Source organism: Salvia miltiorrhiza, chromosome 6 (assembly GCF_028751815.1).
Source record: "Salvia miltiorrhiza cultivar Shanhuang (shh) chromosome 6, IMPLAD_Smil_shh, whole genome shotgun sequence".
NCBI classification, from domain to species: Eukaryota; Viridiplantae; Streptophyta; class Magnoliopsida; order Lamiales; family Lamiaceae; genus Salvia; species Salvia miltiorrhiza.
The window spans coordinates 14,174,443-14,227,564 of NC_080392.1; the positions used below are offsets into that span (position 1 = coordinate 14,174,443).

Below are 53,122 nucleotides of genomic sequence, written 5' to 3' on the forward strand. Positions count from 1 at the left end.
TTTTGTTTTCTTCCGCGTTTTTACGTTTTTTCGAATTCTTTTCGGTTTAGAACTTGGTTTTTCACCCTAAGACTATAAATAGGTCCTCTTTAGACCTATCTAGGGTTCCCAGCTTTAGTTTTTCAGTTCTCAACTTTCATATTTCAGTTTTATAGCTTTAGAACTTTTTAGCTTTCCAGTTTTCAAGGCTTGGATCAGGATTGAAGATTCAAGTCGCTACAATCGTTTTATTACGGGTTTTATATAATTTGTTTTTACAATTGCTTTCAATTTAATTACGTTTATGTTTGATTTTATTATGTCTGGCTAGTCTTTTAATCTGAACCTAGGGTTTGTATATAGCTGATTGATTATGTGTTTTTGATTTATTGATATCAATTTGCCCTCCAACTTATGATTCATGATTCCTGGTGCTTAATCTCTTGTGAATTATCTGATCAATGATTTACATGTCTAGCTGTTCAATTTGAGTCTTGAATGTGATAATTGTTCAGCCGATTCAGGAATGCATGATATAGTGTTAGCCTTGAGTCTTGAATGCGATAGGTGAAGCTATAGGAAGCTATTCTTTATGTGCTATTGGGAGTTAATGTATTCCTTGGAGTCTTGAATGCGAAAAGGGATTAATTAATCTACATTCATAGGTGGTCGTTAGAGACGCTTGTGATTAACATAGTGATCTTTCATCAGGGTTGGATTAAAATTGGTAATTGAATCAATAGGTTGAGTGCATATAGTTGATTAGTGAAAATACATCCCTAGGGTCAGACTTTTCTTGTATTTGAGTTAATCGTCATAGTTTTTATGCTCTTTAGTTTTAATTAGTTAATTTAGTTCAATAGTCACCTTCAATTTCGTTTTACTTGCATACTGTGAAAGTTTGTGTAGGAAATAGATAAAGTGATTTCGTGTTACAATCCCTGTGGATACGATATCCGATTACTGCTTATACTACGATTACACCGTGTTAGTTGCGGTATTTTTGTTGATAATAAAATAGTGATCGATAGACAGAAGTCATATGCTGACAAGCGCCGAAAGGACCTATAGTTTGAGGATGTAAAGAAAATTTTTCTGAAGGTTTCTCCATCAAGAGGAATCGTTAGATTCGGTGTAAAGGGTAAACCTAAACCCCGTTTTATAGGCTCATACGAGATTGTAGAAAGGATAGACCCAATAACTTACTGGTTGGCGTTAGCGCTAAGCTTTGAGAATGTGCGTAATGTATCCCATGTGTCGCAAATAGAGAAGTATGTTTACGATTCAAAGCATATGATCCATAAGAACAACATTATTATTAGTCAATATTTGAGTTACGAAGGAAGATCCAAATCTATCTTAGATCGGGAAGTTCAGGTACTAAGGACTAAGTCAATACCGATAGTAAGGGACCTATGAATATATCATGGTCAATAATAGACTACCGTCTAACAAGAAAGTGAAGTACTCAGAGTTATTTTCTGAGGTACAAATTTCGGGACGAAATTTATGTTAAGGGGGATAGTATGTAATGCCCCGACTTTTTATTAAGGATTATAGACTTTTAATTATTGATTTAAGGATTTCTTATGGTAATTAGGGTTCAGCATCCATTAATAAAATACGGACTTATGTGAATTTGATGATTACAAACGTGATAATTTATTTTTATTTTTATTTCAACGGATGATGCACTCAAAATATATTTTGAGTCCATTAAGAGAATGATGGAGCTCAAAGATTTATTTTGAGTTTTCAAATCGAAAAAAAAAATTTATGTATTTATTTATTTTTACCGAGAAATTTAGGAATGATGAGTTATAAAAATTTTTCCATCAATATTTTTCTCAAATTATTTTCCTATGATGTATTTATAAATTGAGAGAGTGCACTAATGTTAGTGCTATTTATTCTAATTTTGATCACAAGAGTTTTATGCTCTAGCATTTTATTAATTGATGATTAGTCTTACATATATTTTTTTTCTTACACATGGGTTATTACTACACCACATTTTTATATTTACTTAATGTAACACCCCATTATCCTCCACTAATATTTTCTTTTCCCTACCACTAATCTTTTTCCCTACCATCACTAATATTTTCTTTTCCCTACCACTAATCTTTTTCCCTACCACTACTCCTACCTCTCCACCACACTACTCCTTTTCCCCCACCACTACATTCTTTCTCCCACTCTCACAACTTTTCTCCCACCATTATCACACTCCATAGAAGCCTTTGAAGCCCCAAGAGAAGTAGCAAAGCAAGGGAGAGTGGGGGAAAACTATAGAGTGAAGGTTGTGCTTCGAGGGTGAGTTTTTCTTTGCTTTTTCTCAACTGAAAATGCTTTATGGCCATGGATTTTTACACATTTGTGTGCTATATTATGTGAGGATATGTTTTATGATTTTGGATGATTATTTTGGTAGAGTTTATTGGGTGAAAAACCGTGCATGAGGTAAGGCAGCGAATCTGCCATAAGCACACTGCTCGGCAGTGTTTTGCAAGGCGATTCCAGCCATCCAAACGGTTCCCAAAAATTCCCAAATTAATTGTGTATCATCTTTCATATGTTTTCTATACTTTGGTAAATGTTCGGAAGGTTTGGAGCTCTTATGATTTATTTATGAATTTGTAAACATCACTGCCCATCTGGAATACATTTTTGGTAAACAATCTTTGGGAGGCCATAAGTAACGTTTCAATCGGTGAAAACCTTTGAAACTTGAATATGTCACTCTAGACTCCCGTATCTTTCTTTTGACATCGGTCTCACCATTTGTGAGTAAGGGAAACAACCGGTATAAATTCTTGAAATCTAGTTCTTATTCCTTGTACCATCCAGTAGATTTTACAAACCTACGACTTTGAAGTGGCAAAGGCCGACTTAAATCTTTGATTCTCAAGCCTATCTTTCTACTGAATATTCACTGACATGTTGGGAACTTACTTGTTCAGTTTTAGAATTTTTGGTGAAGCCTAAAGTGGTTTTTCCGATTTATGTTCTAAATCTGCCAAACTTGAACTCTTTTTGTGCACTGAACTTTAGACAGTCATATCTTCTAAACCATGAATGTTCTTGGAGTAAATCCAACTGTAGAGTGTTATGATCTCTCCCTAGTTTCCAGATTGACCCTTGGGGTTCCCAGTGGAGTTTTGTAAAGGGAGATATGAATTTTTAAAGAAAGCCCACTGACTTGGTTGTAATCTGGAAATCTGAAATTTTCAGATTTTTGCTTGTTAAATACCCATCTTTGAGAGGGCATATCTTGCTCGTTTGAATTTTTTTTCATTCGATTCAAATTGGAGAATGTCTAGTTTCCAGAATGTCTTTTGGAGCCTCATTTGGAGATCCGAGGCAGATTTGAGGTCTGTTGCAAAACAACCTCTTAAGAGCTCAAGTTGTTGAATTATTTTCTATGTATCAAAGTTTATTTTAAAGGATGTTTCATGAAAGATTTAGTATATGTGCGTAACGAGTTTGGGACTATTTATTTTAAATGAGGTCCGTTCTTTTATTTAAATTATGATGGACTTTTAATGAATATTTTTGGGATTAAACTCTTATTTCTTGATTTATATAAATTATTTTTTTAAGGACTTATAAATATGAATTTCGTAGGCCTACTGACCTACTGTGATCGACGGTTTGTCGATGTCTAATAGCTTTGAAAATTTTATATCAAGTCCCTACATGAGTCTTGAGTACCCTGGTAAAATTTCAAGCCATTCCAACTTCGTTTGATACTTCTTTAAAATGCAAAACCTAAACTGCACATTACTACCGAGAATTTCAGAGAACAGAGGAAAGAGTCATTCATTTAAGTAGCTTCCTGTGTGATCTAGATTTCCACATTTTTATGGTATTAACCATATTGTGTTAGCTAGATATCCACCAAAGTTGGGCCCAGTTTGATAACGTTTACTATTTTTCAAAAATCCAAGTTTTCGATTGTTCAAAACTGCCGAACATGGTAGATCGTGGTAAAAACGTCATATCTCTCAAACCACTTGGAGTTTTTGACTCTACTTTTTTTTTATATGAAACTAGACTCGAAGATCTTTCTTTCGGTATGAGTCTCGAGTCCAGGAGATGTCGGAGTCAGAACAGATTAAATTTTGAAGTTGAGTCAGTGTAAAAACAGAGCATATTTTGATGATGTTTGATTGTGATTCTTATGTGCCTTATGTGTTTGTGTTGCCTATGTGTTTGAATGAGATTAGACGAGGTATGATTGATTTTTGACTGTCTTTAATGTAACGAATTATGGATGCTAGAACCCTAAAACATTAAAAGATACCCTAGGCACGTAGAATTAGACTTTGTCTTATGACAATTTCTTCACGAACTTATCGACTCTTCATCAATGAAGGTCCGGGCGACAGAAAGTGAAGCCGAAGAAGAAACGACTCCACGCCAGCTTTAAGAACAATTGAGGTGGGCATTATTTTATTATTACGTATATAGAGATCCCCTGCGTGACGTAGGCCTCATATGCGAATATATATGCATGATATGTTTTGACTATTTATTCAGTTCTTATGAAATGCTTATATGTTTAATGCCCTTTATGAAAATGAAAATGTTATGAAAATGAAATGTTTATGAAATGATTGACTGCCAAAATGTTTATGTTTTTATATGTATCCTATCTGTGTTGGTTCGCCAACTTTAAAGGAAATCCAATTGGGATCCTATGCTAGACAAAGGTCGCTAGCTAGGGTTAACGTGTACACTCATGGAGACCGCGAGTCGCTTGCGACCGGTCTTGGAGTCCGTGGTAAGGAGGCCTCCTTCCCGGCGCGTGACAGAAAGGACAGATATGGATCATATAGACTGAAAATGGGATGCGCATCCACCTTTATGAAAATTAATGAAATGTTTTAGTAAGCGCAGGTCATTCAAGAAAACCCCTGTGTGTTACTGTTGGCAGTTCAATTTATATATGTATGCATGTTGTATTTTCGGCTTATGTCACTGAGTATTTTTATACTCAGCCCTGCATGTATTTCTAAATGTGCAGGTTGAGCAGGCGATGGAATGGATCGGTGTTGAGCGGATTTCCCTTTTGATGTTTATGTAATGAAACCTTGAGTATGCATCTCCATATGCATAACTCACACGTTTTTTCGCTGCAAACACTCTGACTTATTTATCATTTCTACTTGAACTTATTACTACTTCATTTTAATTAACTTTCAGTTGGGGTCTAATCGTTATGGCAGACTCATTTGTGAATTACCCAAGTGGTTATATATATATACCACTAGTTTGTTATTAATGTTGGTTACTTAGTAAATCCCCTTTAATTTCCGTTTCTTATTGTTCACCCCAAGTCATAACCCCGGTTAACCCGTCATTGGGATAGTGGGCTGTGACATGTATGCTCTCATCGAATTCAATGCAATGCAGATCTCTTACCATAGGCTTGCCAATCGTCTACAATCTCCATCGCTAAAAGTGTGCCAGGACTAAGATCAGAAAGGTCTTTTTCTTTGGGTTATAATGTAGGGACATTGGTTAAGGTAGAGAAATATAGGCTAAGTGACTCAAATAAATTAAGAACACCAACCTTATAACTTCACAAAGCAAGTATGGAATAAATTCCATCTTCCACCCAACTATATCACCATAATCAACACAACTCAAGGGATTTAATCATCACAAAACAGAACTAAACACTCTTTTATGCTCTTCATTTATTTCCAACAAGCAAAAAGTCGATTCTCTAACAAATATCTCAAAGTACACTCGACTTTACACTTTTTTTTCTTTTTTTTTCTTTTCTTTTTTTCTTTTTTTTTTCTTCCTCGATATTTTTTTTTTCTTTTCTTGTCACAACTTTTCTAGAGCTCATAAGAGTAAATAGTATCATAATATCATCCCTTCTTTTTCATGAACCACTATGATATTCACCACACAAAGATCCTCATATACTTCATCACCCCCTATCATCCGGCTAAAGAATAAAAGCTAAATAGGCTCAAAGAGGGTAACAAAGGATAATTTTTTTTTTTCAAGGATAGTGTTTGGGAAAAATTGTGGGTGTTTGGGAAAAATTGTGGCTAACAAAAGATGGCCTAAAATCATCTCCTAATCCTGGGCACAACAGCAACCTCAACACAGAAACCATGGCAAGTTCTAGAAGATCACTACATATGCATGACAAAACTCACAACAAAGAATAAACTGTGTATGATAAACAGTTATGACTCAAAATCTCACAGGTTTATTCAACGTCTAAAAGTCAAGGTCAAAATCACTCTAGAATTATGCAACTTAGTTCCAATTATGCTCAAATCATCAAAGAAAATCAAACTCCAAATTTTTTTCACAGAAATCATCATTGGCATCTTACCAGAAATCTAATGGAGCTAACAATCACACACCACCAACCAAGCAAGATAAAACAATAAAGCCAACAAAAGTAATAAAAGTGATACACATATCTACTCTCACCCCCCTCCCCCAAACTTATTACAGAACATAAGTTCGAAAATAAGTTTGGAGGGATGATGATATGTGTGTCACTACTCACAGAAACACATGCTCCAAGGTGGTAGTATGGACAAGGCGCGAGTTCCCGCATCTTCCAAGCTCAACACTGCACTAAACTCTCAAACAAAACAAAGAAAACAAAGGAACAAAAAGAACGAAAAACAAAACAAAGAAGAAAAATAGTTGGGTTACCTCCCAACAAGTGCTTAATTTAACGTCTAGAGCTCGACGATACCTCATGTTCTCAATGAACATCAAACACAGCGGGCGTGACAGAACGCTTAACACGAACAGAGGTAGAAGACCCATGCGCATCAGCTGCGTGAAAGACGATGCTTCCATTGGGCACATCTATCATAGCCCTCCCCGTAGCTAAGAATGATCGACCAAGAATCAACGGCGGATTTGTATCTTCAGGAATAACGAGGACCAAGAAATCCGTAGGGAAGACGAGCTTGTCAACCTTCACAAAGATGTCGTCAAGCTTTCCTCTCGGCTTCACTCTTGATCTATCCGCCATCTGAATCTCCATTGAGGTCGGCTTGAGATCTCCAATTCCCAACCGCTTGAAAATAGAGATGGGCATCACATTGACACTAGCCCCTAAATCGCAAAGAGCCTTGGGAAAGAGCTCTCCTCCAATCTCGCACTCAATGGTGAAGCTACCCGGATCTTTCTTCTTCGAAACTAGCTTCATTGGCAGCTCAGTGCCCACAGCTGTCGCCTGCGAGATTTTCCTATCCTCATGACCCATCTTCTTGGTGTGAACGACTGCCTTTTTTTCTTTATCATTGGCAGAGGAACGGATATTGGCAGAGAAATGGTTGATTTCTCTGCTCTGGCTGTTGAGTTCTGAACTTTGCTTCGCTGCTCTGCTATCTTGAGGCTCTGCACGCCGGTCTGATTCTTCAAGTAGCCTCTCTAGCTCATCCACTATGCGTCTATGCTCTGTCTCCTCGGGATTTACAACTTTTCTCTCATTCTTGCAATGGGAGATCTCCAACTTGATTTCCTTGGCATCCTTGCCGTTCCTCCGCTCTGGCCGATCCCGCTGCTTTGGCTGATCCCGCTGCTCTGCAGAGGAATGATGATTCATCTGCTCTGTACGATCTCGCTGCTCTGGCCCGCTTCTCACTTGAATTGCGTTACACTTTTTGCTCGGCTTCTCAGCACATTGCTCTTCAAGCACCTTCCTCTTCATCAGCCTACGGGAAAGTGGACCCTTTGGAATGTATTCCCTAAGTGGAACAGGAGCCTTGTGTGGTTCCTCAATCAGAGATTCATGCTCATTGCTCGTCTCCTCACAGTTTGCCAGGAAAAATTCAATCGCTTCCTCATCTTCAGGAGACACAGTGTCATCGAAAATCGCATTGCATTTGCCCTTTGGATTGACAGTAGTGTTGCTCGGGAATTGGCTCGACTTGTGCTGCGCGGCTGCTTGGTTGGCAATCTGACCAATTTGAGTCTCCAACATCTGCACTTGCTTGGACAGTGCTGAGAAATTATTTTCAATATGACCCACTTGAGACTCCAAATTGGTCATTCTTGTATTAACAGTTGTCTTCATACTAGACATCTCTGTTAACATCTGCTGCATCATATCCAACATTTGAAATTGAATTTGCTCAATAGTTGCCATCGTATGCAGTGCCTGAAAAAACGAGAAATAGAAAAATAAAATAAAAAGAAACAGTAAACGTCTGAAGTACTACCTAGTCCTATCGGAAATATTAAAGCAACTTCTAATCAGTCCCCGGCAACGGCGCCAAAAAGTTGATCACTAATTTCTTAGCAACAAATACTGCAACTAACACAGGCAATTGTAGCAAGTAAAAAGTAACCGAGTATCGTATCCACAGGGACTGAAAAATCGAAATCACTCTAGCTATCTCCTAAACAAACTAAAATAGTAGACAGGCAAACAAAAATAAAGATTGATTTACTAAAACGCAAATAACAAATAAAAACACTTAGGAAATTCAAATAATAAAAGACTCTGACCCTAGGGATGTACTTTTACTAATTAACTACATGCATTTAACCTATTGATTCAATTACCAATTTAATCCAACCCTGATGAGAGATCACAGAACTATTCACAAGCTTCTCTAACGAACACCTATGAAAGTAGATTAATTTACCCCTCTTCACATTCAAGACTCAAAGGAATAAATTAACTCCCAAGCGTACACAAAGAATAGCTCCCTATAGTTTTACCTATCTCATTCAAGTGTCAAAGCTACTTCTATAACATGCATTCCTGAATCGGCTGAACAATTATCGCATTCAAGACTCAAACTGAACAGCTAGACATGTAAATTATTGGCCAAATAATTCACAAGAAATTAAGCACCAGGAATCATGAATCACAAGTTGGAAGGCAAATTGATATCAATAAATCATACACACATAATTAATCAGCTATGTACAAACCCTAGGTTCAGATAAAAGAACTAGCTGGACATCATAAAATAAAATAAAAGCATAAATAAAAAGAAAGCAATTAAAATAAATGAAATAGATAAAACTCGGAAGAAATTCTGGATGAACAGCTTGAATCTTGAATCTTGCAGGAAAAGAAATATAATCTATGAAAGCATTAAAATCCTAAGTCTAAAACTGAAAAATATGAAAAGAGGTAAAGAGATGTGAAAAGATGTGTCTAATAGGTCAGGGAAATGACCTATATATAGGCACAGGAGATAAATACAGTGTAGAGCTCGAAAATACTGATAAAATCCGAAAATTCCGCAAAATCCCGAAAATTCGGAAATTCCTGTCGGGCACTATTCACTGTTGTGCGCGACTTTCTTGTTTCGGCCATATCTTCCTCGTCCGAACTCGGATTTGCGAACCGTTTGCGCCTACGAACTCGTATCGAGACGAACTACAACTTTCATTAAGATAAACAGTCCAAATTCGAACTCCATATTTTTGTAAAATTCATCAAAGTACGAGAAAGTAACATATTTCACATGATAAAACAATTTAAGCACAAAACAATCATCCAACACTCAATTTCCTATAAAATTAACATCATAAGAACACTAAAAACCATGGAAACATGAGTGTTATCAACTATTTAGCGTAGAAGAGAGACTAATTTATTGCTAATAAAACTTTCTCTTACTTATCTTCCACATATGGCTGAAAAGTTTGGACGATTCAATTTCTCCAGTTGATGGCTCGTAAATAATAATTTTTCATTTTATATATTTTCATCGTCTATTAAATTTTTTCAGTGGATGGCTAAACACTTTAGAAGATTCAATCTCTTCGGTTGATGGAAGATTCAATCGCTCTTACTTATCATTAGGATTTTCAAGTGATATTCAATTGATTTATTTCAAACCATCATAGGGGCCAACATCATAATGCAATCTGCAATAATAATAGCGAGTGGGTTTGTTAAATCAACCAACATGTGATTGATGGATTAATGGTGCGTGCCTTATTCCTTCGTCTGTGTTTGTTTGTTTTTTTTTTTTTTTTTTTGATGATACGATTTGCATATAAATATTTTGGGGGTTATAGTGAGATTAAGTTTTCAGTTGATTACAATTTCAAATTTAGAGCTATAGGATGAATTAGTAAATTTAATAACATTTTTAATATTTTTTTTAAGTAAAGGGCTATGATGAGAAAAATGGGGCTATGTATAAAATTACACCAAAAGAAATTGACCAATATAATAAATTAAATAATCCAACACAACTTAAATTTGGCCCATATATTACTAAGCCCAACAACATTTTAATTATCCAACTTCACATCATAAAATCTGAATCAAAAAGCCCAGTCAAATTTCTCTCTTGCAATTTAAATCCATTTGTGAAAATCACAAAATTTTATAAGGGCATTTAATGAAATTATGTCATAAAATTAATTAAATGTATTTTTGCTTGAAAACTTTTAATAAACCCTTTGTTGGGATAAAAATATTAATTGTGCGAATCGAGAATTCTTGTGAAGTTTAATCTATATCTATATCTATATCTATATATATATAATATATAAAAGAGGAGTATTTTCCCTCTTCTTTTTCCTCTCTCTTCTCCCATCAATTTTTTTCAATTTTTTTATCTCTATTTTTTTATATAATTTAATTCTTATCAAAATATCGTCAAATTTGATTTATAAATAAAGACTCCTTAATATGCATTTTATATATAAGCTCGTGACCAAATATTTAATATGGTACAAAAATCATCAAAAATGAATTTAAAACAAAATAAGTTATGAAAACTTTAAAATATTTTATTTTCACTTTTCGTTAAAATTTAACAACTTTTTATTGATGTTTTTGTATGAGAATATGTATTTAATTATTTATTATGACGTGTAATACTCTATAATAATAATATGTAATGTTAATTTTCATTATCAAATAATTTTAAATTATTTAATAACTATAATTATCATTACATTTTATACATAATTGAAAATTTACGTTTTTAAATTTAAAATTTTGTTGAGGAATTGGTGTGTTTATTTTATTTTATTTTTAAAATATATTTTATATTTATTTAATATTTATACTTATTTATTTAAACATATCATTTAATTTCTATGTTCGCCGTGCTGGAGATGGTAGCAAGAAGGGGGAGGGAGATGGTGCTATTGGTGGATGGGTTGTTTGAGAAAAGAAAGAATGTATATGTTTGTGCGAGGTGACATTTTAATTTGAATTTTATTTTGTTTCCTAATTTCCAAAGTAAAAGGTTAAGTATAGTTTATATTCTTAATTTTCAATAAATTACAATTTATAGCTTCAACTTTAATTTATTTTTTATATCGCTTGAACTTTTGAGAAATTGTTTAATTATAATTACAATCACATCAAAACTATGACAATAGCTTTTTTTAATCCAAACTAAATTTTCCCATCGTGCGATGCACGATAATAGTTATTATTAAAAGTATATATATATAATATTAAATTAGAAAAATTATTAAATATAACACATAGTTAATTTTGAAATGTTTAATTTTATACAATATTTATAGTTGTACTACAAAAAAATAGAGAAGTACACTAACAAAATAAAAACTTTAATATTTCATAAGATAATTTTTTAAAAACGAACATTTACGAATTGATAGAATAATCACAATTAATATTTTTGAAAAAGTCATAACTTTTTATATATATATTTGATATAGATAATCTTCAGTTTAATAATTCATGAATAATCTATTAATTTAGGCGAAGACTACATATAGTATTTGTCAAAATTATAGATGCAGTATTCATGCAATGAAATCAACCAATTATAAGATCATATATAAATATATAATATAATATTGAACTAACTGCAATTAATACTACATATAATTATAAATGTTTTGGAGCAAACACACGTATATTTTAATTTTAAATAGTAAGTGTTATTTTTTTATATAAATTTATTTATCTTTATATTCATAATAATTTTTGTGGACGTCCCAAAATGACAAAAATTAACTATTTTTTGTGGACGGATGGAGTATGATATTATTTTTGAAACAAAAATATCAAAACAAAAATTTCAATTCCCCTTTCTTATAACCTTAACAATTTTATTTTGAGCTCCATTGTGTTTTCTATATTTCCATTTCATTTTGTGTTTTGTCGTTCTCATTAGATCTTCACTAATATTTTTAAAATGTTAATTTGTTTTATGTATAAATATGTATATCATCGTAGCACATAATTGATAATCATTAATTTTACATTTATTTATGAATAACAAAAGCTACATGGTATTAAATTCGCCAAAAATAACACGTATAATAAAATAATATTAGTAGAAGATAGATTATACAATCTGCTAAAGTAGTGGGTTAACGGAAATCAATGTATATTGTTGGCAATTTTTTAATATTAATTTCACCCTCTTTAATTGAATTTATTTACAAAATTACCATTGAAATCAATTTGAAATTGATTTTAAATTGGAAACTTCTTTTTTAATATAGTATAGATTACACATGAAACAATGAATTATTGGCATGCACGATACTAAAGCCTAATTTATTATACATTAAAGGGCCGGGATTTTCAACTTTAGGTAGCCCATCGTCATCGGACCACCAGTGAAGTTGGAATCGCGTTCGAAAGTTGGTATCGTTGCACTAATTTGCAGGCGCGATTCCGACTACACCAGTGACCGAAGACGATGTGCTATCTATCGTTGGAAATCTCTTTTCGTGTAGAATACATTGGATTCTGGCTTCGTGGCAATTGATCATCGTGTACTTACGATAAAGAATAGTCTATTCTCGTAATGTTGATGTAATTGTAGCTATAATAAATAATATTTCAAAATTCAGGCTATATAAAACACAAATTAAAGTTGCAGCTATAAAGAAATTTGCTAAAAGTTTAAATTATAAACTATAATTAACTATTAAAAATATTTATATAACGAAAACATCGTTATTCTGATTATCACGTCAATTTCGATTTCGTTACGTTAAATTTAAGTAGAGGGAAATTCAATTTTGTGTGCAATATCAGAAAGTCTTAAATTCGATAGTCCATTTCTTTCTCCAGAGGAAAAACAAAATCATGTGTAATTTCAAAAAATTATTATAAAAATCCGTGTATTTATATACACTTTTTTTTTTGAGGGGGTGTATTTACAGAAAATTGTTCCCTACTTTCAGATTAACGAGCCTTTATTTAGTTAGGGTAATTTTAAACATAGCCTCCAATTTTCTCACTGTAGCCTTTAGTTAAAAATAATAATAAACATAATTATGATTGTACTGATTTACCCCTATAACCCCATTTTAATTTCAAATAAATTTATAAACTTATTCAACCCTAATTACCCCATTTTTGTAGCCTCCAACGTCTTGATCATACGCCTCCACGAATTACACGATCTATTTTGGCAATCTCCTTCATTGAGTGCATAAAGATGATCGACACGTGGTGTTTCTCAGCAATATACCTTCTCATAGCACACATCATTCATAAATTGAAATCTCTGCAACGACTTATTTGCTGTAATGCCGATGTACCAAGCCCGTAGCTATTGTCGATGTGGAACAGTTCCTTGTCTTGCAAAAATACTGCACGATCTTCGTAATTTGAAAGTGTAGCCGAATGTGTTGTTTTCTAATTTCAATCTGATTTACAATATATTATCACAGAGAAAATGAATCTCATTAATAATGAGGAGTTTCACAAGCTGTGAATACGTATTAGTTGATCACCTCATTTCCTGGTACGCAGAGTAGGAGTCAATGTCTGATCTCCACTTCTCTAAGCTTCATATACACCATAATATTGCTTCACTCGATTAGAAAAGTAGTCGACAATCTCAGCCCATGACAATTAGGTTTGGATAAATTTATTAATTTAGTAGAAATTTAAAATGGGGGCTACGGGGGTAATTTAGTATAATTATAATTATTTTTATTATTTTTTAAAATAAGGGGCTATAATGAGAAAACTGGAGGTTGTGTTTAAAATTACCCATTTAGTTATTCGTTATTTGTTTGTTTATATAACATCGGCCTCTTCTACCATATCACTAATGGGCTTTAGTAGATTGAGTTTGAACTTAAAATTCAAAAATTGCAACACAGCCTCGTTACGTAACTCGTTATTTGTTTAGTGGCTCTAAGTTTATATATCATGCAAAACAAGAGAAAAATTGATGAACTCAACTATAACTTTAAGTTGAAATATTTAAGAAAAAGTTAATATAATTCTGTAGTTCGCATCCTTTATTCTATTATTATCTTAATTATTCTACTTTATTACTATTATCACATATGTAGACGTGACTTAAAAATAATAACGATATAAAATCGTTATGAGTACGACTATATGATTAACTAATTAATTAATAACATGTGGCTTCTTTCACATGCAAGATTTTTTTTTTCTTCTAATGAGATCTAGTCAAGTAGATTTTGAATTGATTCCCAATTCAGAATCGCTTAATTAATAGATATATTTATGTACTATAGTCTCGTAATATTTACATATATACAATGATGTTTACATATACATTGATCACTCAACCATATTGCACTCTTTCATTATATTTCATCTCTTATTCTGCATCATATACTCACTAGGGGATTAAATCAAGATTCTTCATTAAATTTGCAGAAATCCCACAAACCTAAGAGAGAGAAAGATCGAAAAGAGCAATTAAGCCCCATAAACAATCAAAAGAGAAAAGGTAGCTAGTAGATGAGGAAAAAAAAGTAAAAGCTAAATTTTATGGGACATCACTTTAAATTAAATATAAACACAAATATTATTTTCATACAGCTCTAGCCATCATCTCCTGAAATCTTCTATAAGATTCCTGTTTTTCCAGCCTGAATTTCTCATGACAATCCGCAATGAACAAATCAGCAAGTTTATCAATCTCATTAGAGATGGATTCTTGATTCCCCTTCTCCTCCTCAAGCCACTCCAAGTACCTCGAGAGCCCTTCCGGCTCTCGATACGACGTGGTCCCATCGGGTATGACCGACTTCGTGGTGGTGCCAGTTGGAACAACGACGTTCCAGCTAGCATCATAGTAGCTCTCTTGAGCTAGAGGCATCACGTGCGACGCACACCAGTTGTAATGTAGCCTAAAGGAGCCGAAATAGAGCTTTCTCTTGCAGTTCCTGTTCCTCTTGAACTCCGCCAAGTGTAGGAACTGCATGTCCCGCACGTGCTCGAGGAGGAGCGACTTCGCCTTCGCAAGGGCACGTGCGGCACGGTACATGTGAGAGAAGATTAAGGTTTGGAAGAGGGTTTTGAGCTTCGATATTGGTGATGATGGTGGTTTCATGGAGAAAATGTGAAGGGGGTTTGATGTTTTGATGGAGGAGAGGCCACCCATTTTTTGTTATTGTTTTTCTTCTTGTGCGTTTTGATATGGTGGATTTTATAAAGGGAGTCTTGAATTCCAATTGTTACTAGTTAGTAGGTGATTTGAATAAAGTTGGCAACAACTTTTGCACATTGTGAAGCGTGACTTTTTCTTTGTGTTTTGCTTCTTATTTTAGAGTTTGTTGGAGCGGTTCGTATCAATAATCGAAATATAGGAGTATTTCGTTTCGTATTTTGCTACGTTGTATCAGACGCAAAATCCACGTTATATATATATCATTCTAAAAGATTATCTAAAAAAATATATATATAGTTGGGTTATTAATTAATCTTTTACTATATCTACATATTAACTATTAATCATACAAGCAAATCCTTCATAGTATTTCAATTTACCGAAGCCCGCCTCGCATCTTTGAAATTGGGAGACAATTTCGAGAGGCTAAGACAAAAAGCTTGCGAAAAGAAGGTTGATTTGCAAACTTTAAAAGTGGAGCGTGGCAGATTTTGAATTTGAGTCAAATTGAGGGTGCAAAAAGCAAATATTTGTCTAACACATAAAATTTGACATATTGTAGACGACTATCCAATTCACGGGGTAAATAAATAACAAAGTTTTGAATTAAAGTATCTGAATTCGAATATATCCCATTTAACAAGATTTCAATTAAAGAACAAGAATTCCAGAGCCTCTTTAGTTGAAAATAATTTGTGCACAAATTTGAAAAAGAAAAGAAGAAAAGAAGTGGTAAACAGTAGGTGAGGGACAGAAGATTTGAATGCATCAGTGTCCTTGTTTTTATGTAAGTTTGCTCGAATACAACAACATGAATATTTCGTGGACAAAATATTATTTTGTACATACATATAAAATATATGTACAATCTGTACCAAACAAATAATATTCATTCATTCCATATAGAGATAACTAACAAAATATTATAATTAGTATTCTCTTAAGTTCCACATAATTTTTTGGACGTAGTAAAATCTGACCCAATTATTTGGTAAGGCTACAATATAGTTCTACTAGGTCCATGGCTCTTGCTCTTGAATTTTAATGTGATCGATCGTAGGGCTCTATGAAATGACATATGCTTGCACCAAATTTTGATTATGAATTTCATTTAAATAGCTGTCAAAAGGTTTTCATGTTTTTTTTTTTTAATTTCTTTATGTCGAGAAAACATTAGTTAAATTGTTTTCGATATTTGGAATTCTCTATTCCATTTTAATTGATGTTCCACTATTAATTTTGTTATTTTGTGTTTTAGTTTAATTTTATAAATTTTAATTAAGGACGCTATATCCAAATATATATAGTTTGTGATTTTTTAAACATTTAATTTACAATTTGTTAACTAGTTGATTATTGAGCTTGATTATTTCATAAATTGTTGGAAAAATTGATTATAAATGGTGGTCAATTCATAATTAATTATGGTCAATTTGTTATGATTTGTCGGGACTTAATTATAGATTTGAAATCTATGTCTGAAGAAAATTTTAATGTATTTGATTATTCATTTTTTCAGTTAATGAGTGAACAATTAATGCACAAAGTTTGTGCTTGAGAATGTGGGAAAGTTAAGTATCACACATTGGAAAAGTAGGAGTCTCCAAAGCCATTTATAAGTCTTATCTCCTTAGAATGAGATAATCAAGTGTGCACCATGCACTATGGTGCACCGTACTAGAACTTTTGTATTAGCCATTTTATGGCTAGCTCATCAATTTAATTCCTGCAAGGACACTATCTGTGCACATTGCAATTGGCACTTTGAGGCACACTTCACACATGTGAATAAGTGTGAGGAGCATTGATGAGCCTTTAGTTTTGGCAAAGTGACTCGTGAAGATATATAGGTCGGTGGTGGTCTCATGAGTCATGGCTAAATCGTGACTTCCGCACCAGATGAGGTTCGATGCATACATGGATGTGTGATGTGGCAGAGAGTGAACACATGTCGCAGTGGTTGCGCCACACGACACATAGGTGGCGGCAGTTGACATACGTGTGGCACACACCTGATCTAGGGGGCGCGGGCGACATTGCAAGAATTTTGTGGGGAGGGGCGACGATTGTCTCTACAACCATATTTTGGGGAGAGGGGGGCATGGGGGTCCTTTGGCACGATTTTCCTTTTTTTTTTGGGCGGAGGGGGGGCAATGGTCCAAGAACGCAAGAGTTTGTTATGTTTCTTCTAATTAATTTATATAAATTTATATAAAGTGAAAATTGTAATTTATTATTTGATCTATAGTTATATCATTTCTACCAAACAAGAATATTTATTATCTTAAATTATATCTTATATACCAGTACACCTAAATAGATAATTAATCTCACATTTCCTATATTATTTATCTTGATTTTATTAATCACATCATTTGCAAACATAGATACCAAATGCAACTTTCAAGTATAAAAGTAACTTCATTTTCATGGTAATAAATTGTTATGTACATAATTGCTCTTCATTTGGGATTCAAACCCAAAACCACGAAAGTGCCGATACTTTATTGGTCAAGTGTCAGGGCTTTATAGTTTATGTACGTTAAGAGATGTTTTTTATTATTTGATCTAATCCATATATATAGTTAATTGGCAAAATATTTTTGTCCCTTCTTAAGATTAATTTCCCATTTGAATTATATATGTCTACTAACAATTATCCAGATGTACAGTGATTTGGTATGCCTAGACTTCATTTAATAATTAATCGTCCACATGATCATGCATGTAGAGAACAATGAACAATTTGATTTCCAATAACCTACTCAAATTGAACGAAATCAAGATTGTGACAAAACAAAATATTCATCTTTTGGAATGCAAAGCTGTCAAAGATCCACTGAATCTCCTTTATTACCCAATTCATCAAAAAACAAGAATGAGCTGCCAACTCTTTTGTTGCCCTAGGGTTTGATGTGAGGCAATCATGGGGAAATTTGGAAACCCTAAATTACTCATACTATGATCAATCATTGGTTGTGATGCAATTTATTGAGTTCACATCAAGATATGACGTAGATGTATTTTGTATTTTAGCATTATGAGCTGTAATTTTCGTGTTCATGTAAGAAAGATTTTGTGAAATAAGGATTCACATGGATTACATCGTCTTTAAAACTATATATATTGTTCTTGATTTCATATTTGTTACCACGTTTAAAGTATTTTAGATATATACATGCATGAGTATGAAAAAGGATTTTGTGTCTTTTAGTTTGGTAATTCATTTTTTGGTTTAATTAATTATACTTTCTATCTCAATCTTTTCTACTCTTTTTCAAATCTAACCCGACCAAAAAAAAAATTAATTATAAAAACTAGATCAACTTTTGAAACTTTTTATTTTTCAATTTTATCATCAGAGCAAGCTCCACGTAGAAACTTGAATAAAAAGTGTTCATGCTATGTTAGTTAATAATTGACGTCATATATGTCAAGTTTTTCACATGAAAACTTGCTCTGATAATAAAATTGGTTAAAAAACAAAAGAAGATATTGTTGTTTTTTGTTAAAGTTAAATTCAGGTTGGATTTATAGAAAATTCAAAAGATTGGGAAAGAAAGTGTAACCTTCATATTTTTCTTTTCTAGATTTTGATGTTCATTAACAAATGCACTGATTTTCTTTTAAGCAATACTATTAATTCCAAACCCAAATCCTTAATACCCAATTTTATATTTTCAGCCCAAATAATATTGAGCATTCTTCTTCATTTGTTTGAGCCCATTAAAAGTAAACACGACTCCACAAGGCCAGTATAGAGCCCATTAATTTTGTTTGGAATATTTTGACCAATTACATAATATCCCAATGAAACTAGTTTCGTGCGTACTTAAATACTACTCCCCCGTCCCATAAAAACATATTTTTTCTTTTTCTTCTGTCCTATAAAAATATGTATAGCACATTTATAGTAATAATACTTTCACTAAATATCACAATCAATTAATGTGAGACCCTTTCTCTATTTACACTATACTTTACAAGATTTTTTAAAATTTGTGTCGTCTCATACTATGCATATTTTTATGGAATGGAGGGAGTACTATTCTATAATCTCAAACTAGTATCTTCACCCTTGCGATGCACGATACACAATGGGCATCGAAATTGAATAATATAATGAATAAATAAATATAAATGCTAAACTTCAAAAAATATAAACAAACATGCACAATTTATTGTATACAAATCACACCAATATTACTCAATTACGAATCTGAATCTAAAACTATTTTTCAACTTTGTGTTTTAAATAGTTGAATACCAACTAAATTTTATTAATTGATAATTAATATAATTATATAAATTTATCAAAAAACAAAAAGCAAGTGTTTATAATGATAAGTATCAGTTATATATGCATATAGTTTAATATATTTTTTTTGAATCAATGTTCAAATAATACTCATTCAATCATTTTGTTTAATTACAAATTTAAAAAATAAAAGTCATTTAGCCTTCAGGACATCTAAATAGATAAACCATCTATGTTAGTATATAATAATATTAATCAAAATCCAAAAATATTACGGAATATATATGTTAAAAGGGTAAATATCATATTAAACCTTGAACTATTTTCATTTTATCAAAAATACCCTGAAAGTTTTGAAATGCTCTCTAAACCCTCAAAGTATCAGGGTTTTATCAAATATATATCGCATCTATTTTCCGGTCACCAGAAATATGACGTGGCTCGCCGGATGACACTGTGTAATTTAAATTGATTTTTTTTAATCCATGTCATCTACTCAGTCTGTATGAGCGTTTCCTCTCCTACTCTCTACCGTCTCTCTCTCTTTGTTCTTGGTAATATCCTTCGCCTCCTCACTCCCCCGTGAAGGTTGCCGCCTCTCCGGCCACCCACTACTCTCACCTCTCACCCTCTATCTATCTCCATCTTCCCTTTTTCACCCTACACACGCACAACCACCGCCTTCTCAAACGTCCGGCTGACAGCAGCGACTGGCCGCCGCTGTCGCCTCGCCCTCAATTCTCGGTGACTGCAGCAGGCGAGCCCACAATTTCAGTCGCCGCCGCTTGAAACCCTAGGCCCCAAATTGTGGCCACGATTTCCGGCGAGCAGCAGCGAACCCCCGCCGTCGTCTGCAACCTTCCGGAGACCGACGGGCACGGCAACTCAGCGTGCTGCAGCGCCTTTGACGAGGAGAGCGAGTTCGACTGGGAGTCGAGATCGTCGACCTGACCCGAGGTCTCGGCGCCAGTGGACGCATGGGCAAAGCGGGCGGCGGCAACCTGGATCTCGATCTTGGGCGGATTTTCGGGGAAATTGAACTTGGCGTTGCCCAGATCTTCGCCGAAGGCACACGCCGCCTTCTCCACCATGGTCAATCGGCGGCGGCGACCTGGATCTCAGCAGTAGAGGGCGGCGGCGAAGGCACGCGCCGCCTTCTCCGCCGTGTTGTAGGATTCAAGCCAGATCCTCTCCCTACAGTTAGGGAGCCTGATCTCGGAGACGTATTTCCCCCACTTACGCTTGCGCGCAGCCTTGTATTTGCAGAAGGATGAAGAGGAAGCTTCTTGAACAACCTCCAAAGCGGCGGCGGTGGCTGAGGATGAAGGTTGCTGCTGCTTTTCAGGTGATTTCACCATGTCAGTTAGGGTTTAGAGTGAGAATTTTGAATTTCGTTTTGGGGAAGAGGTGAAATTGAGTGTAGTTTGGATGAGGAAAGGGAATGAGCATGAGTTGTGAGAAACGGTGGCTTCTGATTTTGTGATTTTCAGTTGGACCTTTGATTGGATGTGTTTGATTGCGGTGGAAATTTGAAGGTAAGAACAGGGTGGAATTTTGAAGGTAAGAACAGAGAGAGAGCTTTGGACTGAGAGAGACGGTAGAGTGAGAGGGAGAGAACGCAGGAATTAAAAAATGAAATATAAAATGACATGGATTAAAAAAATAGAATTTAAATTACACTGTGTCATCCGGCGAGCCACGTCACATTTCTGATGACCGGAAAAATAAATGCAGGATATATTTGATAAAATCCTTATACTTTGAGGGTTTAGAGAGCATTTCAAAACTTTCAGGGTATTTTTGATAAAGCGAGAATAGTTCAAGGTTTAATATGATATTTACCCATGTTAAAATTATGAGTTTGAATCCATAAACAAACCAATGTAATGAAGGTCAAATTAATAACTATTTAAACCAATTTAAATTTTATAAAAACCGTGACTTCATCAAATATATTATACATTTAATAACCTTATGTAAATAAATAATTTATTTTTATAAATAAAATTGCTCGATTTATTAAATTTAATTTTATAACATTGATTCTAAACAAATTACAACACTGATTAATAATGTTACATTATTCTTCAATTTTCGATCCATTGTTCTCTTTGAATTCTTCACGTTGTAGCAAGGAACGACTGAGTAGAAAGATCTGCACATCTATACTTGATGTTGACGTCCATCAGTCATCCTTGTACTTTCTTCTGAAAAGCGGGATTCATATTTAATCCATATTAAAAGGCATTTAATGTTCGGAAGAGTATACATTTTAGGGGTTGACTTTACTTTGAGCCTTTTGACCAAAGGGCTGACGTGACATGAGTGAGTCTGGGCACGGCTCAATCCTTTAGTCAGTCCGCTGGGTCACACCGCACCATGCCACCGCCTCGTCGCCGCTTCACTGTAGCACTGCCACTCAGCTGTCATGTCTCCCTCCCCACACACATCTCTCTCTAGAGAGAGATGTGTGTGGGGAGGGAGACATGACAGCTGAGTGGCAGTGCTATCCCCCACCTTCTCCTCTGCACCGCGCTGCGCCACCGTCTTGTCGCCCCCTCCCTTGCGTCGTGCCACCGCCTCACCACAACGTCGTCGTGTCTTGCCGTCTCTCTTTCCATCTCTCACATTTCACAATTCTACATGTGCTCGACACACAGTGCTCGGGTGTCGAGCAATTGTTCAATTTGAATTATTGCTCGATGCTCAATGCTCGATACCTGACGTCGAGTATGCTAGGGCGAAGCATTTATTTTTATTCAAGATTTGCGGCGTTGAATTTGTGAATTGGTAATGGTGGTGGTGGTGGATCGTTGATGGTGGTGTAGATCTGCGAAGCACGACGATTGACGATGGCGCGGTGATCGTCGGCCAAAGGTGGCATGTGGCGGTTGTTGGCCGCTGCCTCTGGTGGGCTGTGGTCATCAGTCGACGGTGGCAGGCGGTGGTCATCGGCCGCCGACCGGTGATGGTGATGATTTTTTATTTTCTTATTTTAATTATTTTTATAATTTTAATAAAATAATTGGTACACAAAGGTAAAAATATCTTAATAGACATAATTTATATGTTTGTATAAAAATGAGTATTTTTTAAATTTTATTTTTCAAAAAAAGTATTTATTATTTTGCCCCTATATATATTTATATTGTTTTCTTGAGAGCCACTCTATATATATATTTATAGTGCGAGAGGTTCAAAACAAACAATGAGAACTTGGTGATTATAAATATATATTATCCATTTCTTGATGTCATAATCGATGAAATACAGTTGTATCTGGAATCTTGTATTTCTATCTCATTGCAAATATGATTTCAGAAGAATTCTCATTGGCAATATCAAAATTTTTCTTGTCCATTATGCATAAAATGTTTGTCCTTTGAGAAAGCTAAAAGACGATTATTTAGTTCCAACAATATTTATATATTTTTTGACAACTTGTTTCTTTCTAGCACGTTATGAGCGTTGACATTAAAATATCAGATCCGGACTTTTTAGTAATATATAGTTTAGATCAAGAGGCTGCTTTAATTATTGAAAATGCAATAAAAAATTTCAATTTTATAATAATCGATTCACACTATCTGAAAGTCCAATCGTCGCATCCCCAGCTAACTAATATTAATCATATATTTTACGGCTATTTTTTTTTTTAAAGATTTTCATCAAAATCCAATAAAATTATCCTTTTTTTCCTTTTTTTTTAAGTAAAAAAAATGTTATAAGTACTCAAGCTCGAGCACTACAATCACCGCTAATCTGTTACAATTCTCTGGTCTCTGCTGTTAACAGACAATCAAGATGGGCCTAATTAGTACATTGAAATATACGTAGGGCTATAAACTTTTTCTGAGAAAAAAATTAATTAAAATATTTTAAAGTTTAGCGCGTACACGGTTTAATTTGTTTATGGACATTTTAATTGTTCTTACATTTTTGTAATTATCCTAAACTTTGATTAAGACAGCTAATTAAATGTTGCTCGAATCTCCACATACAATATTAGAACCTGTCTATATATATTTCGACGCCTTTATAATTATTTATTAAGGCCGACATTAACACAATATTAAGTAAGACAAAAATAGCAATAAACTTTCTAAATGATATTGTATCTATATGATACATATAAACACGTTGCAGTAATCGCTTATTATTAACAATATATATTTTAGCAATATTAGCAATAATTGTTTAGCATTTTCATAAGAAGAGCAAAAAACTTTCTTGATGATAGAGATGCATTTCAATTTTAGCAATATATTTTAATTTGCATTGAGATGTTGCAGGTTCTGGAACTGATCATTGCATCATTATCTCCATTTGCTAAATTTTCATTATCTTCTTTGTTGGTGAAAGAAAAATAATTTTAAAGATCGTGATATATGATAAACTTGAATATAGAATATTTTTAGCTTCAAACATTACCCGCTCTACTAATAGATTAGTACACACAAATTTTTAGATTAATCTTTGTTTTATACTCCATATATATATATATTGTAACTGTGTCTGTAGAGAGAGAGAGAGAGATCTAGACGAGGAATGCAAGCATGTCTTGATAGAAAGGGACGAATAGGGCATTAGATTATTTGTGTTATACACTTTCTTTGTCTTTGTTATTGTCAAAAGCTCATTGTTCCAATCCTATCCAATTATAAGGAATTATAAAACCCTCAAAATTCAGCTGTTGAAACATTCACATCTGCTGCATTACAATACTAACAAACACTACATTTCAAACAAGCAAAAAGAGGTCACAACAGCAAAAGATTCCAAACAACAGAAAAGGAAAGAAATTAATTCATGCATTAAAGCATTGCTTCTGCTTGATCAAGATCAATCCAATCTGCAGTTGATAGCCACGTGTTCAATGCGGGCTCCACATTTTCGAGGGAATTAATCGACAAAAAAAACAGGCTCATTTTAGGGCTGCAAGATTCTCCTCTGCAGTCTGTCTTAAAGAGATCAAACAGAATCGTGATTTGTTTTGATGCTTGATCAATGGAGAGATTGAATCATAGTTATGGATTTGCAACCACTTTTGCTTCTGAGCTGCCCGAGTTTCCTCAAAACTCGGGCACTCAGCAACAGCCTGATCCGTGGCCTGCTGACGCCATAGTCAGTAGGATAGGATCAACGGCTGCTGCTTTCTACGCGACTGAGGCCCACATGGGCTTATCGCGGTACGATCTTCAAGAAAACGCTGCCACATTCAACTCATGTGATCAATTTGGAAGGAGCATCTTTGTAGATCCATCCCCACCAAAAAACCTAATTTTTAGGCCTAACCATCTCTCTGATCAGAATGAACACCTCTTGATTCTTCAAGAAAAGCTACTAGGCGACATTGACGACGCGAGCATGATAAGCCCGTCTCCCCCTTTCAATCCGATTCATGATCTTCGCGTAAGTTTTTCAAGAATCAACATCACATTTGATGATCAGTAATAATTAGGCTCTCTCTCTCTCTCTCTCACTGAGCAGGGCTCACAGAATGTTGGTGCATCTCATTTTGGAAACATGAATCCGTTTGGACAGCAGGCTGCAAGTGGTAACGTTGTTACATCGAGCAAGACGAGGATTAGGTGGAGCCAAGATCTGCATGATCGATTTGTTGATTGTGTGAATCGACTTGGTGGTTCTGACAGTAAGTTGTCTTCAACCTTAATTAATTACCCGCTTTCTCTCTCTTGCAGTACATACTGATTCTCTCACCTCTCTCTAGAGGCGAGGCCTAAGGCAATACTGCAGCTGATGGATACAGAGGGGCTCACCATTTTTCATGTCAAAAGCCATCTGCAGGTGCATAATATATTTCTTTCTAATTCTCCATTCATTCATATATGTCTCTATTATTATCTTTTTCTAACTAACATTATCTGTTATTAATTTCTTCCCATTTGTAGAAATATCGGAATGTGAAGTACGCGCCAGAATCAATGGAAGGTGTAGAGTCTATAACAGTTTCGTTCACAATGAAAGAAATCTGATCTTTGTCCAAATTAAATTTAATTTGTGCATATATAAATGGCGTTAATTTGTTGTTGCTGCAGGAAGATCAGACAAAAGGAGTAACATTGGAAGCAACGTAGCTCAGATCGACATAGAAACGTAAGATAATTACTTATAATTAGTTGGAACACATTTTTAAAAATATATTTTTGCGTCTTCATCATAAAATGCCTCGCAGTGGTATGCAAATCAAAGAGGCGCTGCAGCTGCAACTCGACGTCCAGATGCGCCTCCACGAACAACTAGAGGTCTCTCTCTCTCTCTCTCTCTCTCTCTCTCTCCTGATGAGTTGATATGACGTGATTTTGGTTGCATTGCGCGCAGATTCAAAGAAACTTGCAGCTTAGCATCGAAGAACAAGGCAAGAAGCTGAAGATGATGCTCGATCAACAGCAGAAAACTACGAAAAATCTCATGGAATCCAACAGCAAATCCACAATGGAAGATCAAGATCCAGAAGTTTCTGTCTCAGAAGTGTCTGATGATAATGATTCCCAATTAAGATAAACTAGCTACTTGCCTTTAACACCATTTACATTTTCTTGCAATGATAGTTAAGCTCAGATGTTTCTTTTTTTTTTTTTTTTATAAGTGTACTTCACTTGTTACATAGTTGAATAAAACCTCTTCTCAAGCAACTTGCTGAGTCTATGAATTAATCTTTTCAGGATGTGAAGTTGAGATGATTAAGATTGGAAAACTTTAGTTTTGACGAGGGGGGCTTGTTATGATCAAATATATATACATCATTTTGGTGGCAAAACATGGAGTACTAAAATAAATAAATGTATCAAGAATTCATGCTAGCAAATGTCTCAATATATATATTCTTCATGATTAATCATACGAACTTTATCGCATGCTATGTTTTCATAATGAAAATCCAAAATACATACTCCTTCCATCCCTTAAACATTTTCCTTTATTTTCTTTTTCGTCTGTCTCCAAAACTTCCTAATTTATTTTCGGAAACAATTCCACTAGTTGTTGCTATTACAATTTCCATATATTTACACACATTGTCACTAATGGACCTACCTTTTTTTTCATTTTAATAGGTTCATTAATCACTATCATTACTTTTTCTATCATCATTTTTTTTAATTTATAAAACTCATTCTCCACTAATCAAATACACCATTAATTTTTGTTGAATTCATGCCGCCTCGCCTTAAGAATATATTTCAGGAGGGATAGAGTTTTTTTTTTTTTTTTTTTGAGAAGAGGAGAGATGGAGTATTAATTCATCAAAATATTAAATTTTCATTCTTTTTGGTGGGAGATGATCAAATGATGTATTGGGCTTAAGGGGGCAAGAAGTCTGAATTGCCCACTTGCCACAGCCCAACTTATTAAGGCCCAATTCACAAAGTTTGTGACTTTTCGCATGAAACAAAACGAAGAGCATGTTGTCCGTAACCGAGGAAAGGGTTTCCAGTTTTCGCAGCGACGAGCAACAAACACACACTGCTAGGCTGCCGCTGCCCTTTTATTTCTACAAAAATCTTCAATTGGGAGCTAGAGAGACATAGAGGAAGCGGAGAGAGGTGCAGAAGATGGAGGATTTGAAGAAGAGGAAGCTAGATGAAATGGGGAACGGCGAGGTGTTGCCCAACTCCAACGATTCGACCGCGAATTCAACCACGGAGGAATTGCGCGCGCTTCTCGACCCGCTCGCTAAGCCGCAGCTTGTTGATATTCTTGCTAGAGCGTAATTCCTTAACCCTAATTCCTTATCTATATTACTGGGCCTTGTGATTATTCCTTTTCCTTTTCCTTTTATTTTTCATGTGTGGAATAGTTTAGAATTTTCCTTATGTAAGTTGGATGTCTTGGGAAGTAGATAGACAGTGATTCAAGATTAGCTTTTATACCATAAATTGCCGCAGCCGATATGTCTATTTCTTTATTTAGAACTATTAGTTATAATACTGCTCATATTTAATGGGACGCATGGACTTGTTGCATAAATGTTTAACTGAACCACGTGGTTTTCTGAATTATGAGCTTAGAGGATTTGATTGCGTTGGCATTTTGTACGGGAAGTCTAATATATAGCTCTGCTGATTTTTACAATTTGAGTTGGCGAAGAGTTGCAATGGTCATATACATGGGATTTTGCTATAAGGAACAATAGTTTGTTAGTATAGCTCTTCGTAATACTTGACATTGATGCTCGTGTAATTGCAAGCTGTATCAGAGAAATTAGAAACCAGAAGGCTCACCACAAGGCTAGAAGTGGCGAGATCTGATGCGTGGGTTGTTGGAAATCGAAATGAGGATATGAATTACTTCGTTTTTTTGTCTTCCCTGTTTAGTTTTTCATTCTTTGGGGTTGAGGGCTTTATCTCAATGTACAAGCTTTTCTACTAGGATTTAATAGTGCATTATTCATGTTTTTACCCTTTATGCACACAAATGCTTAATTGTGCTTGTGTGTGGTGTGCGAGGTGGATGCCTGTTGTGCGTCTACATGTCTTCTTACACTAAACTGAAGGCCGTTCTTGTTCATCCTGGTGGCGTGCTGTGTGGATTGACTTTTGTATGTGTGTGCTTGTTTGCATGTTCTGGCGTGAAGGGGGTCCCAATATCCTTCTATTGCCGAAGAAATTAAAAGTGTTGCAAGTGCTGATCCTGCCCTTCGCAAGCTTTTTGTTCGTGGTTTAGCATGGAATACTACTTCAGAAACTTTGTGTGCTGTGAGTGTTTGCTGCCTGCGGGACATGCATTTTGGTTTTTGTGACTTCACCCTGTTTATACAATTTCACTGATAATATAGCCAGACTTTCAATGTGTCTATTCTTTAATCTTGCACTCTTGGTCATGCAGTATTAGGGTATTAATGCAAACATTTTGACTTATTTATGTTGAGTGAATGATTGGATGCAGGCATTTCTAGAGCATGGTGAAATCGAAGAGGGTGCTGTGATATACGACAAAGTGACCGGAAAATCGCGTGGTTACGGTTTTGTTACTTTTAAAGATATGGAGTCTGCTCAGACGGCTCTAAAAGCACCCAGTAAAATGATTGATGTGAGTATTTTTGTTCATACCTTGCAGAAAACGTGAAGTCTTTCCAATTAAAAAAAAAAAAAAAATCACCAGAACCCCTAAGTCGAACTTCCCCTTTCAATTTATCTACCCACAGGGTCGTATGGCTGTTTGTAACCTTGCGAGTGAAGGACTAAGCAGCAACAGCATAACACCTGATCAAGCCCAAAGGAAATTGTACGTTGGTGGTTTGTCACCTGAGACGACGAGTGAGATGCTGCTCGCTTTCTTCAGTAGGCATGGTGAGATTGAAGAGGGTTCCGTTGCTTATGACAAGGACACAAATAAATCACGGTAAAGAAAAATTAATCCATACTTTTCTTCTTCAACTCAAAGAACAAATCTCTCGCTCTCCGGTCTGATAGATTGGTCCTTTTACAGTGGGTTCGGCTTTGTTACCTACAAGACTGTCGAGGCAGCAAAGAAAGCTATAGACGACCCCCAAAAATTGCTTGGAGTGAGTTGCCCTTGCCTTCAATATAAAGACATCTCTTTGAACTGTAAAAGATGGATATGTGAAATGTTCTCTCATGAATTGCAGGGAAGAAACATCACTGTCAAGCTAGCCGACAACTACAAAGGGAAGGTTTCACAATCACAGCTACCACAATCCGCAGTTCCATTGCCCGTACATATGAATGGTGGAGCCCCTATGGGCTATGCTTATCCCCAACCAATGGCAACATACCCGACTGCTCCCTATACAAGTCCACCAACGGCAGCAGCTCCTCCATACGCTGTCCATCCACAATACTCTTATCCTCAGTATGGTGTTAAGAAAGAAACACCTCCTCAACAAACGGCCATCGGGGGTTACCCTTCTTACTATATGCCCAAGCAATGACCACCTTAACCCCAACTAGTAGCATGGTATGCTGAGCTGCAACACTTTTCATTGTCTTGTTTCTTGCTCTGTGATTGTGTAGTTTTTCTTTGCTATCGATTGTCTCTCATCTCACTGGTTCTCTCCTAATTTAGCAGGATCGTTGCAAAGAAACTCAAGAAGAGAGAGAAGCTGCGTGCTCTCATGTCAATCACTCATTAATGTTTGGATGAATACGCCATTTTTTTCCCTTTCTTCTTTTAATGGTTTTGTTAGCCCTTTCGTATTTCGTAATACTGTTGACTAGTGAATCCTTGCAATTTATTTGCTGCGTTGTTTCATATGCATATATTGGTTGAGGATGGAAAATACTCCGATTAATGATGCATCACTATGAGCCAATATATAAAACTATCCAATAAATATCTACTAACATAAAAAATTAAAAATTAATCAAATTTTGTATAAAAAGATAATTTTCAAGACAGCTCTCTTTTCTCTCTATTGATCTACATTTGCCAATCTCTTTCTCTCTTTGTTGATCTCTCCCTCTCTCGTGACCGGTGAAGATGTGCGATGGCGTGTGACGATGGATCTATCGTTAGATTGTTTCGCGACAACGTGGTGGCATTTAGATATCACGCTAGGAGCAATAGGGGTTCAGGGAGTGTGAGTTTTTTTTTTTTTTTTTAGGTAAATGAAATAGGGTTCAGGGAGTGTGAGTTTTTTTTTTAGGTAAATGAAATATATTAAAAAAAGCACGAGGGGTGCAATCCAACAGAAAAAACAGAGTTATAGAAAGGAGAACAAATACCAATTTCCGCATCCTTCCATGGAAGACTTCATGGTCGAAATCCTGTTTCAAAGTTATAGTTAATTTCTTTTTTAAGTTATAGGAAATGCATAAGGTGGTGTGATTTGAGAAGAAAAGGCTGATATCCAAACTTTTCGATTTGCGAAAGTTGAAATTTTATGTGAGATATGTCAAAATTGGGAGTTTGATTTTAATTGAAAAACTCAAACTAAAAAATTCAAGTGATGGAGAGATTGATGTGGGTTTTATCAAATATTATATTTGAAGTTGTGTGTTATCAAATTGTTATGGGATAAGTTTGAAGTCGTGAATTTGAGTTTTAAAGTTCGAATTCACAAGTATTGGTTGTGAAATTCAAGTTTTAAAACTAAAATTCACTGCTTGAATATATATTGGTCGTAAATTCGAATTTTAAATTTAGAATTCAAAACTAATTATATTAGTTGTGAGTTCGAGTTTGAAAGCTAGAATTCACGACTAAAAATATTAATGATTGTGAATTCGAGATTAAAATTTCGAATTCCCAACAACTAAACGATTAATGAATAATTTTCAAGTTTTTTATGTGAAGGATAATATGATAAGTGTGACTAATTTTAAAATTTTTATTTTTACTATTTAAATAGACATTTTTTTCACAAGCTATTTGATCATTTTCACTTGCAACTTAATCGTGATGTACACAACTTTTATCCGACCAAAAATTTGGAGAGAATTCCAAGAAACTGGAACCAAAGGTCCAATACATGTAAGTTACCACCTTTGTTTTAGGTACATACGAAAAGTTGTTGAAGATAAAATTTGAATTATATAAATAAAAGTGATATATATTGTGAAGAAAAGTAAAAAAATAAATAAAAATTATGTGTTGGATTTGCAGCCAATTAAGTTGAATCCCTCCGTACATAAATGATAAATCCACCTCGTTATGGCAGTTGAGCATGGCGTTATTGGTTGTGTGGAGAATGGATTGAGTTTCACACGCTGTCTATTTCTCACTCGGCCAAGACTTCAATCTTTCTTCAGATAATATATTATCTATTCTTCGAATCCCAAATATTATTTCGTTTCATCATATTATTATGGGAAAACTTCTGTTTTCTCTTTTATTGTAAATTTATTATGAGAAAAAGATGAATAAGAAAATTTCTATCTTAAATCTTTTTATTTTCTTTGGTCTCTGTTAGGCGTTGTCACTTTTAGGCAACATTATATATGGAATATTGATTGATGGTTATTTACACATTGGGATCTGTCTAACCCCTTACCCTTTCGGTGTTTTGTTGGAAAAAAAAATTACTCAAATAAAACTTACATAAATTCAAATAAGATTTTTATTTAGAGCAAATAAGATTTAAAAATTTTATTTGTAAACAAGTTTTTGTTTAAACGTAAATAAGACTTTTCACAAAAATAAATATGATTTGACTTTTTATTTGCAAATGAGACTTTGTTTAAATGTAAATCAAATAAGACTTTTCTTAAGAGTAAATAAAACTTTAATATATTTTATTTGTAAATGAAACATGCTTGAATATTAATATTATTCATAAAATTTACAAAACTTTTCTTAAAAGCGAATAAGAGCTTTTTTAAATAGCAAATAATACTTTTTACTTAAATATAAATACTCTATCCGTCTCACAAAAATATGAACATTTTTCCATTTTGGGGTGTCTCACAAAAACATAAACATTTTTATTTTTGTACATTATCCCTTTATTTTCTATCCCTCCTTTTTATACTTATTCACAAAAAAATCATCATGGCTCACCACTACTTTTCCTCAATCAACTCATTACTCTCACAACACTTTATAAAGTGGGACCCATTTTCCACTCACAATAATTTTCAACTAACATTTCTTAAGACCCGTGCCACTCTCATTTGTTCATGTTTTTGTGAGACGGAAGGAGTAATATTTTTCATAAAATCAAGTAAGACTTTTCTTCATAAGCAAATAAGACTTTAAAACTTTTTCATTGTAAATGAGATTTGCTTGAATGTAAAATGAAAAAAGAATGGAGGGAGTAATATACATATATCTTTACTATTATTATTAGAATGAGACACACTTATATGATAGTAAAGATATATGTCTCATTCTAATAATAATAGTAAAGAAACGAAGTTGAATCGCATTCTTTTTAGAGTTGTCTCAATGAAGTTGAGTCGTTTCTTTTTTTGAAATAAATTAGAGAAACTAAGACCCTAATTAAAACTACTAATTACACCCTTATTTTTCTTAAACACGGTACTCTCTTTTTCATTTTACTTTTTCATTTCATTTTTCCGCTAAACACTAGTTCCTTAAATCTCGTGCCCAAAAGAAATGACACACTTTTTCACTAAATACTAGTAACTTTTTAAATTTTGTGACTAAAAGAAATGCTTCAAATTTCGTTGGGACGGAGACAGTATTAATTATAGAAAATAAATGGCCCTTTTAAGTTGATTGGAATTAGATTCGGGTGTTGGACATTCTTGATTGGGAGAGGAAGTAGTGCATACTCTACCCTTTTGCCAATATGCACCGATCCTCATCATCCAAAAAAAAGAAAAAAGTCATTTAAAAACAACAGAAAAAGGATAGAAAGAGAGAGAGATCTTGGTAGTTTCAGAAGGGCTTCCTATATGGGCCGATAGATCTTGGTGGTTTAAAAAGGGCTTCCTATATGACAATATTTTGAAATTTACAATAATTGGCCCAAATCTCAATTACATCAAATAGGCCCAATAATCAGTTATGGCACCCAGCTGCTTGACGTGTGGATCCCCCTTCCTCAAGAGGACAAAAAAAAGAAAAAAAGACAGCCCAACAAAGCAATAGGGTCTCTTATGTAATTTCTGTCGCATAAGTTTCAATTTGGAGAAGGAAAATTCTAACCTAAAAACACCTTTCTTTAGGGTTCAAAAAAACTAGTATTTTACCCGTGCGATGCACGGTCTACTTATTCGTATGTATTTGTAATACATGATAATAGTAATATATAATTTTGTAAGTGTATTTAAGTGGTACAACAAAAATACAAAGTATTCATATTGAACTGAAAATGTAGAATAAAAAAAATGTAGGAACTGAAAAAACAAAAGTATTAAATTCAAATATTAAGGGAAAATATTTAATTTCGTGAACGTACACATGCATATAATAATAATAATAATAATATTACTAATACTAATACTAATAATAATAAAATGCGCGCATATATATATATATATATATATATATATATATATATATATAACCAAAAGCAAGGAAAAAAAGTATCCGTCTAAAAACGCTAAAGAAAAGCAGCAAACCACAGGACGACAATGGGTAGACGCATCTTCAGGAGCTCCGACCTGACCATCACCCCTAAGTGCATCCGGAACCTATTGCCACCCACAACAAAACCAGAAAAATCAACATGAAAAACGGGGCTAAAGAACCTACCACCAATTCTACAATGACAGTCCAATTGGTGGCTAAGAAACTCAAGGCCGAAGGCATGAGCCAACGCCGAGCAACCAACGGGGATCGACCCGCACGACCCCAGGCTCGAGCACACCCGAAACCTGAAAAAAGGCCATGCCTCGCCCCAAAAACCCACACCCGCCTCCTGCCCAGCCGAGAAAACCGAGGGGACAGCCAAACACTCGCCCACCTCCTGACCAACCAAGAGAACAGCAGTCGAACCAAAGTAGCAACTGCAGTCACCACCACCCGCAAAATGCCCACCAAACCACCGAACCTCACCGCCGGTGAACATCTAAACCAAAATGAAACAGCACGCCATGTGTTTGATAAAAAGCCGACTCTCACACGTTTTAAATTTTATTTTTCATCAGTATATACATCTTGTTCGTTAGATATACGTTTTGTTAACATTTTAAAAGCATTAGTGAAGATCTCAAGTGATGAGTCGAAAAAAGAAGAAGAAATATTGCAAACTATATTATGTGTTATATTTAGTACTTTTTGTATTATTTAATTAATTATATATATATATATATATATATATATATATATATATAGTTAAAAGCATTCGTAAATGTTCGTTTTTAAAAAATAAATTTTTTGAAATATTAGAGTTTTTATTTTATTAGTGTACTACTCTATTTTTTTGTAGTACAACTACAAATGTTGTATAAAATTAAATATTGCAAACTTAATTATGTGTTATATTTAGTATATTAATATGTTAATTTAGTTTATTTTTCTATAAATATACTTCCACAGGTCATAAAACATATTCTTTTTAATTATTTTGGACAAAATCTCACTAATTATCATTCTTAGAATTCTTACATATATACAATAAAATGAAGGTTGTTTTGATGCAATTTTTTGTCAACTACATATTAGATGGATCTTATGTATATTAACCTTGGGTGTTTATGGTAGTACCAATTTAAATTTTAGATAATTTTTCTTTTAAACCTAAAAGATAGTAATTGTGGATCAATATTTCTGATTTTCAGAAAGTTAATAATAGTTTCCAGTCATTAAAACTCCCACTGAAACAACTTTTTGCTAAAATTGTAACCTCCATCCTAGACAATACATATTGTACTTAAATAATCACCCTTTGCTACAGAGATCCCCAAACATTTGTTAACAAAAAAGGCTTAATGATGACATTTTCCAAGTTCTTCGGCAACCACAAAACTCCCCATAATTTTCGAAGTTTATGACGCTAAGGATCTAAATATAGGAAACACCAAACTTGAGATATTTTTTAGAGTCATGAGAGAAGCTAAAATCACACAGCATAGGTATAACAAAGACCATTTTAAAATTGACAAATACAAACAACATACATAGTATATTCTCTAACTATTTTCCAGTGATACACATTAATGTTGTCTTCTTCGCACTACTATTTCATTCCTTCTTCTTCCACTTTGTTTCCTTCAAGCTATAAAAAATTAATAAGAAAAATAAGCAAAAGAAATAGAAAAGAATACATAGTATCAGAAGCTTAGTGAAAATAAGAATAAAAAATTGATTGTTGGAGAAGAAAATTTAGCTTGTTAACACAAGAAAAAAAACAGAGAGAAAGAGAAAAAAGAAAGATGTTGAATTATCAAAAAAGCATAAGAAGAAAACGCTCAAGTCAAATCCGACAGCATATTTTATCTGAATATAAGCAGAAAATAATCAACTTACTTTCAGTAAGAATATACCTGAATAAGGGTCCTCTATAAACTGACGAATTGAGAAATGATGAAAATGATCATCACTATTAATGTGGTCATTTTGTAATTTTTTAATATTTCATGACCCAAATGCTTAAATAGTGTCATTACTCACCCAAATATCTTGATTATTAATGAAGATGAGATAAATGTTATGACGTAATCGTGAAACTACTTTTTAAATAATGTTGTGGTGTAATTTTAATGATGATAATATAATTATGTTACATCATTATTTATCTATACTTTAATTTAAAAAATCTTCATATGAACTCGTAATTTTATGATAAGTTGGACCCCACTAAGTAAAAAGTCTGGGTCCGCCACTGATTATACAATAATAAATTATTTTTTAACTAATAATGTAAGGGATAAAAATATAATTTGTTGTCGATGAAAGTATTAGTTTTTGTCAGTTTAAGTGTGATTTATGTTATATAAATTAATTGGATGGAGAGGGGCAAGGCAACGACGGGTCAAATCAAGGTGATGCCCGAAGTCGCTGTTCGCATGGTGATGGAGGCTTAACAGGAATTATGGTATAATAGTTATACACAACAAATAAAAAACTCTTCAGTTTTAGAAGAAAATCATATTTTTCTGCAGCGACACCCACCATATTATTAAGAGTGGATTTTTAAAATGGCCACTTTCATATTGTAAAGATAAAAAATGTCCACTAAGATAAAAAACTTAAAAAATGTCCACTGTTACCAAAATACCCTTCACATTAAAAATTAAAAAAATGTCCACTTTACATCACCCCTTTAAAAAATCCCGCAATTCACAACCAGTGTAAATTCACAACCAAAATTTTTTGGTTGTGAATTGAGAATTCACAACAAGTCGAATTCACAACCAGAATTTTTTGTTTGTGAATTCACAACTAGTCGAATTCACAGCCAAAATTTAATTCACAATCAGTCGAATTCACAACCAAAATTTAATTCACAACTCGAATTTTTTGGTTGTGAATTCACAACAAACGAATTCACAACCAAAATTTAATTCACAACCAGATTTATGTTGGTTGTGAATTCACAATCAGTCGAATTCACAACCTGAATTTAATTCACAACCTGAATTTAATTCACAACTAGAATTTATTTTGGTTGTGAATTCAAGTAGTTGTGAATTTGAGTTTTTAAAGTTTGAATTTACAACTATAATTAGAATTTATTTTGGTTGTGAATTCGAATTTTGGTTGTAAATTCATAAATTTGGTTGTGAATTTAAGAATATTAAGTTGTAAATTTATAGATGTGATCGTGAATTCAAAAACATTCAATTGTGAATTCAAGAAATATTAAGTTGTGAATTCACAGATCTGGTTGTGAATTTAAGAACATCAAATTATAAATTCATAAATCCAATTGTGAATTCAAGAACATTAACCAAAATATTCAAATTTCACAAAAATATTCATAAATCTTATATTAATTTCATCATATGGAGAGAGAGAACCTCTTAGGCATTTCATCGAACACCATCGACAATAACTTCAGTGAACAGATCATAAAAGGTACTAAAGATTCATGATCATAGCCGTAAAAAAGAAAAAAAAACACGATCTTCAATAGGCCTTACATATGTTCTCGCCACAAATTGCCTGCTTGCAGCCCTTGAAGGTCACAGATTGGATATAATTCAGATTCAGATTGAAGGTAAGCAGGAGTTGGAAACAGGGGATCGACACAGGCTAGATGGATCCATTGCAACAGGGAAGGAGAATATCAACTCAACAAAATAAATAAAGAATAAGAGCAATAAAGGTTAGACGAAGAAACAATTTAATATTTGGCGTAGGCAACATTTGCTAAATCCCCCAAATCTGCACATTTAACCCATCGCTGAAGATTAGCTCAAACCGCAAAGAGGAAGATGAGTACATGATTCATCGAAATTGAAATTCACACTAATTCATCGAAAGCACTTGGAAAAAAATGAACGATTTTGAATCATTACAAATCACACTAATTCAGCAACACAGAATCAAATTCTATAGAGCATATATCAAAATTTCCAACAGCAAATCCAAATCATGTCGTCTTAGCTTTGGAAAGGGCTTTTTTCCTCTTCTCAAACATGTACCCATAGAGATGAGGACTGCCAAGAACAAATCTAGGCCGATGCGGTGGGGAGAGGCTGAGAGGGGGCAGCGGCGCCACCTCCTGCAGTGAAGTGGTTCAACGATTAGAAAGGGTTAGGCTTCATCACCCCCAACGACGGCAGCGAGGATCTGTTCGTCCACAGATCCGCCATCAAATCCGACGGATTCCGCTACCTCGGCGACGGCGAGGTCGTGGAGTGCACGGTCGAGATCGGCAACGACGGCCGCGCTAAGGCGGCGAACGTGACCGGACCTGACGATGAATCTGTGCAGGGCAGCGGGAGCGGCGGAGAAGGATCTGATATCTGCATCCGGAACCGCCTCGTCAAGCAGGCGGCGAGGGCATACCTCCAGCCGATGTCCACCTCCCCCGGCTCTGCCGACGGTGGCTTCCTCCGCCGCATCTGCTTGCGCCTCGCCGCCGTGTTTGATCTGGTCCGCCGCAGCGTCGCTCGAGAAAGAGAGATGAGAGAGAGAGCGGAGAGAGAGAAGAGAATGGGTGAGAGATTGCGTAGAGAGAGAAAGAGGAGAGAGAGAATGAGATCATAAAAATGGTTAATTTTTATGTTTTAATGTTAAGGGTATTTCTGTCTTTTCAATCAAAAAGTGGACAGTTTTTATTATTTTTATCTTAGTGGACAATTTTTATCTTTATAATATGAAAGTGGATAGTTTTATATATTTACTCTATTATTAAACACCTTAAATTTTCTATACTCATTCATCTCTAATGTTGCTCTAAATATTTGGATCCATAAATTATTTTTTTCATTAAATTATTTAGTTTACTCATGAATTGTTTGTTTAATTCTAAAATTGGAATCCAATCCTTTTTAACTAATAAATGATTAAGCCCTAAAATTATAAAAAAGTACGCAGCCTTTTAAATTAATTCAAATTTATAGCTTACTCTTTTGAATCAAATCATTTTATTTGTTATTTCTATGGTTTATATCTTTGTAATTGTTTTTTTTTTTTTTTACAAATATTATTATTAGTAAGTGAAGATGAAACATTAGATATCTTGTACAAAAATAATTCACATATGGACTAACTAAATGAATTTTGATTTAAATTACTATTTTCTCAAAACCCACTAAAAAAACTATTTTCTCAACACACATATTCTTATTTGCAATTATAATCCATCATTTCAAAAATACTCCCTATATTCCTTATTACACAAATTTCATATTTTTTCAATTATCTTTATATTTTTTTAAATTACATCTTAAACAAATACTTAATATTTTACTACTTAAACAAACATTAAGTAAATAATATTAAGTAAACAAATAAATAATATTTTACTTAAACAAATATTAAGTAAAAATATTTAATTCGTATATATATATATATTATGTATACATATATATATATATTATAATGGTTTATTTTCTTAAAGGAGAATTAATAATAGAACAATTAAATAAATACAGCCCAATACATTCCAATTAAATACAGTACAATAAATTCAGCCCAATTATAATTACAGCCCAATAAATTAAATTAAATACAACCCATCTACACTTTTCAACCCTAAAATACAGCTTAAATACTCATCACCTCTAATTTTAGGGTTCAACGCCGCTTCTTCACTTTTCATTTCTTCTTATTCAGCTGTGCTCTGCCTCGTCTTCTCTCTTCCTCTGCCGACTTTCTTCCACCTTTCGCCGCTGCCGGCGAGAAGCTCAACCCTGCCCTCTATCGTCTTCTCTCGCTTTCTGCCTATCTCTCCCTCTGCCTCATCCTCTGCCGGCGAAAAACTTGCAACCATATCACGGCAAAGCCGCCGTCCAAAAGCCTTAGATACCTAAACCACCAACTCCACCCTCACATCTAGCCGACGCTCCACGCGGTGTCTCTTCTCGACGACGATAAATCGGCCGCTGCCTCCCACTGGACAGCCCGTAACCAGCCGCCGCCGTCCGGGTTTCAAACTACGGCGTCGCCCAAGCCCTAGCCTCCAGATCTCGGCCTCCTTCCTCGTCTGCATCTTTAATTCTAGCGATCTCCATGTTTAATTTGTCTTGTTGAATGTATTTTTTTTTCATTTAAACGATAGCCAAAAGAGTTTGATCATGACCGTAGATCAAGATCTTGGGTTTGAGAGGGACTTTAGTGTTTTTCTAATGATAGTGCTTCACTTTTCTTTTCTTTTTTCCTATACGACATCTTTATTTTTTTCGCATTATTAGTTTCTCTTTTTTCAGATTTTCATTTTGGTAGATCTCTGAATATTTACATATGAAACTGGTACTTGTCGTTTTTTTAGATCTCTGCTGTCTTGTTTTTCTACTTTGATATCCTTGTAGGATGGTACTTGTCTTTTTTTAGATCTCTGTATTGTCTTGTTTTATATATTTTCATTATGGTAGATCTCTGGATATCTACAAATACATTTTTTGCTGCATTTGCCCTTGTTTTCGAAATCTTCATGCCTGCTGCTGTTCAAGGCCAAGGCCACTGCACTTTCGCCCCTGCGCATGCTCCAACCACCAGCGACGGTTAGTTCCCCTTTTCCGCCTTTGAGAGTGGCTGCCTTTGAAAACGAAATTAATGAGAAATTTAAATATTTTAGCTAATATCAAGATAAGTTTTGTGAGCAATATATAAAGTAACAAAAAAATTAACAAAAAATAACAATCTTGGACTATTCTTACAATGCTTTTGTTAGTTCAATATGAAAATGATTTTTGCAATTCAACACTTCAGTGTTTTGATCTTACAAACCACAGCGATGCAGATGTTGAACTTGTAGCTCAAGCTTCATTTATTGTAAAATGATTTTTGCAATCTGCACAAATGAGATAGCTAGTGGTATCATATTTCTATGCCAATTTGCTGTAAATCTTCAATATACACTAAAACCATTTTTTGTGTGGATTTTGCAGATTTGAATGGTAATACTTCCATGCTTCTGTTGAAAGGTTCAGTCTTGATCTGCTCCGAAAACTTTACCTGCTGCGAAAAATTCAGAAATATTATGGACATTTTTGGACTAATAATAAACAGCTAAAAGCTAAACAAAATAAAAAGGAAAATACCACATAAAAATAGAAAAAATAAAATAGCATAACAAAGCAAAAGAAAAACAAAGATTAGAGAGAGAAAATTTGTTGTCTAAAATAATCTGAGGCCCTATTTATAGAAAGGAACTAACACTTATCAGCAACCAATTTGAGCTCCAAAAAAATTTGAATTTGAATTTGGGCTCCAAAGTCCAGCGGATATGTGCAAAACCCAAAAGACAATCAACAGTAATTTTAACCACTGTACAATAGAATGCTGCAAGTGGCGGGAAAAAAAACATGCCAAACTTCAGCTTTAATATAATAGTAGATTCAACCACCAAGGAAGGAATACGTCTGTCAGGTGCGATAGTCATAATTAGGGCCGTCGAACGGTTCGGATCCGGTTATTCGTATCCGAAATTTCGGTTACCCGAACCCGAAATTGTCATATTTCACTAACCATTCTCGAACCATTTTAGGAGTTCGGTTACCCGATTCGGTTATTTGGGTATCCAAAATACCCATTTAAAAAATTAAATTTAAATAATTTGCTAGATAGAGAATTTGAACTTTGATCTCCTAAAAATACATAGATCAACTTATCCACTAAACTAAAGATCATTCTTGTAGCATAAATTGAAACGCCTATGATATCATACTTATGAATTATGATATTATAAATTGAAGGTTCAAATGGTTTGATTAATACTCCATATAGCATTACTTAATTACTAGTGTGTGTTTTTAATTAATAAAAAATATCTCACGTAGAGTTTAACATGAGCAAAGTAATTAATCATCTCTACAGTTCTAATTTACAAATATATATATATATATATATATATATATATATATATATAGGGAAGGGCTAAAATAAGAGCATTTCTTAAGATATAAAATAAGAATCATTTTCAGCCCTTAGATCATCAAGATCTACGATTGATTCGTAATCCTATTGGATGGATTTATGGTCCTGAGTTCGAATCCCAAAGGTAGCAAAAATTTATTTTTTACAATTCATACCTTTATACAGCGAATTCATACGTGTTCTACATAAAATTCATACATTAAAAATTACTCTTATTTCTTATTTTGAGATGTGCTCTCACGGTAGCCCACCCATATATATATATATATATATATATATATATATATATATATATATATATAGGATGAGGCTAAAATAAAAACTAAGATTAGACTATAAAATAGGAACTATTATATGCCATTAGATCTCAATCAATCAACGGCTGGATCTTCTTTACAATTTATTCTGTAAATTTTCGGTACAATGAATTATTGGGTAAACAAGTCATTTTATACTTTTACTAAATATATTTTCCTTAATTATTGGGATTACATTTAAGTGTATATTTTCTCTCTAAACGTGTATCTTTTTCTTTCTAAAATCAACCGTAAATTAAGACATCTAAAGAAAAAAGAATTAATTTGATAGAATGGAGGAAATACAATGGTTTATGCGATTTAGGGAAAATATAATAATTGGAAATTTCAGAAGACCGCGACCTATAAAACAAGATATGTTTTCGTTTTTTAGATTGAATTACCATGAGCTTCACTTATAATTCATCCTTATTTCACGTATAATTCATCCTAAACTTTAATGTTTTATTTACGTATAATTAATCCTGATGCAACGTATAATTCATCCCCATTTGACAGATAATTCATTCTTATTTTATCTGCGATTTATGAATGCAATGCCATGAACCAGTATCAAATAAATCACATGATTAATATTTCGATGAACTATTATGAATAATTTATTTCATTTGTGAAATTGTAAGAACAAGCCTGAATTAATGTATAGATAATTATAAATTAACGCCTAGTAAACAACACAGTGATTTAAACAATATAATTACTCACTGGACGAATTACAAGTGTGTATGTAGTTCATTACCTGCGGCAACTTCACATTGATACAAGTGACTTATCTGTACGAACTATGGTTTTATACTCCAATAACTCGGTTGCGCCATATGGAACAACATTACATCCATATTATATGTAAAATGTCCTTATTTTGAGCAGATGAATTATGAGTATATTACGTATGAATTATGGATCAAATAGTATGAATTATGTTAAATATGTAAACGAAATATGGACAAATAGCATTTTCTTTCCCCCAAAAAAAGGCTTTACTTTCGGAAACAAATAATTGAGATGGAGAGAGATTAAATTATCAAACCCAATTATACCCTCTACCGCAAATTTTGTATGAATTATAGGTACACAAACAAAGTTAGAAACTCCCAACAGGAAATTGATCTAGACCGCCCATGATTAGATTTTAATAGTTAGGATTTATCCTTATATTATAGTCTAAGGGGAGTTTTCTGTATAGCCTCCCCTATATATATATATATATATATATATATATATATTATAAAATAATTTACAGAGTAATGAAATAATTTTCAAGCTGAAGATCTTAGGGTTCATATCACTTCTAAAGTTCTAATTTTTAATTTACAAATATATATATATTAAATAATTAATAAAATAATTTTCGGGTATTCGGTTAACCTGAATCGGTTATCGGGTTAAACGATACCCGAAATTTTTAAAAAATCACTAACCGAAACCGATCTAATAACTGAAAATTTCGATTATTGGATACCCAAACTCGAGAATTTCGGTTCGATTATTGGATTATCTAAAACCCGTTAACCAATTAGACAGCGCTAGTCATAATGATTTCCATCTCATATAAAAATATGGGCACTCGCCAAACAAAAACAAAATTTGTTAAACTTTTCTATTTATGATGTACTAATATTTACATCACTTTCAATTATATTTGGGGCTATTTTGCTACACAATATATGATAAGGCGCTATATATTTTTTCGTCTCCAAAAAATAGTCTTAGAAGAGGAACGATACAAGTTTTATTGAAAATAGTTAAGGGTATTGTGATTGGAGAAAAGGTCTCGCCTTAATATTAGTGTTTAGAATGATTAATTAATTGTATTGTGAGTTGAGAAAGAGGCTTGCCATATGGCATTTAGAGCACCCACAACGCGGGTACTCGAGGGGCTCCTCGAGGAAAGGGGTGGCGTCGAGGAGGGCGTTGCGGCGTGGAGCTACTCGAGGCATACTCGAGTCTTCGAGTATGCTCGAAGGGGGGAAGGGATGGCGCGTGCAATGCACACGCCCAATTAAAAAAAAATTGAAAATTCGAATTTTATTCGAATTTTGACTGCACCTCCTCGATTTGCGCACTTTTGACCGACCGTTTTCTATTTTTTTTTTTCTTCTTCTCCTCTTTAAAAAACCCCAACTTCTCCCCACTATCTTCACACCTCTTCTTCTCCAATTTTCTTCTCCTCCATTTATCAACAATACAATTTTCTCCGGCATGGATCCACGCAACCCTTTCTACAATCCAAATTGGCGTCGTGGTCTATCCTAGGCTTTTAATTATGTGATTTTAATGATGTTTTAGGTGTTTTTAATTTTTATGTAATTTTTTTTGTTTTAGGTGTTTTTAATTTTTTATAATTCTTTTTTATGTTTTAAGTAATTTTAAATTTTATGTTTAATGGCGTATTTAACTATTACAAAAATATGCTATTTAAATTATGCAATGAAATTTAAATGAAAAACATAAAATCAAAACTAATATTATCAAGTAGGCTATCAAGGAACCCCAATGCAGCACTACCTACTCAATAACACAACCACTGTCAAGTAGGCTATCAAGTAGGCTATCAAGTGTCCCCTTAGGATGGCCTAGTGGTTGGGGTGGTTGCCTGTTGTCCAAGAGGTCACAGGTTCGAATACTCTCGGCCACAATAACCACTAGGTGGGGTGTGTGTGTGGTTTGTATTATTTATTATGTAATTTCATCAAAAAAAAAAGTAGGCTATCAAGTAGGCTATCAAGGAACCCCATTGCGGATGCTCTTAGATAAATAAGTCGATACATTAAGGATAATATATTGTGAGGTAGTATCTAAAAATGAATTGACTAATTTTATGTATGTGACAAAATGACAAAAAATGACTATTTTCTCGGGACGAAGAAAGTGAATTAATATCATGTTTGGTGGAATGTATTAAAATATTCGCAATATGTAATCAATTGTTTGATATGACGTATTGGAATTATATATAATTAATAATTATTATACTCTCTCCGTCCCTGAAATGGCTTCCTCTTTGGGGACGACACAGGTTTTAATAAAAAGTTGTAAAGTGTATTGATAGTGGAGAAAAAATGATATAATTATTATTGGAAGTTGTGAAAAGTGTTATAATTAGTATTGAGAGTGGTGAAAAGTGAAAAGTAAAAATAAATAAAGTATTATTAGTGGTGGGAAAAATGGAAAGAAATAAAGAGGAAGTTATTTGGGGGACGTCCCAAAATGGAAAAAGAGGAAGTTATTTTAGGGACGGAGGGAGTAATTATGATTTGTATTACGTTATCACCTAGGATGATGAACAGACTAGAGTGTTGTAAGAATTTGTATACAACCATAAATTAATGAATGAGAATAACCTAATTTCGGACATGAGCCTATGATGGTGATATGAATTCTGATGAAGATGATGATAATATAAGGCTTAATAGTGATAGGATTGTTTATGACCCTAACTGTGATCACAAAACTCTTGAGCTTGTACTTGAGATGAGGTTTCAGGATGAGTGGCAATGTAGGAATGAATTAACAACCCATTCTATTAAAATGGAAAATTCGTACAGTTTAGAAAAGTGAGTAAAACACAGTGTTTTACTCCTTGTTAGAGAATTTTTTATGTTTATTCTCATCCATCAACTTGCAAAACTTCAGCTCCTCAAACGCCTTATCCCTTCAAGAATTATCTTATTCATGCTCAACTTATAGTATGTAGTGAGCTCAGGATTCAGCCATCGCCAAAATCCATTGTTTTTCCACCATTAAATACTCCGTAATTATGTCCCTAAAAATTATTGTTCAAAGGAAATGTCATTTTAAGAAAAAGTGTATAGCTTTGTTTTGAGTGGAGGTTGAGTCCCACATTTTTTTTGTAAATAGTGAGTGAGGAAAGTTTGTGGGGACATTTCTAAATAAGGAAATACCATATTTTTCAAGGATGTATCGATATGGTAATAAGACCACAATTTTCAGAGACAAATGGAATATCAAAATATCAAGATTAAAGGCCACACAATGCAATAGGAAAAACGAAAAATAATAAATGAAAATTCTACCTTTCTTTGAGCACAATAATAGTATCTCATCTCATGATTCTTTTCGGTGTGAGGGGTGCCCACACAATATTGTGTTAGAGCTTGCATTCCTAGAGCTTGAAGACGTGTTTGATTGAGTCGACATTGAAAGCCTTCGACCAATTCCTATGTCGAAAATCCCTACGTCACCACCGTAAACCCTGAATCTATCAAGCTCGCCCTCAATTTCCTTCCCAATCACATCGTTTATGTGATAAAGCAAGAACCCTACATTCAACAATAACTCTAATCGAAAATAGGAAAAAGATATTAATTTAGATGTTAAATTGGAAGCAAACGACGTCTTTTTAAGTCATCATCAAGGTGTGTCCACAATGTCAATTTTGATTCCACAATGTCAATTCTCAGTTCCACGTAGGATTAAATTAAGGGGAAATCGTTAGCCGGACTTAAATTAAAAGAATAAAAAAATCCGAAAGGTTATGAATCCTGAGGAAGAAAAAAACATAGGTGCAATTTTTAAATTCAGTAAAATATTTTGGATTTACAGGCAACTACGCCCAAAATTAAGATATTCAAAATCCTTTTATGGCACACTAATACAATACCCTTTTTATGACTCTTTATCCACTCAAAATAGAACTCTCAACATTTTATTAAAATATGTGCCCTTCAAATTATACCACACTTTTGGTAGATGGATAGAGTATTAATTTTCAAATGTATAATTAGATTTTGCCAAATAATGGGCTTAATATTATGTTGAAATAGAAATTTTATTAAAAAAAAGAAAGAGAAAAGAGACCTAAAAACCCCTGAGAGCATAGACGCTAACGAAGGGCCGGATCACAAAGGATCCGTCTAAAAGCAAAGCAAAAAAACGTGTAAAAACGCCTCGCAATGGGCTTAATATTAGGATTATTGTAGTTTATGTCCCGAAGTTTGATACATTTGTAAAATAGTACAAACTTAAAAAAAAAAGGCTCAAGCTTTCATGAAAATTATAAAAATGACACGAACTTTAAAAAATACAAAAAGATGTATGAACTTTCATAATAACATAGGCTTACATTTTCAATTTCAAACTATAACATGGAATGTTTAAAGACATGAAATTTATGTGAAAATTTTAATGCCACTTAGAGCAGTTCCAACAAAATTTGAGAATTCTTTTCTCATACGAACCCTCCAAAATTGACTCTACGATATAAAAAAAGAATTCTCAAATTTTGTTGAAAACGCTCTAAGTGGAATTTAGAATTTCGAGCCTTCCACATTATAGTTTAAGTTCAAAATTGTAAGCTCATACCATTTTTATAACTTTCATTAAATTCAGACTATTTTTAAGTTCGTGCAATTTTTACATTTTTTTATTAACATTCAAAATTATTTTTCTATATTTTTTAAAGGTTATATAATTTTTATAAATAACTCTAGAATTTGAAAATTTGAATGATAAAGTACAATTAACTCTCGATATTATTCCTTGCCCCAAAAAAACTCTCGATATTATTCCACAAAAATCCACACTAAATCAAACAAAAAAGAACTAAGTGAATGAGTGTACTTAAAAATTCTTTAGAATTTCAAACACTACATAAACTAAACAAATATAGAAAATGAAGTTTGTGCCTAAGATATTGAGACAATGATACTATATAATATTTTCGTAATAAGATAATATACAGCTGTCAACTGTGGATGCAGATTTTGATTGTGTGCATGAACTTTACAAATTGAAGGACTTAATTTAGAGAATTCCCACTCGTGAAATATTTAAAGATGGTTTAGGGTTTTTGACTCTATAGATACAACATTAGATACAACGTGCTCTCTCTTTCTCTCATGTTAAAAACTGTTATAGATAACAAGTTTGACTCTGTCTAAGGTGTGTGGTACAGGAGAGACATAACAAAAGATGGCCTTTCAATTTTCTCATTTATTTAAATTGCCACAATTTTCTTATACTATTTTATCTCTTTCATTTCTTCTGTATTTATTTCTTTTTTACTGGTTTCTTGTATTGAATAGTTATTTTACCTTCAATTGCACTTTACCCTAACTTCCCAAACAGCCCATCAAATTAAATAAATATCCTTTCACCACTTCCCACTTAACTACACATTTTTTTCTTCACTTCCTCTCTCTCTCTCTCTCTCTCTTGCTGTTTTTGCTTCCCTTAGCTCATTGGCTGGTACCTTCAGCCTTTGAAATCTGGAAAATATCCAATCTTTTTTCAAATCTGAGTTCATTTTCTGAATCTTTAATCCCTCTCTTGCTGTATATTTGATCTGGGCTTTCTGTCTCTCCCTTTCTTTCCCTGTTTCAGATCAAATTTTCATCTAATTCTTACTCATAGCATACCAAGACTTCACCTTTTTGTTTCCTTTGTTTCCCTTTTACCGTTGAAACTATTCATGCAGGTTCAAAATCTTATCTTTTTATTGGGTTTCTGATTGGTGTAGTTTGTTTTTCTTGAAAATGGGTTCTTTTATTTAGGATGCAGATGGGTATTGTTTCTTATGAAGCCAGCTTCATTTGGTATGTAACTCTCTTTATTTTTATTGTAATATGTTTTTTGTCTTATAAAGTAATGATCTGATCATAGTCTGTTGCTTTCTGTTTACGGTGATCTAGTGTCTATTTTTTTGCGTTTAGTTTTCAAGAAAAAAAGATGGTTTCTTGAGGTTCTAAGTTATGCTATATACATGGATTGGATGTATTTTTATTGGATTTACTAAGGTTATTTGCAAGTCAAGCATCTCGATTTAGCTTTAATTTTTATGGGATTTGAAGCTCATTTTGTTGTTTGCTGTATTGTATGCTAAGTAAATAAATGTGATGTATGCTAAATCTGAACACAGGTTTAGTGGGTCTGGTTTCTTGAATTTTTCAGTGGATGATATAGATAAGATTTAGATTTGAATTTATCTAGTTCTAGATTTGCTTTGTTGCTTAATTATCTGCAGAATTGTTTGTTTTCTTGATTGTTTTTTGGATTACTTTATCTAGTTTTCTGATTGTACTAGAATATCCATCATCAATCTTTGCAAATAGATTCATATGTATCCATGTTGTGTATTGCAGAACTATCACAATTTTGGTCGAATTGCTGATTTTAAAGAATGGGAAGAGGGAGAGGGAAAGGGAAGAAACAATCTGCGATTGCTGCTCGCGATGATACTGGCAGCGGTGAGGATGAGAAGCTACCCGTGAGGAGAAGAGGGAGGCCACAAAAACCAATGAAAGATGAGTTTGAGGAGGAAGACGAAGTTGAGAAGATTGAGGAAGAAGATGAGGATGGTGAGGATACGAAGAATTTGGTGTTGAGTAAAAGCAGCAAGAACCAAGCTGTTGCAGAGAATGGCAGGAAGAGGAAGAGGCCCTCACAGATCAAGGAAAGTGATGACTTAGTAAAGGAGGAGAATGCCATGGCTGCCAAAAGTAATGCCACTGTCCTAATCAAGCCCGTTGGCTATAGACAACACGGGAGCAGAAGGAAGAACAAGCCCAGACGGGCTGCTGAAGTTGGTGTCGAATGCAAATAAATTTTGTATTGCACACTGAGAGCTGGCTCATAGGGCCTTCCCAATATTTGTTTTTGAGTTCATGTTTTTGCTAATGCCTTGGAATATTATTGGAATTAATTGTTTCTGTTAATGCAAAAGAGTTTAACAAGTCTTTTGTGTTTCTGTTATTAGATAAGTGAGCTATATTTGGCTGAATCCTTGCTTACATGACACTATTATATCTCCTCCGTTATATTTTGCTTTTCAGTTTGAATGTCAGGGATGTTGTGGAGACAACATAAGTTAGCTTGTGTTTGGATCAGCTGCAATCTTTCTTCGTATCAGATTCAGGTAAAATTCAATATTCTTCACTCATTCTGCCACGTTTTATGCTTGCTTGCTCGTCTTCTCTATGCTGCTGCTGGCATTTGGTTTAGACATGTGAGCTGATGCTTGTGATGATGGATATAGTGAAGCTTTGCTATGCACTACATTTGATTCAATTCAAACTTCATGATTTCCACCAACAACTCATTTTAAGGCCAAGTTTCTCAATTTTAAACCAGTCATTTCTCCCTTGAATTGCTACAAGTTGAAATCTATTTGTGTATAACTTATCAAGTCGTAGAGATCCGTATTTGTGCTGTCACGTTTGAAGTCGCAAAGTGTTGATGCTTCTGAACTAGTTTCCTTGGATTTGTGAAGATACTAACTGCAGCTATGAGTATGAGCCATGGTATGCCTTTTGCATCTTCTGCAAATCATTTCTTCTCTGTCGGATTGTTTGGTTGAATTCGAAAGTGGCCGTCTTCTTACATGTGTTTATTCTTTAAGTTGAACATGTTTTCTTAAGATTTGGTTTAGGGAGCTTTGCATTGTTGAGAGATGAAGATGAGATTTGTTTTAAGAAAGATCAAAATGGTTCCAAATTTCCCCCCACCCCCTCTCAAGAGACATGCCTATATTTGGATCCACTCGGATCCGGATACGGGAACCGTCCAAACGGGTCAAGATCTGTAATCGGGTCTGAGTCGTCATAACTTGTGAATGCATTTCAATTTAAGTTTCCTTTTTTAGTTATATTTCACACACACTCAACCGCAAATCTATTGATTCGATAAGAAGAGTCTTATCAATTAATCTTAGCTTCCTTGTCTTAATTTAAGTTTCTAAAATTAGTGTGTGCGTGAGTTCACCTAGCGGTAAGTGGTAGTGTCCAAGGTCTTAGGTTTTGGGTTCGAGTCCATCGTCACGTGGTATTTAAATTTTTTTTATTTATTTGAATAATTTATTTTCTAAAAAAAAAGAGTTTCTAACATTAGCTGGCAAGCTTGAATTTAAATTTCAATTAACGTGGACTGAGGACTAAATTATCAACAATAATTGGGCTACTGTACGTTTTCTGGGCCGAAATTTTGTAGCTGTTTGGGCTCAAGTTTCGGATCCTACTTCAAAGTGGTCTTGAAACATATCTCCGAATGGCGCTTTTTTTTTTTGTTTTTTTAGGGACATATCTCCGAATGTTGGACATCGCAAAATCTATATTTTTCTTAAATGTTTATATATAATTATTTTTATTAAAAAGTGGAGATGGTTATTAATGATATCTTAAAATCGAGAGTTATTATATAGTTTTAATTTTAAGAGACAGTACAGATTGATTTTGATTGGTACCATGAGTGAAATTGATAAGGGATAATATTAATAGTAGAATGGGTAATTATTAAAAAAGTAGTCTGAACCTTGATTTCATGGGTGATTTTCTAATTCAAATTTATAAATATAACTTGTAATTATCTTTGATATTTAATTTATAGTTCGAGTTAGAATTCTGACCGTAGACAGGACGTGGTCTGATAAAAAAATGACCTTGACATTATTTTTCAAAAAAAAAAAGAATTACACACACATGCAAAATAATTACTAAACATTAAGGGTGCGTTCACTTTGATGGATGAGAAAAGAAGGGATAACAAAAATATATGCCTTTAAATGTCTCATTTCTTTTCCCACATTTTACGCAAAAGAAAGTTCACCATTTTTCCTTCCTTATTTTCACTTCAAGTAGGGATAATATTATGGCTTAAATTTAAAGGCATAAATTTTTATTAGCGTTTATTTTCACATCCATCAAAGTGAAGGCTCCCTAAAAGAAAATCCATGTAATCTCTTGTCTCTCCTCATCTTCATTATTGCCCATTTTCGCTTCTTTCGCATTATTTGTCCAAATCAAAATCAGCTACAACACTATAGTTGAGTCTCACGATTTCAATCTATTGTCTCCAAAATTCAAGAATCGTTGCGATTTCAACATTGATTCCATTGCTCTGCTTGTTGTCGCTTTGACGTGGACCAGCACATTTGGTTCTTCTTCTGCCGCCGTCGATGGGAAAAAATAAATTTTTTAATGTTTAATAATTAATTTGCATGTACATGTATAGTTTTATTTATTTTTAATAATGTCCTGTCAATTTTCAGAGGTCCATGTCATTTGTAATAAGTACAAGCTCTATTTGTAATATTTATAAATTCTAACTAAAAAGTTATCAAGAAATCAAAGTTCAGGCTATATTTATAAAATAACCCCTAATTAAGGGCGTGTTTATTAAGCATGGACTATGCTATGAGAGAGTAATTTGATTCTCAATTATTAATTTTTCGTGTTTAGCTTGATTATAAGGAAATCAGAAAAGTAACCTAGTTCGTAAATATGGCGAAACTTACGTGAAATTCAAGGATTTTGATTCCCCATCTAATCCATGTGTTCTTTTACTCTAATTTGAGGATTTTAAAAAATACTATGAAAAAACGATCTATTTCTCTTTTCTTTCTCTCGTTAGGATTTTGAAAATATGAAAAAAGAACGGAGAACTATTTTCTGTCATTCATTAAAATTTACGGTGGATACATAACACAACACTTGTGTTCGAATCCTGAATAAAGTAATTTTTTTTTCTAGTGCAGTAAATTTAACACCGAATGTATTAGTCTAATGGTTCTCGCTTTCTTACGTAAATTGCAATTCTCCTAGAACCACACTTTATAATCTTCATATATATATAAAAAGCAAAGTAAATGTAATTTAATTCAATTGCAAGGATGTAACTGGAATTGGAAAAAATAGTAGTTACAATATATATATAAAAAAATTAGTGTTAATAGGGGAATCTACCCACATCTATAATATGTCTTGCAAAATTACCCACTTTCAAAGTCAAAGACCGAAAAGCAAGTTTGATGGTGATGGGTTGCTTGGTTTTTTGTGTAAAAGTTGATGATGATGGAAATTGTGTAAGAGTTGTGTAAGAAAACAGTTAAAATTGGTACAAAATGTGAGAAAATGTCAACTCACGTCACTTTCATGCATTATAAGATTAAATAGATTTGCAAATTTATAATAAATTAGGGGACGTTTGTATGTTACAAACATTGATAAGAAGGCCAAAAAATCACAAATATGTCAATTCTTAAGAATTTTGTTTTTTTGAAACCAGTGAACCATGTATCCGCCAGTAATTCGTAGCCGGCCGCAGTAGCCGCTGAAGTTTGTTACTGGCGGCTACTATTCAGCGGCTACTATTTACTGGCGGATACTTGTGTTATTCGCTGCAAAAAAATTTTTTTTTTCATAATTAACATGATTGTGAATTTTTATCCTTCGTGATTTTTTATTGTTACATATGCACCGTTATTTTTAGATTTTTATTTAATTTTACAAGGGAAAATATGAGAGATAGTGAAATATTTACAGTACAAGAAGTACACATGGATGGGAAATATGAGAGATAGTGAATCTGCCAAAATTTGGATTATA

At 33.7% G+C, this 53,122-nt stretch overlaps 3 protein-coding genes, 1 long non-coding RNA gene and 2 pseudogenes across 5 annotated transcripts; 4 read left to right on the forward strand and 2 right to left on the reverse strand.

The window, feature by feature from the left end:
• The first annotated feature begins 1,882 nt into the window (after positions 1-1,882).
• LOC130988854 (uncharacterized) lies at positions 1,883-5,284 on the forward strand. Its single transcript, XR_009090222.1, has 3 exons — positions 1,883-2,295; positions 4,358-4,422; positions 5,009-5,284. It is a non-coding gene; the product is annotated as an uncharacterized LOC130988854 (long non-coding RNA).
• A 9,276-nt stretch (positions 5,285-14,560) lies between these two features.
• On the reverse strand, positions 14,561-15,379 carry LOC130988855 (uncharacterized). The gene has a single exon (XM_057912810.1). It carries the CDS (start codon positions 15,321-15,323, stop codon positions 14,751-14,753), a length of 573 nt encoding a protein of 190 aa, XP_057768793.1. The 5' UTR covers positions 15,324-15,379; the 3' UTR covers positions 14,561-14,750.
• A 4,942-nt stretch (positions 15,380-20,321) lies between these two features.
• Positions 20,322-21,145, reverse strand: LOC130990534 (ethylene-responsive transcription factor ERF017-like; annotated as a pseudogene).
• Positions 21,146-24,220: 3,075 nt separating this feature from the next.
• On the forward strand, positions 24,221-26,117 carry LOC130988856 (protein PHOSPHATE STARVATION RESPONSE 2-like; annotated as a pseudogene).
• Positions 26,118-26,892: 775 nt separating this feature from the next.
• LOC130988857 (UBP1-associated protein 2C-like) lies at positions 26,893-29,864 on the forward strand. Of its 2 annotated transcripts, none has more exons than XM_057912813.1 (7): positions 26,893-27,316; positions 28,184-28,304; positions 28,495-28,638; positions 28,754-28,950; positions 29,038-29,113; positions 29,198-29,526; positions 29,638-29,864. In XM_057912813.1, the coding sequence occupies exons 1-6, from the start codon at positions 27,162-27,164 to the stop codon at positions 29,498-29,500; spliced, it is 996 nt and encodes a 331-aa protein (XP_057768796.1). In that variant the 5' UTR covers positions 26,893-27,161; the 3' UTR covers positions 29,501-29,526; positions 29,638-29,864. The 2 variants fall into 2 exon arrangements, with proteins under 2 accessions (XP_057768796.1, XP_057768794.1); XM_057912811.1 differs by having other exon boundaries at positions 27,009-27,316; positions 29,635-29,864.
• Positions 29,865-47,908: 18,044 nt separating this feature from the next.
• LOC130988858 (uncharacterized) lies at positions 47,909-49,477 on the forward strand. Its single transcript, XM_057912814.1, has 3 exons — positions 47,909-48,222; positions 48,299-48,340; positions 48,887-49,477. The coding sequence occupies exon 3, from the start codon at positions 48,925-48,927 to the stop codon at positions 49,345-49,347; it is 423 nt and encodes a 140-aa protein (XP_057768797.1). The 5' UTR covers positions 47,909-48,222; positions 48,299-48,340; positions 48,887-48,924; the 3' UTR covers positions 49,348-49,477.
• Positions 49,478-53,122: the final 3,645 nt, after the last annotated feature.

Bases quoted from the DNA above. Each gene is read 5' to 3' on its own strand.
- LOC130988858 (XM_057912814.1), top strand. From the start codon at position 48,925: ATGGGAAGAGGGAGAGGGAAAGGGAAGAAACAATCTGCGATTGCTGCT.
- LOC130988855 (XM_057912810.1), bottom strand. From the start codon at position 15,323: ATGGGTGGCCTCTCCTCCATCAAAACATCAAACCCCCTTCACATTTTC.
- LOC130988857 (XM_057912813.1), top strand. From the start codon at position 27,162: ATGGAGGATTTGAAGAAGAGGAAGCTAGATGAAATGGGGAACGGCGAG. The intron at 28,639-28,753 runs GTGAGTATTTTT...ATCTACCCACAG, and splicing joins CACCCAGTAAAATGATTGAT to GGTCGTATGGCTGTTTGTAA. The intron at 29,114-29,197 runs GTGAGTTGCCCT...CATGAATTGCAG, and splicing joins ACCCCCAAAAATTGCTTGGA to GGAAGAAACATCACTGTCAA.